Genomic DNA, 60948 nt, shown 5'->3' with positions numbered 1-60948 from the left:
TTTTATTTTTTCCATTTTTTTACACGCTCAGACGATAGTACCTTCAACGAATGAAAAATCCGCACAGGCCAAATTTATTTTCAGTTACTCAATCGGGTATTAAATTAATTGTATAGTTTTTCAGTTTTTGGCCTGTGCTTGTTTTTGTCGACTGGAAATTCACTACATCAAGACTAAATTGATTTTTTTTTATAATTTAGAGTAAATTTCGATGATGAACACAAATATAAAAATTCGTTCAGTATTCTTTTTTCTTTCACAATTTTTTTATCTCGGTGGGGTTGGTGAGCAATTGGCGCATGGTGTTATAGGATGTCGGTAATTAGTATAATAGAAGGGGGGAATATTTGAAGAATATATAAAATTTTTATATCAAGTTGCTTTTAAATGCCTATTGCTATTCCCTTAAATTCTTAGGATTCTTAGGTGTCCGGGTAACCTCCATGCAATTAGTTTGCTCTGTCTAAGAGGCCAAATTCGATATTAAGAAGCTATTCCAATTTTCAGAAGTAGGTACTGAAGTTCTATCCTGGCAGAAATGACGCAATGTTTACATGCTAGGATTTCGCAATGTTCGAACAAAGATTGGTGGTGATACTTTCGATAAATAAGATTTGAAATGCTTCGCTGTGAGTGAAATTTGATTAAAAAAAATCTGATCCTAAACAAAAAGTGGAGTTTATCCATTGTATCATAAATGTCACTGAACTGACCTTCGAAACCGAATGTGCCATTGAACGCACTCGCGCTGAAGTGACAACTGTAGAAATCGAAGATGAGTTAGAATGTAGGTGAGAAGTGAGTTCAGGAGTCTAGGCGGGAAAATAAAAGCGAGATAGATTGTAAACAAAACAAAGATTGTGGAATTTCAATGCCAGTAGTATCGTTTGGTGATCCGAAGAAACTAAAGCTAATTAGTGCACAGTGGTTTTGTAGAAGTCAAATACTTACCCTAAATTTACATGCTAAGGTAGGCCTGTAATGAAATTTGAATAGCGTAACGTAGATTCTAACTCCTAAACTATTTTAATCCAGGCATTAGCGAGTACTTATAGTACGGAAGGGTGCGAAGTGAAACTGCGCAGGAAAATTGAACCCAGGTATGCTTGTACTTAGACATGAAAAGTGATGGTTCCTAATGTGCAACCGTTTAATTTAGGTTACAATACCACGAAGCAAAGCGATTTTGATTCAGGATCCCCAGATTGAACCAAACACGAACAAAGGTGAGAAATTCATAGAGAAAGTTTAGTTATATCTCTAACCAAAGTCTACTTAAGGTGTAGGGACTAGCGGAAGCGAAGAGCTGGAATCGAGGCAGAAGAATACGGTAGAAGCTCACTAAACGTAAGCAAACGAATTATAAGTTAGAATTTCCCTATTATAATTGTAATTCATATCGTAGGAATTTAAAACGTGTCCCGGTAGAGTTTCGTACGAATAAAGGGAACGTTACGAGTTTGGAAATTGAGCTTTATTGTTACCACAATCCGGAAGTAACAATTTTACATTTTAAATTCGTTTACGAAAATGTCCGATTCAGCCAGCACCGCAGCCACTGCTGCCCAAAAAGGTAAGAGCTTAGCGAGTAGTTCCCCTAAGGCGAAAAGTGATACCCCCCCTCAACTCAAGTCCGTTGCTCCTGGCCCTAACACTGAGAACGGCAAATCGAAACCAGGCACGACAAAAACCAAAAAGAAAACCTCTTCCGAAAAACAATACCCTATAGCCAATAACAATTCTAGCCATACTTCCTCCGCGAACACGGTCGTTAATGTCGGTCATAGTTGTGGAACCTGTAAGTCGGTCGATAACAGCCGGATGGTTCAGTGCGATGATTGTGATGGATGGAACCATTTTAGTTGTGTGGGAGTGAACCAAAGTGTGGAGAATAGAAAGTGGAATTGTGCACAGTGCCAGGCGAAGCAAAAGAAGAAGAAGACGGGTGCTACGAAGGTTGCCAGGAACACCGCTGCAGCGAAGAAGGTCGAAAAATCGAGGCCGGAGAAAACCAGCGACGGGAAGAAGAACAAGACTTCATCAGCGATGAAAGAGATGGGAGATTCTTTGCCGAGGAAACCCGTGGGAACCACGAAACCACCCAAAGCAGCATCTGTTAAGTCAGCGGGATCGAGAAGGTCGGCGAAAGCGCACCTGGAGCTGCAATTGCAGAAACTCGAAGCAGAACAGAAGCTGCTAGAAGAGAAAAAGAAGCTGATGGAGAAACACTTCAGCATTCTGGAGGAGTTGGTCGACCTGGAGGATGAAGAAGACGCCGATGAAGAGGAAGTGGACGCTGATACTAAGGTGCAGAACTGGTTAGGCGCCACTGGTGGAAGGCGCCAAGAAGAAGAAGAGGAATCTCCTAGTGCGGATGAAGAAGAAGAGTGCTCCGACGACGAAGAAGAGGAAGAAGGTGGAGAAATGGATTCCAGCGATGATTCCGAGGAGGAAACGGTGTCAGACAGCAGCGATGACTCTAGTGAGGACGAAAAGGGAGGAACTAACGAATCTAGCTTCAATCCGAAGGGTCGTTCTACGCCAGCAAAGAAAGGCGAAAACAGGCGAAAAGACGCAACCAGTAGCCGGTTAACTTGTAACCTGACGCGCAATCAGCTCGCCGCTCGCCACGTTGTCGCTAAGGACTTGCCTGCGTTCTCAGGGAATCCCGAGGAATGGCCGATGTTTTTCTCCACTTTTGAGAGCACGACCCGGATGTGCGGCTACACAGACGACGAAAACATGATTCGGCTGAGGAACTGCCTGAAGGGAGATGCGTTTGCTGCCGTTCGAAGTTTTCTTCTCCATCCGAAGACAGTGAACAGGGCGATGGATGCGCTCAAATTGAAGTTTGGACAGCCAAGGTTTATCATCGAATCTCTGAAAGAAAAGGTTCTTGCCATTCCACCGGTCGACCCTGAGTCGATGAACGCGATGGTCGATTTCGCGCTGGACGTCCAGAACCTGACGGTGACGATCGACGCCTGTGGTCGGAAGGAGCTCAAGCAGGATGCTTCGTTGCTGAACTCACTGGTTTCCAAGCTTCCGGGACCAATGCAACTACAGTGGGCGAAACACTCCAGAAGTATTCAGAAGGTTAACCTGAAGACATTCGGCAAATGGATTTACGAAATAGGCGAAGACGCCTGTCTGGTTTCGAAGCCGCGTCAGACCAAAGCATCGTCTCACAACCAGGAGCCACGCAGGAGAACTAAGGCATACGTGAATGCTCACGTTGAGCACCAGGGGGAGTACCACGCTCATTTGCCAGGAGGTAGTACATCATCAGCCGGTGCCAGAAGAGCCTACCCCACAGCGTGCATTGTCTGCAGGGGATCTTGTGCATCTCTCGCGAACTGCCAAGGCTTTCGGGAGTTGTCATACGATGGACGGTGGGCAATCACACGCGAAGCCAAGCTGTGCCGGAAATGCTTGAAGCGCCACAGAGGAGGATGTGTGTCCAGGAACTGCGGAGTCAACGGATGCACATGCAAACATCACCCATTGCTGCACAAGCAGCTAAACCCAGAGTCCGCGCCCATGCAGCCAAACTCAGAGTCTACGCCCATCCAGACTGGAGACAACGCGCAACGGGAAGAGCGGTCCTGTAACACTCACCTGTCCGGGTCCAGCGCTGTCCTGTTTCGCTATGTTCCAGTCGTGGTGCATGGAAACGGGATTGTGATTCAATGCTACGCCTTCTTGGATGACGGATCCTCGCTAACGCTTATGGACCAAGACCTAGCAGATGAGCTGAACCTAAAAGGAGAACTTCGTCCCTTGGGCCTCAAGTGGACTGGAGGCACATATCGAACAGAGGACAACAGTCAAATCGTCAGTTTAGATGTGTCCGGACTTAAAGGAAAGCGGTATCACCTGGAGGATGTAAGGACAGTGGAGGAGCTGCAACTTCCGTCTCAAACGCTCGACGTGACGCAGCTTCAGAGAGATAACCCCTATCTACGAGGAATTCCCGTAGATTCGTACACCGATGTCCGACCTCGTCTGCTAATCGGAGTGCAACACGCTAACGCGACGTTGGTCAGGAAGAGTCGAGAGGGCGAATCCGGACAACCGATTGCAGTTAAGACCAACCTGGGATGGACGATATACGGAGGAGTGCCGACGGGAGAGTCGCATAGTATGGTGCACTATACGTACCACGTTTACGCCTGTGACTACCAGATGCAAGATGATGCTGACGGGAAGCTGGATCGCGCGGTGAAGGACTTCTTCTCTCTTGAAAGTCTAGGAATAACAGCACCCACTAAGACGATGCGCTCCGCCGACGATGAGAGGGCCCTCAAGCTGTTACGTGAGCTAACCAAATTCGAAGGCGAGAGATATACAACCGGCCTGCTCTGGCGATACAACATCACGCATCTGCCAGACAGCAAACCGATGGCGCTGAAGCGGTTCTTGAATCTCGAGCGACGCATGGCGAAAGATCCGGAGCTGAGGGGAGTACTGCAACAGAAACTGGCTGATTACGTCACCAAGGGCTATGTTCGGAAGCTTACGAAGGAGGAACTGGAGGAAAACCACGAGCGTGTCTGGTACTTACCAGTCTTTCCGGTCATCAACCCCAATAAGCCAGGAAAAGTTCGACTCGTCTGGGACGCCGCAGCAACAACGCATGAAGTTTCGCTGAACTCTTTACTACTCACGGGACCGGATCTGACCACTCCGCTTGTTTCCGTGCTTTTCAAATTTCGCGAACATCGATTCGGTATTTGTGGCGACATCAGGGAGATGTTCCACCAGGTTGGAATTAGAGACGAAGACCAGCATAGCCAGCGATTTCTGTGGCGAGATGAGAGAGAGCTAGGTGAACCCAGTGTTTACGTTATGCAGGTGATGACGTTCGGGGCGTGCTGTTCTCCATCAAGTGCACAGTACGTGAAGAACATGAACGCGGAACGTTTCAACGAGCAATTCCCAGCAGCCTCTGCGGCCATAGTGCAGTGTACGTATGTCGACGACATGTTGTGTAGCACAGAGACCGAAGAGGAGGCGATTGAGTTGGCGAAGACTGTTTGGGACATCAACAATCGAGGCGGGTTTGAAATCCGCAATTGGATGTCCAACTCCGTTGGCATACTATCAGCGCTTCGTGGAGATTCCTGTGCAGAGAAAAGCCTCGACCTGTCATCCAGCCTAGCGACCGAGAAGGTATTGGGGATGTGGTGGTGTACTAAGACCGACTGTTTCACTTACAAAATCAACTGGGATCGGCTAGGACGTGAGCTGCTGGAAGGCAATCGTTGCCCTACGAAACGTGAGGTACTCCGCACCCTGATGACCATCTACGATCCTCTAGGTCTCATCGCGCACTTCCTAATGTTTCTCAAGGTACTGCTACAGGAGATCTGGCGGACCCGAGTAGGCTGGGACGAAAACATCGACGATAAGTGCTTCGAAAAGTGGCGAAAATGGCTGCATCTTCTTCCGGACGTTGAGAACGTCAGTATCCCACGGTGCTACAGGATGTCTTCATCGCTTGGTCATCACACTGAGATCCAGATGCACACCTTTGTCGACGCGAGCGAAAATGGCACGGCAGCAGCTGTCTATCTCCGATTCGTGGAAGGCGAAAACATCGAATGCAGTCTCGTCACCGCTAAGAGTCGTGTAGCACCACTCAAGTATCTCTCGATTCCGAGGCTCGAACTTCAGGCGGCAGTAATTGGAGCCAGATTAGCTGCGTTTGTGATGCAGGGACTATCGATCAAGGTTGCCCGTCGAGTTTTTTGGTCAGACTCCCGCAACGTTATCGCCTGGATACGTGCCGACCACCGCAAATACAACGCATTCGTCGCCGCGAGAGTCAGCGAAATCCTAGATCTCACGAGCGTATCGAGCTGGAAGTGGGTCCCAACGAAGTGGAACGTAGCGGACGAAGGCACGAAGTGGCAGTGTCAACCCTCTCTGACGAACGACAGCAGATGGTTCAAAGCACCAGAATTCCTGTGGCAAGCAGAAAAAGAATGGCCAGATACCCCGGAAAAACTGACGGAACCGGTGGAAGAGATGCGAGCGTGCGTCAACGCGCACTTCCCAACGGAAAGCGAGATCATCCCAGTTAAAGACTTCTCAACCTGGAGACGATTGGTCAACACAACCGCCTACGTTTTCCGATATCTACGCCAGCTTCGACCAAAGAAATTCACCCGCACCATCGAAATCCTTTCGAGCGAGGAGATACACCAAGCTGAAGAATACCTTCTCCGCACAGCACAGCAAGACGTCTTCCGAACCGAGCTCAACATTCTCCGACGCGACGACCGCAACGCAACGATTCCCAAGCAAAGTCAGCTGTACAAGCTCAACCCGTTTATCGATGAAAGAGGATTGCTGCGCATGCACGGGAGAACTGGAGCGTGCAAGTTCCTTGCAGTGGAAATCGCCAACCCTATCATCCTTCCGCGCGACCATCCGATAACGAATCTCATCGTTGAAAGCTACCACCAGAAGTTCCATCATCAAAACCACGAGTCAGTCATCAACGAAGTTCGCCAGAAATACTGCATCAGTTGTCTACGCAGAGTATACGCCAAGGTCAGGTCCAACTGTCAACGCTGCAAGCTGCGGGAAGCTCGTCCGCGTCCTCCAGCAATGGCTGACCTACCAAAGTGTCGACTAGCAGCTTTCGTTCGACCGTTTACACACACCGGCATCGATTATTTTGGACCGATGGAAGTGGCTATAGGGAGAAGGGTTGAAAAAAGGTGGGGGGTTCTATTGACTTGTCTCACTATTCGCGGGGTCTACCTTGATTTAGCTAGCTCTTTAACAACAAGCTCGTGCATAATGGTAATCCGCAACTTCATTGTGCGACGAGGAACACCTTCCGTTTTCTACAGCGACAGGGGGACTAACTTTATCGGAGCCGATCGAGAGTTGAAGCAAGCCCTGCAGGACGTCGACCAGCAAAAGATAGCTCAGGAGTTTGTTTCGGCGACAACCACTTGGTGTTTTAATCCACCGGCAGCTCCCCATATGGGGGGGAGCTGGGAACGACTCGTGCAGTCCGTCAAGCGCACCTTAGTGGAACTGCAGCTACCCCATCGCCCGAAGGAGGAAGAACTGAGGAGTGCTCTTGTCGAGATTGAAGGCATCATCAACGCACGGCCGCTTACCCATGTACCCATCGAAGACGAGGCCGCACCAGCGCTCACACCGAACCATTGGTTGCTGGGCAGTTCCGACGGATTCAAACCATGGACCGAACTGGAAGTCAACTCCATCGCTTTGAGTCGAGGTTGGCATCTATCGCAGCAGATCGCGAACCACTTCTGGAAAAGATGGCTGCGGGAGTACCTGCCGGAGATCACCAGGCGTTCCAAGTGGCATCAGAACGTACCACCGATCAAAGAGGGTGACATCGTGGTCATCGTCGACTCCGAGCTACCAAGGAATTGCTGGCCCAAGGGACGAGTTATCGGAACGGTAAACCGAGACGGGCAGGTGCGTACCGTAACAATAAAGACGGCGAAAGTGATGAAATGATGCTACTGTGCACCCCTTGTCACTACATTAAGTTAAGCGTGTTCATCGTTTTTGGCTGCACTGCCGCGAGCTGACTCGATGAGCGTATGTGTGTTAGTTGTAAGTTTGCCGTTCTCCCGAATATACGTTTTTTATACTTTGCGCTGTGCGTTTTATTTCCCCGGATAAAACAGTTTTCCGATAGTGTCACTTTCCGTTCGCCCAACGTCGATTCCACTACGCACCTGTCCGCCTTGTGTCTAACAGGTTATGGGCCCAGTGGAGGTTTTCCGGAAGTGACTTTTTTGTGTTCGGAATTGTCGCGCAAGTGTTTTTTCGTTCGGACGCTGGCCGCCATTTTGTGAAATTCAAATTGCGGTGCGGGAGAAATTTTGCTTCGTGGTTTTTTTGTTTGCCGGTGTGCGGTTACGTGTATCCCGTGGCAACAATGGAAGCAATCAGCAAATTTGAAAAGTTGAACAACCAGAACTGGTCGTCCTGGAAGTTCAGGATGGAAATGCTCTTGACAAGGGAGGGACTTTTCCATGTGGTAGAAGAGCCGAAGCCGGAGCCAGTATCGGCAAAGTGGTCACAGGATGACAAGAGGGCTCGAGCGACAATGGGGCTCTGCATTGAGGAAAACCAGTACAGCTTGGTTAAGGCATCCCCGTCGGCTCGTGACTTCTGGGAGTGTTTGCGGAGGTATCACGAGAAGTGCTCCGTGACCTCCAGAGTGTCGTTACTGAAGAAACTGTGCAATCTGAATCTGAGGGAAGGTGGCGATTTAGAATCGCACCTGTTTGAAGTGGAAGAGCTTTTTGATAGATTGCAAAGTGCCGGGCAGGATCTGGAAGACTCGCTCAAAATTGCAATGATTTTGCGGAGCTTGCCAGATTCGTACAGTGGGCTGGTGACAGCGCTGGAGGGTCGACCGGACGGGGATTTAACAGTGAAATTTAGTGAAATCCAAACTGTTGGATGAATATGAGCGCAGGAAAGAACGCTCAGGTGGTTTTTCTGGAGAAGCGAAAGCGCTGAAGAGCGGTGCAAATCCGCGAAGAGCCGGTGGGAGCAAACCGGAAGTGGAATGTTTTCAGTGCCGGAAAAAGGGTCATTTCAAACGAAATTGCCCAGATTTGAGGAAGAAAATAAACAAAAGTGAGCCTTCGAAGGCTAAGGTAGCTGTGGAGCGGAATGCTAGTGCAGTGTTGTTTATGGCCGGAAGAAAAATCCCAAATTGTTGTGTGATTGATAGTGGCGCCAGCAGCCATATGTGGAATGTGAGAGAAGTGTTTACGTCGCTCAACGAAGAGAGTGCCCAGGAAATTATTCTAGCGGATGGTTCGGTGGTAAAGTCAGCCGGATGTGGTACAGTGGAGGTGACTGGTGTTGACGGCTGCGGTGGGACAGTTACGATTACTCTCGAAGATGTCCTGTATGTTCCTTCATTAACCACTAGTTTGCTGTCAGTGTCAAAACTGGCATCAAAGAACTTTGAAGTGTTTTTTAATCGAAATGATTGTGACATTTGTGACCAATCAGGCAAAGTAGTTGTGAAGGGAATAAGGTCAGGCAGTTTGTATCACCTGAAGTTGATTGAGACTGTACAAAAGTGTGAAAGTAAGCAGCACAATGAACTTTGTCAACACCAGTGGCACCGAAGATTTGGACACCGAGATCCGACATCCGTTGATAGAATAGCAAAAGAAAAAATGGCTGCTGGCATGAAAGTGAAAGATTGCGGAATAAGAATGGTTTGCGAAACCTGCGTCGAGGGAAAGTTGTCGAGGACGCCGATTCCAAAATCGGCAGAACGGAAGTCAACGAAGGTGCTGGATTTGGTGCACACCGATTTGTGCGGGCCGATGCAGACATCGACACCCAGCGGCAACCGATATTTGATGACCGTAATCGACGACTACAGCAGGTATACGGTCGTGTATCTCCTCGCCAGAAAGTCGGACGCCACCGACAAGATTAATGAGTACGTCAGGTATGTAGAAACCCTATTTGATAGAAAGCCGCGTATTGTCCGCTCCGATGGTGGTGGAGAATACGACAATAAGAGGCTACAAGCATTTTTTGCTGAGGAAGGTATAAAAGCTCAATTTACTACCGCATATACGCCTCAGCAAAATGGCGTTGCGGAAAGGAAGAATAGATATCTCCAAGAAATGGCAACAACGATGCTTCTTGACGCGAATCTCGATAAAAAGTATTGGGGCGAGGCTGTTATCACCGCAAACTATTTACAAAATAGGCTACTTTCACGAGCGATCGATTCGACCCCTTTTGAAAAATGGTTTGGAAGGAAACCGAATGTTGGTCACCTGCGGGTTTTTGGGTCGAAGGCGTGGGTTCACATACCAGATGTTAAGCGAGGAAAATTTGACAGTAAGGCTCAGAAGTTAACATTTATAGGCTACTCAGGGCAGCACAAAGGTTACAAATTTGTCGATTTGGAAACAGAGAAAGTAACTATCAGTCGCGATGCCAAGTTCTTAGAGTTTGGTTGTCCAAAAGAACAAAATCCTGACACACCACAGATAGAGACAGAAACATTGGTTCCTCTGACAGGTTCCGATTGTGACCAGACGCAGATCCCAACAGGAGAGTCGGAGAGATACGCCGAACTCGACGATTCGGATGGAGATCAAAGTGAGGAGGAGCAGTTTTTTGAATTTAGCCCCGATTCAGCGTCAGAAGATCCATTGAGCGTTAAGTTAGAGCCTGATGAAATTGTCAAAGAAGTCCCTGGTAGCCGTAACTCTAGAAACCGAAAGTTGCCTGGTTATTTGTCAGATTTTGTAGTGGGTGTGGCCTCTCAAGCAGTTGTGGAACCGGTAACGTTTACCGAAGCAACAAAGTGTCCCGAGCGTGATGCTTGGAAGATCGCGATGGAAGATGAGCTAAAGTCTCATAAGGACAACAACACGTGGGAACTAGTGGACCTCCCACCTGGAAAGAAGGTTGTCGGTAGTCGCTGGGTGTATAAGGCGAAGACGAACGAGTCTGGCGAGGTGGCAAGATACAAGGCGCGTCTTGTGGCTCAAGGCCAGACACAGCGGTACGGGGTTGATTTCGACGAGGTGTTTGCTCCGGTAATTCGCCATGCTACTCTGAGGACGCTTTTGGCCGTGGCTAGCAGAGACAAACTTGTACTCAAGCACCTAGACGTCCGTACTGCGTACTTGTACGGTGAGATCAACGAAGAAATCTACATGCGCCAGCCACCAGGATATGCGGTACGTGGACAGGAGGAGAAAGTGTGTCGTTTACGCAGAAGTATTTATGGTCTCCGCCAGTCCGCGCGGTGCTGGAACAAGAAGCTGTCGAATGTTCTGGCGAAGATGGAGTTCAAACCTAGTTCCACCGATCCGTGCTTGTTCACTGCCGTGAGGAATTCCCGTAAAGTCTACTTGATTGTCTATGTAGATGATATTTTGGTTGGATGTGCCAGTGAGGAGGAGATAGCCCAAGTTTACGAAGAGCTCATTACACATTTCGATATCAAGTGTTTGGGCGAAGCAAAGTATTTTCTGGGCTTGGAAGTAGCGAAAGACTCGGAAGGAATCTTCAGTTTGGGAGTGCAATCGTACATCGAGCGCTTGGTCGTTGCGTTCGGAATGAAAGATGCGAAGGTTGCCCGGACCCCAATGGACCAAGGTTTCTACAAGGATACGACCGACAGCAAGAAGTTTAAGGACATTACATTATATCGAAGCCTCGTTGGCGCTTTGATGTACGTCGCCGTATGTGCCCGACCCGACATCGCCGCCTCTGCGGCTGCGTTGGGCAGAAAGTTCAGTGGTCCCACGGAGAAAGATTGGACTGCCGCAAAACGTGTGGTACGCTACCTTAAGGGAACTGCTGGTTGGAGGTTGAAACTCGGCGGTGTCAACGATGGAAGTTTCGAGGCGTTCTCCGATGCTGACTGGGCTGGTGATCCAGATTCCCGTAAATCAACGACTGGATTTGTGGTTTACTTCGCTGGAGCTGCCGTCTCTTGGGCGAGCCGACGGCAATCGTGTGTCAGCCTCTCGTCCATGGAAGCGGAGTATGTGGCACTAGCGGAAACGTGCCAGGAAGTCTTGTGGATGCAGCGCTTGCTCGAAGACCTTGGTGAACAACGAGCGGGGCCCACCACAGTGCACGAAGACAACCAAGGGTGCTTGGCTTTCGTGCAATCAGAACGAACCAGCCGAAGATCGAAGCATATCAACACGAAGGAATGTTTCATACGCGACTTGTGTGAACGAGGAGTAGTAAAGCTGCAGTATTGCCCCACAGACGAAATGAGGGCAGACATATTCACCAAGCCGTTGGGAAAGGTGAAGCACCAGAAGTTTGCTGAGCTGATCGGTCTTCGAAGTAACGAAGGGGCACACGTAGAGGAGGAGTGATGAAATGATGCTACTGTGCACCCCTTGTCACTACATTAAGTTAAGCGTGTTCATCGTTTTTGGCTGCACTGCCGCGAGCTGACTCGATGAGCGTATGTGTGTTAGTTGTAAGTTTGCCGTTCTCCCGAATATACGTTTTTTATACTTTGCGCTGTGCGTTTTATTTCCCCGGATAAAACAGTTTTCCGATAGTGTCACTTTCCGTTCGCCCAACGTCGATTCCACTACGCACCTGTCCGCCTTGTGTCTAACAGAAAGGTGTCTACGAGAGACCGGCTGTAAAGGTTGCAGTGATAGACGTGAGAGCTAAGGAGGAGTTTGCTGACTCAGAGGCGGAGTCAGCAAACTAGGGGGGAGTGTCACTGAACTGACCTTCGAAACCGAATGTGCCATTGAACGCACTCGCGCTGAAGTGACAACTGTAGAAATCGAAGATGAGTTAGAATGTAGGTGAGAAGTGAGTTCAGGAGTCTAGGCGGGAAAATAAAAGCGAGATAGATTGTAAACAAAACAAAGATTGTGGAATTTCAATGCCAGTAGTATCGTTTGGTGATCCGAAGAAACTAAAGCTAATTAGTGCACAGTGGTTTTGTAGAAGTCAAATACTTACCCTAAATTTACATGCTAAGGTAGCCCCGCATAAATGAGGATTGTTACCAAACGATTTTCTGAATAGTCAAACGACGATTTGATGAAGCGTAAAAAAACTTTTAGCAAACGATAGTTGAAATCGTAAAATAAATTACTTGAATCGTGAATTCCGAATTGACTTTATTTTAAATATGTTGTTAGGTTATGTAACTGTTAAAAACTGTTAAAATCGTTGTATGGAAAAACTATTCTACTTACAGTTAGGTTAAGATCCAAAATCTGCTTATTGAAAACGTATCCCATTCATCGAACTATAACTGTTATAGTTTTTCTTAATGTTCTGCTATAACGAAATGTTTACAGAAATGGTTTTTAACGATCTGTCATAGCGTTCTTCCAACTTTATTCAGACTTTCCTCTAAACCGTACGTCTAATAAAGCACGCATACATGCATAAATTTTTTGTTTTCCTTTTGCTAAATGAAAACACGGAATCTAAGGTTTTGAAAACAACACTTTTTATTGATTTTTTCGTTGTGTTTTCACAATTTCAAACATCACATACAATATTAATACCATATCCTCGTGGAAAGGCAATTGGCAATGTAGGGCCATTTAATACACTCCCGGTGCGAGAAATGCGATGATGGTTGAGATCCGATTGGTTCCATTGCAAAGTTCCTTTTCTTTTGGAATATTCTGCACGCGAGGCCAACGGGGCTGGTCGAAGGAGCTTTAAACACCACCAGCCGGGCTGGACCGGCCGGACGCACTTGATTGATTCGTTGCTGGAATGCAAAATTTCCCCCCAGCGGGGCGAGTTTTCAGCCGCCATTTCCTCGATGTGTAGTCGATGGGTTTCTGAAAATGAAATAGGTACGCGAGATACGGTGAAAACAACTGAAAATAATGGAAATTTATACAACTCACCTAATGTTTTGCAATTTATGTTTCGCGGTTTATAGATTTTACACCATACTTTTGGGGATGAATTTATCAAATCGAGCAAAACCGGACGGCTAAAATGCATCGCGATTCCGAATTCCCGAGCGTAAACTTTTCGTCTGTGGACAGTGGTGCCAGGCAAATCGATTCTTTCAGAACAAAGTATTTTAATTTGTTCGCTACCCAAGTAACCATAAGCACTAAAGCTTTGCATTTTTATAGCTTTACACCAGCATTCAAAGGCTAAATTACACTATATCAGCACATCAAGTGCAATTTTGCATTACAACAGCCCTTCGAGTGCTATGCTGCATCATGTTAGAATTATACCACTCTTTTAAAATGCAACTTGCATTCTATCAGCTTTGCCCAATGCTTTTGAAATGCAACATTGCTCTAAATCAGAATAACAAATGCTATATTTTCTAAGCATTAAATTGGCATCACACAAGCTTGCTTTAATGCTTTTAAGCACTATGTAAGCACTACAGTGGCATTAGGCCAAAGCACATTAGCATTGATTGATGCTGAATCAATGCAAATTCAGGGCACCGGTTGCTAGAAATTTGATTCAAATAGGTCTTTTTTTTTCAAAGATTTAACGCGGACCTGATAGGTTCATAGGCAGAGTCAATGTCAAATGTCAGAGCCACATATGTCATGAGTTCGATTCCAGGTCATTTTCAGCTGAGAAATAAAAAAAATATCATGTAGAAAATTCAATCCGAGAGATCTCCTCAATATGCATAAGCGAATATAAAAATAATTACAAATTTAGTATCATGGCCGAAAAATGAACCGAACAAAAATCCAAAATATTTTTTTTCGCATGGTCGAACCTCATTCGAACGCCATTTGCATTTTCCCAGCATTTTGCCCGCCAACCTTGTAGCATCAATCAATGCTATAACAGTGCTTTTATAGGGTTATACCAGTTTCTGCACTAATGCAGCAGTTAATTTCGCCAAACCTGGCTCACAGAGCTAAAATGATGCACAGAATCAAGCACTATAGCTGACGCTAGAGCAGAGTTGATGCTAGATTTTAGTGCTTATGGTTACTTGGGTAATTTCATCGACATGTTATATCTCTATGATCATATAAGAACCATAAAAAAATTTTTACTCCAGATATTGAGATCATGTTCTTACATATGATTCATGCTTACATATTTAATTAGATCTATCTCTTTTGAATATAAAATAATATACATATATTTACAATTTATTATTATCAAATTCAAACTTGAGTTTTATGATATCAAATCATTTCATGATAAATTTATGAAATAAAAACAAACAAGCAAACATGATCTTTGCCTTTTTTCTGAAATATTTTCATACATTTCAAAAGTAGCTTGGTCCGTTCACGCATAACCTTGGGCGGGATTATGGAAAGATTCATAATTTCACCCCTTATTTTAATCAGAGGTAGGAGGTAGTTATCAAAATATACATATTTTACATAAAAAGAAATGAAAAAAAGAAATGTTTTTTAACTTAAGTTTGTAGGGTTTAAAAGACCGCTTGACATCTCTATATAATTTATTGATAAATGTAATACGTTAAACTCAATTCATAGGACGTTGAATCAGCTGAGCTAAAACTTGAAATTTGGATTCATTGGACCGTCTTGAACTTATAATGCTGCTTGGTATTTATATTCTTAATTTAATGAAAATGTTTTATATAGATATTCTCATAAATGTATGCTGATTTTGGGCAAAATCACCTGGCAGCTCTGATCTGCATTTCGGCCAATTTTTGACGTAAGTTATGGACGCTATGGGTAACGGTTCGAGATCAATTTTACATTATAGAGAAATTGAAGTAAATCGTTCATATTATTTATCCACCGTACCAGATACCATCACTTTTCCACATGAACGTTCGTGTTTCGTTCTTATCGTTGTCGATCTAAGGTTTAATTTAATAGCTACGTTTACAAAGACAGTCACTTTTTCTGAAGCTGTTGATGTATCGTAAATACTGTTTGAGATATAGTTTTTTAGTATGCGGGAGGCCTGTAATGAAATTTGAATAGCGTAACGTAGATTCTAACTCCTAAACTATTTTAATCCAGGCATTAGCGAGTACTTATAGTACGGAAGGGTGCGAAGTGAAACTGCGCAGGAAAATTGAACCCAGGTATGCTTGTACTTAGACATGAAAAGTGATGGTTCCTAATGTGCAACCGTTTAATTTAGGTTACAATACCACGAAGCAAAGCGATTTTGATTCAGGATCCCCAGATTGAACCAAACACGAACAAAGGTGAGAAATTCATAGAGAAAGTTTAGTTATATCTCTAACCAAAGTCTACTTAAGGTGTAGGGACTAGCGGAAGCGAAGAGCTGGAATCGAGGCAGAAGAATACGGTAGAAGCTCACTAAACGTAAGCAAACGAATTATAAGTTAGAATTTCCCTATTATAATTGTAATTCATATCGTAGGAATTTAAAACGTGTCCCGGTAGAGTTTCGTACGAATAAAGGGAACGTTACGAGTTTGGAAATTGAGCTTTATTGTTACCACAATCCGGAAGTAACAATTTTACAATAAATTAACACATCATACAGAAATCCTGCGGCAAATGTTGACTGAACTATTTTTTTTAATTATAATTCATGTTAAAACAGACACATAATTAAAATCTTATATGAACTTTCTCCTCTAACAACTAAATAATGGTTGCTTTTTTTTTTAAACAGAATCAGTGGCTCAATACAAAACGAGCACCAAATGAGGCAACATTGCCAAAAGAAAAAGATATCGTTTAAAGAGCATATCTGCTGCAAATTTCATTATGTTGCTTTTTCTGCACCCCAACAAAAAGAAAACTAGCTGAGCTCTGTTTTGGTGCGACCTGGAAGTAAATTTTGGATTATTTATGTTCTGAGTGTTCTCAACTGTTGACAAAAAAAATCGACAACAACAGCTGAGTCACTTAGCTAAGAGCCTGATGGTGCTGTTTTTAGGCCAATTTTAACGGTTTTAAAATGGCCGACGATTCAAATTCTTACACACGGATTCGACACATATTTGTTCGGGGCCCGTTCTCTGGTTCTCTGTGCTATAACCATGTTTCAGCGTTTAAAGAAGTCTCAGTGCAGCCAATGAAAGGAGTTGAAGAGTTTCTTCCATAACACTATTTCAGCCTTTGTTCAACCATTCGCTACCATTGGAACTTGACAGACTGTGAACTGTGGTAAAATTGCCCTGCATGATGGCGACTTGATTGGAATGAGAGGGGAATTTTTGTTTTCTTTATGCAATGAGATTTTTTTTATGATTTCTCATTTAGCTTAATTTTGAAATAAAGAATAAATTTCCTCACAAATTTTATTTTTGGTGCCCAAAACTGAAAAAAGATCATTTCTCTCACACTTATTTTAAAAAAAAATATTCGGTTGAGAGGCATGCCCAATAAACATTTTGGCTGCTTAAGAACGGCAATTCGCTGAACAAAAGCTGAGCTAAAGCGTAATTGCTGCTTCAGCTTAATGGTTGAATAAAGACAAACTATAACCATGTTTCAGCGTTTAAAGAAAGTGCAGCCAATGAAAGGAGTAGAAGAGTTGCTTCCATAACACTATTTCAGCCTTTGTTCAACCATTCGCTACCATTGGAACTTGACAGACTGTGAACTGTGGTAAAATTGCCCTGCATGATGGCGGCTTGATTGGAATGAGAGGGGAATTTTTGTTTTCTTTATGCAATGAGATTTTTTTTTATGATTCCTCATTTAGCTTAATTTTGAAAGAAAGAATAAATTTCCTCACAAACTTTATTTTTGGTACCCAAAACTGAAAAAAAAGATCATTTCTCTCACACTTATTTTAAAAAAAAATATTCGGTTGAGAGGCATGTTGGTCGCTTAAGATCGACAAATTTTCATCGCGCCGCAGACTTCATGATTGGTTCTGCGTACTGCGGCATGCGACCAACAAGCCGGAGGTTTAAAAGTCGGGGCAGTTGCAACGAAAAAAAACAACACAGAGGGGAAAAAAGTGGGTGCGAAACATCTGACAAACAGACATTTGACTTTTTTTGTTTGATGATCCGTCAATTGACGTTTAATGACGTTTGCTGAATAACTTCTCCAGATCAAGATGATTAAAGGCTGAAGACCAGGGATGTGGCAATTTAGTTCTTCTTTCGAACAAGAATCTTTTTCTTTTTTTCTATCCATCGGAAGAACCGTTTATGGTGTTTTCCTCTCAAAGCAGTACGAAGTCTCAAAAGTCAAAATTTCAACCAATGAGGAATCAGAATGATTGATGTGTAAGTGTGCTATCAACCATACTTCTCTGGCATTTGACATTTAGTTCGGGTCCTTGACAGCAAAATGTCAGGTTTGTTATGGGCCCACAAAATCGTGGGCCCGTAATTTTGATGGTTGTCAAATTCAATGACAAAGGATAGGGATGCCATCTCCCTGCTGAAGACACGTGAATTAGTGAATTTTTGAGACCTTCTTTCAGCCAGATTGCTGGTTAAAAATTGAACCACGATATTTTTTCAGCGTTCATTCAGCAAAAAGTGTTTGTTGGGGGTCGCTTAAGATCGACAAATTTTCATCGCGCCGCAGACTTCATGATTGGTTCTGCGTACTGCGGCATGCGACCAACAAGCCGGAGTTTTAAAAGTCGGGGCAGTTGAAACGAAAAAAAAACAACACAGAGGGGAAAAAGTGGGTGCGAAACATCTGACAGACAGACATTTGACTTTTTTTTATTTTTATAATTTTTTTTGATGATCCGTCAATTGACGTTTAATGACGTTTGCTGAATAACTTCTCCAGATCAAGATGATTAAAGGCTGAAGACATGTGAATTAGTGAATTTTTGAGACCTTCTTTCAGCCTGATTGCTGATTAAAAATTGAACCACGATATTTTTTCAGCGTTCATTCAGCAAAAAGTGTTTGTTGAGCTTGTTCCATCTGTCGATTTGGCCTATTGTTAAGGTGTCGGAGAGGTAATCATTCGATTCCTGATCATGGTGATTTTTTTTTCATTTATCATTCATGATCGATGCATTTTGCACTAAACGGTGATGCGTAAGTTCATCAAACAAAGCAATAACAAAATAATCCAGGTTTGTATAATTCAAAGAATTAACACATGTTCATACATTATGTTTCTGTAATAATAAAAAAAATCAATTGACAGATGAAACAACCCAAGTAACCATAAGCACTAAAATCTAGCATCGACTCTGCTCTAGCGTCAGCTATAGTGCTTGGTTCTGTGCATCATTTTAGCTCTGTGAGCCAGGTTTGGCGAAATTAACTGCTGCATCAGTGCAGAAACTGGTATAACCCTATAAAAGCACTGTTATAGCATTGGTTGAAGCTACAGCGTTGGCGGGCAAAATGCTGGGAAAATGCAAATGGCGTTCGAATGAGGTTCGACCATGCGAAAAAAAAAATTATTTTGGATTTTTGTTCGGTTCATTTTTCGACCATGATACTAAATTTGTAATTATTTTTATATTCGCTTATGCATATTAAAGAGATCTCTCAGATTGAATTTTCTACATGATATTTTTTTTTATTTTTCGGGTGAAGGTGACCTGGAATCGAACTCATGACATATGTGGCTCTGACATTTTAGATTGACTCTGCCTGTGAACCTATCAGGTCCGCGTTAAATCTTTGAAAAAAAAGACCTATTTGAATCAAATTTCTAGCAACCGGTGCCCTAAATTTGCATTGATTCAGCATCAATCAATGCTAATGTGCTTTGGCCTAATGCCACTGTAGTGCTTACATAGTGCTTAAAAGCATTAAAGCAAGCTTGTGTGATGCCAATTTAATGCTTAGAAAATATAGCATTTGTTATTCTGATTTAGAGCAATGTTGCATTTCAAAAGCATTGTGCAAAGCTGATAGAATACAAGTTGCATTTTAAAAGAGTGGTATAATTCTAACATGATGCAGCATAGCACTCGAAGGGCTGTTGTAATGCAAAATTGCACTTGATGTGCTGATATAGTGTAATTTAGCCTTTGAATGCTGGTGTAAAGCTATAAAAATGCAAAGCTTTAGTGCTTATGGTTACTTGGGAAGTCAAGCTGTAGCTCTATTATTCAGTTGACTTCATCGAGTTGAATTCGCTGCTAGATTAAACGACAGAAAACGCTCATCCTGCCCTGATTAATAGTGCTCTATTCGCCCCAGGTCAACAAATATAAGTAAAATTGCGTTTTAAAATTAATTAAAGTGAAAAATCAAAAAATGATGGTGAAAATTGAGAAACAATGTGTATGTCATGTTGTAGTGCGTACATTTCAGATCAAGATGGTCATAAAAGCTGATTTGGTGTTGCTCTAAAATTATAATATTTTGAGAGAGAACCTAGCTGGTTATTATTTAATATTTCTGTAAAGATGAAAAGAATATTACTTTTTTGGTGAAAAATTAATACTATAAGGTAGTACGAAACAAATCCTCATAAAAATTTGTTTAAGAAAATACCTACTTTTGTAGAAAAAAGGAAAAGGCCCTGGGTGCTCGTTATGCCCTTATCTCCCCTAAATTATCAAAATTAAAAATTAAAAAGCGAGGTAAATTTTCAATAGGACATTTCTTAACATCAATTTATTATTTCTTTAAAAGTTCTTCCAATACACTAATAAATCTTTTTAAACAATCCATTCTTTCCCTATGCTCCTCTGCTCTTTGCCTTCTTCTTTCTTCGTTCCTCTGGCATTCTTTTTTATAGGCTTCGAGGAACTGGGAAGCTGTATCCTTTTTAACCTTTTTGGAAGGCGTTGGTATTGAAGATGTTGAAGATGTTGACGATATTGCAGATGTTGAAAATGTTGATGTTGTTGCAGATGTTGAAAGAATGGGTTCCCCGGAATAGCTGTTGACGTCCGAAGAACTATCCAGAGAACGTTTCTCCCCTCTGGGTTGCACAACGAGATGAGTGGTATTCTCTTTGCGCCTGATGTTTGTAGGCGTCAGGATGATTGCTGGCACTATCAAACGGGGAACTGAAATGAAGGGAGAAAATTCGTCAATGATCAGACAAATTGTGCAGCCAATGATTGAATTTGTGGCAATTTGTTAGAGTGGTGGTGGTGGAGAGGAGTGGTCATGACACTGCTTCCGTATGTTTTGTTATTCCTTAAGGCATCTTTGTTTGTCTTGGAAATTGTTTTGAAGCGATTCTCCGCTTGGTTTGCTGAAAATGATGTGCCGAATTTAGTGTTTATTTTACTAGTATACATTCTGGTATACATGGTGTTTCGATAGAAGGTCCAACAGTTGATCGGCAGAATTCGATTGCTCGTGTTGGCCGATTTCATCATGTACACCGTGGTGAAATTGGCTAACGCGCCGTTGTACTGAAGCGGAGATTGCAGGTTCAAGTCCTGCCGGTGAGCCGTTGTATCTTTTTCGAAAAATTCATGATATTTACGGCTTATATTCTTTCGTTCTTTGATACCTCATGTTTCTCTAATTCTTTCCATCACCTACGAAAATGTAATTTTTCGTGTTTTTGTATCGTCAAAAATTTATGTGTCATTATTTTGATACTTTTCATTCAAGGGATTAAAATCAATCAAGTTCTGCAAAATATTAACAAGTGTTTGGGAGGGGGCACCTTTCAAACTTCAAGTTCAAGTTAAAGTTCAAACACATAAAATGAGTAACTTTCAAACTTCAAACACATTAAATGAGTAAAGTTTCAAATGGCACTATTGAACCCATAATCCGATGAGAAAAAAACAAGCGTGTATCATAGTGAATTTGTTTTTCGGAGCATGAACATTTAAAAGTTTATTTTTCAAAGTTTGTTGAAAAATCATTGTAAATTAGTGGTTACAAGTAAGTATTTCCACGAAAAAAAAGGTTATATGTTCATCTGATATTAATGTAAATCCTGTGAAATTATTTTCTGATTTCTGAACTCACAACAAGCTTAATTGGAACTATGATTCATACTGCACGTAAAGAGGGAAGCAGTTTTTGGACAACAAGCGGTGCTATATTTCTAATCTAATTTTATGATAGGTCCTTAGAAGAAAAAAAAAATGAATTTTACATATCAGCTGTGTTGTGTGTGTAGAGATTAGGTTCAAAAATCAATAGTAGGTACCATGAAAAACTCCTAGCATGACTCATCTTGTGAAATTCCCCGCTTAGTATCGTGAAAATTACGAAAGACGGCTTATCATTATTTGCATTTAACAGAATAAAATAGATAAGTAACAGGTACACATTTTATGTTTAACGTTAAGTAAAGGCGACATTAATCAAGTCTATAATCAACAAAATGTTCAAGTACAAATGATTTCAAATTTCGCTCTGGAACTTTTCTTTTCAGAGAAATGGATTTAAATAAAAAGGCTCGTGACTATGTTTTGCACCTTTTTGCGTTGTTAATTTCCAAATAACTCGAAGTTTAACTCTTCACCAGGATTATGAAATTGAACATGGGAAACGTTGAGTTCTCTGAGATTACACGTTTGAGCTTTAGAAATTTGTTTGGAATTTAAATCCACTGAAAAGTTTTTTTTATGTAAATGAAACCCTTACCAAAAGACTAGGCTTCATATTTCTAGCCACGGGAAAAAGAACGTTAGATATGGTTCGAAAACATAAGAAAGCTAATTAATCCAAGATCAAAATACAAATCATCATCAAGATCAAGATACAAATAGAAATGAATTACTTTGTAAATACCGAGTCTAAGAGGTTGTAAACAAAATGTTTTAACACTTCAAACAAAATTTATAGCCTTTTTTTCTTCAAAATTTCAGATACCGTTCACTGCAAAATGCAAGGTAAGTTCAGTTTCTTGAATGAGAAATAATCTCAACTCATGAAATAGATGATTTTGTCCTATGCTTTTTTCTATAAAGCCTACTATGCGACAATAACTGTTTTTTTTGGTTTCTGTAACGAGTGAAAACAAACAATAGTATTTTGTAATTTTATTGTTTATACCATGCCTTTTTTAGATCCAAACAATCCTTACCACGGTTATGCTCAGCAGCCTTACCCCCCTCAACCTGGATATCCGCAGCCGGGAGGTTATCCTCCACAAGGAGGTTATCCCCCACAAGGAGGTTATCCACCGCAACCAGGTTACCCACCACAGCAAGGAGGTTACCCACAACCAGGTGGGTTTAATGAATATCCTGGGCAATCAGGTTATCAAGGATATTCCCAACCATCCGGTAAGATTCTGCGTTAGCTACATGCGTCTCAGAGCCATACAACAGTGGTGAAGATTCAATGTTCTCAACAGGGGAATCTCAGTTAACCACTTTTGACCTTATCGGGTTTTTGTATTTTTTTAAATAAAACTATCTAACTTATATTGTTAGCCTTCTACCATCACAACTTGCTACCCTAGTATGTTGGAACGGAACGTTTTTATTTACATTTTTCTTTGTCCTAATTAACTTTTCAAGTTTTCTTTGAACATGTTCTTAATCGAAGATACTCTTAAGAATTTGTCAAAATTTCCCCCTGGATGTCATGATTCGTACATATACATATTTACTGTTTGAATTTCGTTTTTAGGTTTCGTCGCTCAACCATATTACCCTCCCCAGAATTATGGTTTTGGAAATCAGCCAGGAAATGTGTCGGACGTTGATCCAGAAGATCCAAGTGCAAAAGGATTTGATTTTACGGACCAATCGATTAGAAAAGGATTCATAAGAAAAGTGTATTCTATTTTGTCGGTAACTGTCATTCTTGTTTTCGTTAAAGGCGTTTTTTTAAAAAAAAAATTTTTTTTCTAGGTGCAACTGGGCATAACGCTTGGATTCATATGTTTGTTTATGTTCCATGAACCCACCAAATTGTGGGTGAAACAGCACCACGAAGTTTTTTGGATAGCCTTGGCCGTTATGATTGTCACTCTGATTTGTATGGCGTGTTGTGGAGATGTTCGCAGAAAAGCACCTATGAACTTCATATTTTTGGCATTATACACTGTAGCGCAATCATTCCTTCTTGGTGTAACAACAGCTAACTTCAACTCTCAAGAGGTATGTTAATTGAATTATCTGTAAAGATTGTATTGCAATGCCTAAGTAATCATTCCTATAAACATTCCAAAATATAGGACAAATAATCAACCATGTTTTATTTTATTTCAGGTTCTTCTCGCTGTCGGAATCACTGCTGCAGTTTGTCTTGGTTTAACTCTGTTTGCTTTCCAAACCAAATGGGACTTTACTGTTATGGGAGGTATACTATTCGTGGCTGTTATCATTCTTATGCTGTTTGGTATTATTGCTATATTTTTCCCGGGGAAAACAATCACTATTGTGTACGCTAGTGCAGGAGCCTTGTTATTCAGTATTTATCTTATCTACGACACCCAGCTAATGATGGGTGGAGAGCATAAATACAGCATTAGCCCTGAGGAATATATTTTCGCCGCATTGAATCTTTACCTGGATATCATTAATATATTTATGTACATTCTTACCATTATTGGAGCGTCGCGTGATTAAAGTCAAGTCAAAAGTGTTGTTGTTCCGTGCTTAATATTTAAACTATCTATGCAGATAATCCATAATGTCTAGAGAGGCTCCTATCCTTTAAACGAAAAGTTAACTTTAATGTTCAAACTATTTGCAGATGCTTTGTAAAAATTTTGGCAACATCAGTGTTTTCTTTGGTACTCAAATGTAACACCCATATTTAAATATAGCATTGGCAGGACATGTAAGAAAATAATGAACAAATAAACCTCCCCGACAAGTCATAACTTACCCCTTATTTTAGCATGAAACCGATAATTTCACAACTACCCTAATCATCTGTTTATTGAAAATAACTTTTCAACAGTAAAAACTTAACGTGTGTTTCACAAAAATAAAAAGGCAAGTTGAAAGTTCTCCGTTATCAGGCGTTTACGCGAGCTAGCAACAGAGCTATCCAGTCGGCGACATCGAAATGTTGCTGATGGTTACATCGTTGGTTGTTGGCAGTGACGTTGGCTCAACGGGAAAACTTTCCGGATGAGCCATAGCTCTTTCAAAATAAAAACCAAGTCTACTCTTTTTCCGACTGATTTATAAAAATTATTATCAAAAATCACTTCTTCTATATTTTCCGTTAATTTAACTACTTGAATTATTCATTTATTATTATTAGTAGTTGTGTCTTTTAAAAATAGCTGCTTTGTAAAATTAGAATAATTATTGATTTGAATTAAAACACTTTTCTTCACTGTTCAGATGTTCTCTGACAAATTTAGTAACGATTTTTTTTCGATTGTAGTCGTTTTACCATTTTTATGGCATTCGCGACTTTATCTACGTTGCAGTTGGCGGATCGTTATTGAAGAACTTATCCGGTACAACTGAGTTCGATGTTTACTCATGGGCTCGAACTCGCGGCGTTCGGCTCAGGAGACAACAGACTTGCCAACTGAGCTATATCACAAGCCCTGCAAGAAATATAGTGAACCAAGGTTTGTGTTAAGTTTGTGAATAAAAATGAATTTAAAATGTAAACGATTTTAATTGTTCCTTTTTTTGGAAGTTTCACTCAAATTATTCGGATTTAAATAGCTTTGATTCCACTAAAAATGTGTAGCATCATTCAGAGAAATATTCAAATTTGATTTTCACCACTTTCTTCGGGAAGATCACGGAAATCAGAATGATTTGATTAGTTCGAGAAGCTTCTTATTGGAATCCCTACTTTTTCAGAGATAATCGCTTTAAATTATTGTGATATGATAAGCTTACTTAACGTTTAGCGACGTTTAAAAATCACTTTTTTATATTAACTTTTTGAAAAAGTTCACTTTAAAAGTTTAAAGTATAAAAAAGTTTACTTAAATTAAGCACCAAGTCCTGGGTCTGGACAACATCAAGGTGAACTTTTTTGGTGGCGGTCTTCAGGAAACGGAGGATCAAAGAGCAGGCACGTTTGGAGAGTCCAGTTACTAAGGGCCGTTACTAAGGGCCAGCGGTGCCGATCGGGATGAATGTCCACGGTGTCTCGAAGATCGCCTCAGTGAAGGCTGTGTCTGGCTCTTTGAACCAGTGATTAAAACTTGGCTACAAGTACAACTTGGCTCTTTGGAAAAGTCACTTTTCACTAAGATTGTTGTTTTTTTATTTTTTTTTTTTTTTATGGCGTTTAAATAGCTCGGGGAGCTGACGCTGGAAATGAAAATTAGAATAGTTTGGAGAAGAAAATTTAAAGTTTAGAGAAGGCAGCGTAGAATAGTAAGCGATCTTGAGACGTTAGTTAAACCATCAAGCACTTCATTATATCCATGGAATATGGATAAAATGCAGTTCAAGATAATAAACCAACCCCTCCCGATACCAGTTGGAGGAAGGACAAGGGTGGGTTCGAGACTGGCCTCTACATACTCCCCAAACATCTACATACTACGGTTTATAAGCGCATTGAAAATATTAAAAATAAAAAGGAAGGATCTCACCAAGTTACAGGACACCATCTTCAGCAGTTGATTTATGGTTAGATCCTTGGGCTGGCAACCATGTCATGCGAAAGCCAACGTCTGGGTCCCATGATGTTAGGGGCTGGCTTGAAGGTTCGCTCAACGTCATCATTGGACCAAATGATTTCTCGGTAGTACATGCCACGTTACATGAAAAGAAAACAGAAAAAAAAGAAAAGAAAAAAAAAAAAGAGAAAAAAAAGAGTTTTAGTTCATATCATCTATCAATATCTAAGAAGAAGCCTAGCTTAAACTCATAATAAACCGAGATCAAATTAATAGTAGAAGTAAGCTACATTGTTCCTGTCATATCATAGAACCATACTATTTTACCAAAATATGGATGTGAGAGCCTGTTTGCTTTTTGAAGCAAGCCTATTTCAAACTAATAAAAATTCTAGCTCAAATTAATAGTAGAAGTAAGCTACCTTATTCCTATCACAACATCATCACAATCATGCGAATTCACCAAAATATGGATATAATAGCCTATCTTACCGTTTGAGCATTGCCCTACACTACCTGCCTCACATAGTTGAATGCCTACTTTTAATGAGATTTAAAAATTGCCAAGACTGTTTGCTTTAAACTATAATACTATCAAAACAACTCAGGTGACAGATCCGTTTCACAAACCTTAAACCACAAAATATCATTTCCATCCAATTAGCCCCCAGTGATTGAAAAAAGCTAGATTTAAGAATAAGCCATCGTAATTCATAAACCGCAAATACACATCCACTGGAGCATTGGGGAGGAATATGGTATTTGAATATGTTAACCTACTCCTTTCTAACTTTCCAACTATTTGAATATATCTGAAGAGAGAGAAAAAAAACTCCACCTCCGAATGATCTGAAAAATAGAAAAGAACATTAAGAAAAATAGAAAATAACATTAAAATGACAATAAAAGGTCAAACAATCATTTCTGATCGGACCAGATTGACCATGTGATTGAGCTTTAGTTAAAAGCCGTGGGACCGACATCTAGGGGTTCCGTTTCACTTATGGTCGGAAGTGATCCGTTGATGCCTATAGCAACACTGAACTGTGATACTCTCACTATTCTATATTTAATGTTGCTATACGTCAAGGTATACCCATTTATATCAAAGTGACATAAATGAGCACTCAATCACGCCCACGGACTTTTCACTAAGATTGTTGTTGCACTAATTTTATCTTAAGATAAAATCAAGGTTCCCATCCAATCAAATGTTGTCGTCAGCAATCTTCGATGTTCCCGTTGAGCCAACGTTACTGCCAACAACCGACGATGTAACCGTCAGCAACTTATCGATGTGGCCGACTGAATAGGTGTGTTGCTAACTCGCGTAACATTTTCAAACACCGAAGGCCTAACTCACTTATTCCGATAACGAATAAGCAGTTCCGGAGGAAATGTCGAGTCCTTTCAAAGCAAGTAGATTTTCTACACTTCGATGCAAGCCGTGTACAACCTAATACCTAATGCTTTTCGACAAGGCATTTAAATAAAATACCTTTTTCAATTATTAAATGATATAGTAAATACGTCTTATATATTAGTGCTGTGCACGGCATTTAAACCCTGTACAGTGGCTTCCTAATAACCAGTTCTCGACCCTATCCTATCGTCCTTCTATTTTTCTAATAAAAAGTAACTAATCGGAACACTTTAACTGTAGGAGGAAAATATTCTTTTTTGTTCTAAAAATACGAAAGAGGTTATTTCGAAGCAAAGTACCTATAATATATTCATCATATAACATCGAAAACTTGGTTATTTAAACTGCCATAAATGAAGTTTAGGATTCTCATTTATGATATTGGATTCGTTGACCCTATGGGCGCTGTATGTTGTTTTGATTATTATATGCTCCGGGGTATGTTCCATAGTTGGGAAAACCAAAAGGCTGAGCAATATTTTGATAAACACCTGGAATCGAATCACAACATTAGGAACATGAAATGACACCGTGAAACACTGTCTTAGGATGGTGAAGAGTTTAACCCTTTACTGCATACGAAATGGTTCCGATATTGTTTTTTAAAACCTAATTCAGTATTTTTTTTTTGTATGATTTTACAGCCGATTACTAAATTTTGCATTTTGTCATGAAATCAAGCAACACGAAAAAAGGCAGTTGTGAATTGTAAATGGCTTTCGTTAACCACCGAAATAACTCACGAAATATCCAAAGCATTCAAAGGACATAAATTGAGAAATGAATTGAACAACTAACCTGGATAAGGTAATGTAGCATATGGATTGAATCCTTGGGGCATTGGAGGAGGCATACTATTAGTATACTGTGTACCATATCCGTATGGCAAAGGCATTCCTTGAGGTTGCATTGGATATGGTACTGTCGTAGATGCAGAGGTGGTTTGATCTGCAAAAAAAGGTACATATAATATAATAAACACGCTTGTTGGACGAAAGTTTTAACAAATTAAATTCTTAGTTTCACGTTTGGTTATAACTTACCAAGGGCAGGTGCTGTGGATTGTTCCCTAGGCATTTGTGCGGTAACCAATGGCACCTCTTTGCTAGCGTGCTGAGTCAAATCTCTTAGTAACTCCTCTTTTTCTGTTTTACGGGCATAGCAAAAATCGGATACTTTGCTTTGGAAAGTCACCAAGAGATGAGTCAAGTCATTGTAGAATTTGATTCCGTCTCTGAGATTGGATTGAAGCTCCGAGAAAAGATCAAAAGCAGCTGCAAGCTGTGTTTGCATGCTTTCCACAGATTGACTGGTTAGCCCGACATCAGAAACAAACTGACTATGTGTTTGTTGAATGTTACTGATAATCGACTCTTGTAATGCAACGTTTTTTTTCACTCGCTCTTTAAGAGGCGCCAAGAGCTTCTCAATTTCAGCTACAGTCATTGAAGCCGAATCAATTGTTCCAGTCGTAGAAAATGCGGACAAAAATTGTTTTTTCATATCTATTGAAACTGATTTAAGTTCCGATTCTAAAGCATCTCTTTCCTCGCGCAGTGTTTTGACATCATCCATCAATTTCCGAAGTTCATTAGCAGAGTTGAGATTTGTTAGATCTTTGCTGGTTTCACAACTTGGTAGCTTTTTAGCAAGCTCCTCTTCCGTTAATGAAAGCATTTCCAAGCCATTCAGATTGCTTTCGAATTTTGATTGAACAGTTTTATCGGCTGTAATAGCATTATCAATAATTTTCTTGTAAGCTTCAAGGTTTTCTTTGAAAGTTTGTGTGAGTTTAGCTGAAGGAATTCTGGTCCACTTATCTCCAAACTTTGCCTTGAGCTGTTCATCAGATTCGCTTTCACTCAATAACATGGAGGCTGTCTGTGGGAAGAAAAAAAAAAACAGAATAAATAGGTATGATTCAAATTATTATTTTTTTGCCTTTTATTCTTCCATTACTCACCTCGTTCAATATGTCACGGTTTCTTTTGAGAAGCTCCGGAAGCTCATTTATCATATTTTTCAATGTAGCAATTCCCCCGTTAGCACGAACAATTTTAGATTTTTCCAACAGAGATGGGGGCAAATTAGAAGTGTTGTCTGAAGTTTCTATTGCTGCTGGCAGGTTCAAACTCAAAAGTATGCTATTCAACATTTGCGTTGCTTCTCGAATTTTGATGATTTCATTAGAGACGAATTCATTTTTGATGTTTTCGCTAGTAGAAAGGGCTTGATTGACCAAAACCGGAACCAGCTCATCGAATATATCCTCAAAACTAGCACTCAATGGGTCGGTCGGCGCCAAAACTTTGACAACCAAAGCCTTCGGTGGTGCTGGCAGCGTATTTATATCTGGTATAATTTCATTATAAATGAAATCATTATCCTTTTTAGCTTCAGTCAAATTTTTTTCAGCTTTCGCTAAATACTCCTCTAAATACAAGACTTTTTCTGTTTTCGATCCTGACACTTTAAACAATTCAACGGCCTTTTGCAGCTTAGCGATTTCCTCGCCGATAGCTTTGTTAGACTTTGATACTAAGCTATGGTAATACATAGTAAGTCCGTTTAGACCGGCTTGTTTGGCTGCAATGATTGGAATCCAATCTTTATCCCAAAGGTTGCGTACTGATTCCTTTTGAATTAATCTCAAAACGTCTGCGTACAAACTTTCGCATTGACAGCATAGCTTAGCAATCACCAAATCTTTCATATTATCTTTGATAGCCTTTAGTACAAATACTTCCTGGGATTGCGCCAACATGATGCTTCCGAGGGCTGCTAGAGTATCAGGATTCATATCGCTCGTCGGAGTTTGAGCGATAGCTGCTGGTACCATATTTTTCAGGAACTCGAAAGCCCCAGCGCTTTGTTGAAAAAGCTTAGCTGCAAGTTTTAAGCCTTCATCGCTCTGAAAGTTTTGTGTTGAAGCAATAGCGCTTTGCAGTGCTGCGATGTTAAACATCACGCATACTTTTTCGTACGCCATCGAAGAGATTGCTGTAATATTTTGAGAGATAATGCAAAACTGAATACAACAATTCACACAAAATAACGGAGACAGAAATTCAATAAACAATTATAATAAACAATAAAGTTAAAAAGGTAATCCGGCAATTTTAATTTTGGTGTCCAATACTGCACAAATTGAATGAGGATCAGAAACTTACTCATACTGGTACGACCGCCGAAAATTGATCCTTTATCGAAAGCATCTTTCCACTTGAATGGTATTTGAAGATCCTGAACTACAATTTTTGTTTCCAATGCGCTCAACTGGTCATAATATCTATGGAAGTTAAAACGATAAATTAGACAAATAAGAATGAAATAATAATTTAACTAATTTTTTTTAAATAATCATCGAAAGCGAAAAACGCTAAACTTTCTTTTAACATTTGAAACTTTAGTGGTCAACGATAACAGTTTTTTTTTTAATTTACAACTAGTTTATTAAAGGCCTTTTACTTATACCAAGTATATATCTATGTGCCGAGGGTATTCATTTCACAAGTTAGTAGGGAAGGGGACCGTAATAGTCGCGGCGACTGAAAAGTTAAAAAAAACTTTAAATTAAGGGAAAAGGAAGGGGTTCTAGTATGTGATTAGAGAAAAGTTTGTAGTACGTATGTTCATTTTGGTTCAAGTATAAATTATTCAACTATGTATTCTAAAGTTTTTTTGAGGATGTCTTGGATCTTATGGTTTATATAATTTATTTTGAAATTTTAGAAAAATACTGCAATTTTTTTCCTATTTTTGTGTTTCATATAACTTGTGGACATCTTCAGCTTATTGATTGATACAAAACCGTAAGATACATTTTCAATAGTTATCTTCAATTTACATCTCAAACTGTTGATTAATTAGAAGTAAGTATAGTAATCACTAGTAATTTCCAATGAGCAGGAAGTTGATGAGCCAATTGACTATTAGTAGGGGAAAACATTGGATGACTCATCTTTTACTGCCTGGATTAAAAAGTTGGGTTCATTCTAGGTTTGACATTTTCACTTATTTGAAGGCATTATTTTGTTGCATTTTGTGCTTGAACTGTAATCTCATCAACCTTCAGGCGATTGAAGCGCAAGAAAGATCCAGTTGACGAAAAAGAACGCATTTAGTTAATAGTATACATCTTTTGAACCGAAAGTTCAAGTGTGATCATCAACATATTCAGAGCAACTTCAATGTACGAAATAAATTACGGTAGCCTTAACAATGTACATTCTGATTACAAGTTCAGAACTTACCCATAAATCGATTCCAGTGAGCTTTCCTGCTTTTCGTACGATTTCCATACTGCAGTTTTTCGAAGTACATTCAACTTTTCCACTGCATTTTCAAAATGAGCCAATTTTTCTGGGCCTAGATTATTGTTCAAACTTTTGATTAAATTCTTCAGTGGCCTCACAATTTCCACGTCATAAGGCTTTTTAAGCGGAACGCTTATAAAATTCGGCATTTTGAACGCAAAAGAAGTTTTAATAAAAACAATTCACCACTGTACGAAAATTTTTGCTCGATGTTTGACTCATCAGCTGGGATGCCAGGCGAATACAACTTTTGTCGAAATTTTTGACACGCTAAACCGCTTTCTACAGCATGAGTGGTTTACGAAAACCCTGCGAAGAAAGAAATAATTAAGTCAGGTTTGCAAAAGTTAAACTTACACAGATTAGAGTAATGACATTTTTCGAGAAAGCAGAGTAAAAGATTTATGATGAACCATTTTTTCCGAAGCGGTTTTCACTATTTTTTAAAATTATAAAACAGATTGATCTAACGAAGAATAATAAAAAAAAAAAAAACGTTTATCGTCAAGTGCACCACACCATGTAGCGATTAGGGATGAATGATCCGGCAGGGTGAAAATCCCAGAAAAAAAATCATGGTGCGATCTTCATCACTTGCTTCGTCTGATTCAACAGTTATCACCATATAACGCAGTATGAGTCTATTCTACAACAGATTTGATGGACGTCTTATAATTTTACTATATTTCTGTTATATTTCAGAAATTTTTCGGAAATTTAGGACAAATAAGGACACTCAACGGATTTTTTATTATCAAAAAACAGGACAATTCAAGCGTTTTTGAAAAAAAGGCCTGTCTTTCGAAAATCAGGACAAATCCTGTAAAATCAGGACACCTGGTACCTCTGGTGATGCATGAAATGAACGTCACACAATTTTCAGAACATCACATGCGCATATTTTTAAAGAAGTTGCCAACACTGGTCTGTCTCTCGCTTATTTATATTTTCCAACCTCGTGTGCTTTTGCAGTTTATCCGGTGTCGTGAATTTCGTGCAACGTTTTTATTAAACAGTTAACCATGGGCAGGAAGATAAATTTTGCTGAAAAGCCCAAAAAAGGACCAGGAAGAAAAGCTAAAAAGCAAAAGGATCCATCTTTTCCAGCTAGCTTGACTAAAGGTATGTTTTCTAAACTTGAATGTCAACGCATTCTGAATTAACCTTAAAACTTACAGGTGCAGATGATGAGGCCAAGAAATTGTCTCACAGGCAGAAAACGCGAATCAAGAAAAGAACGGAAAACCAAATTTTGAAAAGAAAGGTGAATGAAGAAAAATCACAAATTTCTAAGAAAGCCAAAAAAAATTCACATGAAACAAATGGTCATAAACTCGATAATTCGGCTATTGAGCAAACCAGGGCTAAGTACGCTAAAGCCGTGAAAAAAGCCAAAGATTCATTGCCAACGAGTGATCAAAGCTCTGAAGAAGAATATGATTCTGAAGAAAGCCTTCCGGATGATGGTCCAAAAATGCGTGATTTATTGTCCAGTGATGAAGAGGGAAACGATTCAGGCGATGGCGAAGCTAGCTCGAAGCTCAAAGAAATGATGGATTCGGACGATGATGAAGATTTTGATGGAGATCAAGATTCTAGTGACGAAGATGATGACGACAAGAGTTCCATGCTGCCGATTGAGAGAATCGGACAAAAAATGAAAAAGAAAAAGGAACAGCTTGATCGCATGGCTGATGACGAACTTCAAGATCAGGCGGCTAACAGGGAAAAGTTTGAATTTCCCAGCGAGACGCAAGACGCTCCAACTAATTTGCAAGATGTCCATATGCGTATAAAAGAAATCATCGGTGTATTAGCTGACTTTACCGTTAATCGAGATCCCAATCATTCGAGGGCAGAATATATGGATTTATTGAAGAAAGATTTATGTTTGTATTATTCATACAACGAATTTTTCATGGATCAATTGATAAAAATATTTTCTCCAAACGAACTGCTGGATTTCCTGGAAGCATCCGAGGTGCAACGACCTCTTACAATACGAACAAACAGTTTGAAAACGCGTCGACGAGATCTCGCACAAGCATTGATTAATAGAGGAGTCAATCTGGATCCAGTAGGCAAGTGGTCAAAGGAAGGACTTGTTGTTTACAGCTCACAGGTAAATTATGAAATGAAAATTATACCTTTTTATATCAAGTATCGAAGTATATAAAGTTAAAGACTACATTTTTTATCGTTTGTAAATTCATAAATAATTTTGTATGGAAGCTTATTATACTCTATTATCTTTTTAGGTACCGTTGGGAGCAACCCCTGAATATTTAGCCGGGCAGTATATGATTCAAGGCGCCTCCAGTATGCTACCTGTAATATCGCTGGCACCGGAAGAGAACGAAAGAATTTTGGACCTGTGTGCGGCTCCTGGAGGTAAAAGTTCGCATATAGCTGCACTTATGAAAAACACCGGTATCCTCTTCGCAAACGATGTCAACAAAGACCGGCTCCAAGCAGTAGTTGGTAATTTCCACAGGCTGGGCATACAAAACGCTATTGTGACAAATATCGATGGTTCAAAGTATCGCGAAGTAATGACCGGATTTGATAGAGTTTTGTTGGATGCTCCATGTACAGGATCTGGAGTTATTTCGAAAGACGCTAGTGTTAAAACAACCAAGACAGAAACCGACATACAAAGGTGTTACAATCTACAGAGAAAACTTTTACTGACGGCCATAGATTGTGCAACTGCCAATTCGAAAACTGGAGGCATAATCGTATATTCGACATGTTCTATTCTCCCACAAGAAAACGAATGGGTCATTGATTACGCTCTGCGAAAACGGAACGTTAGGCTTGTAGCCACTGGCTTGGATTTTGGAAGTGAAGGTTTTGTAAATTTTGCTGGCCAAAAATATCATCCATCGATGAAACTAACTCGTCGTTACTATCCACACTCGTTTAATATGGATGGATTTTTTGTTGCTAAATTGCAAAAGTTTTCAGATAGCATTCCAACTAACAATCAAGCGGATGAGGATGAAGAAGAGGAAGTCGAGGACACTACAGAACAAGATGAAAAGCTTCCTAAGAAAATCGATAAGCGGGATTGGTATTATAAGGATATTATAGAAAAACGGAAAAAACAACGGGAAGATCCCAATCATGTTCTGAAGGTTTTCGAAAAACCATCGAAATCAAAGAAATCTAATGCTCCTGGGAAAGAAGTAGCAGCTGATAACGCCGCACTCAACATCAAAACTCCGAAAGCGAAGAAAAGAATGTCTCTTCCCCATGTTGATGTAGTCGAAACCGACTTAACCGTTAAAAGCGCTAAAAAGCAAAAAAAGTTAAAACGTCTGTCTTTGCCAGGAGCTATCGGAGCACGCAAAATTAAAACCTAGTTTTAGACATTTAGGCAAAAGAAGACTTAGACTTGGTAACACCTAAGTTTACCTTTAAATGTTGAAGCATTTTTCATTGAAGTGAATAAAGAGATCCATTATATAAAATCGGTTTTTTTTTTATTTTTTCTATTTTTAACAAATATTACTCATTTCGAATACCTATCCTACATCATGAAACAAGTTGAGCACCACTGATTTTCAGTGTGTGCTGCACGGCTAACTAAATCCCAAAACACAAACACTCAAAACCCAAAATTTGTAGCATTATCACAATTTACTTACACAAAAATTTCACTAATAGGACATATTCAAAACCTAGGCTAGCTTACATTATTTTATCCTACTTACGGGCCCGTATTTCCTACATTAGTGTACATATTGACAAACAAGACGAACAACCTCCATATCACAGTTGATTCGGCACAGGAATATCACAGCTGAATATCACAGAATTTCTGGCAACCCTGCCTGGTTGCACTGCTCCACGGGCACGCACCACTGCCCGGAGCACCTCCGCTGTCTGCTTCCGGCTTGGCCAAAAGAATGAGCTGGGCTCAATAGTGCGTTGAGCTCCCGAACAACGGCCCTGAAGAAAACAAACATTTTTTCTCTTTTTCTCAAAGTTTTCCTTCACTATTTTATAACTCACCCTGTTGGGGCCGTCATTGATAAACCGGTTACTAGAAGCATCAACCTGGTTTGCCGTGTTCATCGTCGGGGCTGGATGTTGTAGATTTATGTATAGAGCTAACCGTTGCCTGGGAGTTAAAGAGAATGGATGTTTATCCGATCCGTTTTTATCCGAATTGTTTTCGCTCACCTCCTGCCGATGCGGGGCGACCCGGTTCTTTATATGTCACGGCTTCGGGGTGCAACGGATTACTCCACCAACAGAAACGGTGAACTGTTTCGCTGTGCTATGTTGTTTTGCTTTTTCTTTGTTTACGTTTTCACATGTGTTTTCGTTTGACAGGTTACACTCTTAATTCTAAACAGTTAATTTTGGCTCGAATTAATACAATTACTGCACGCTCATTACTTCACGCAGCGAAAAGATTTTTTATTTCAAAGGAAAGTGCAGCGAAAACAAAGGAAAATTTCCTTTTATTTTGGGATAAATAAAAATTTCTCTGTTTCAAATGCATTTTCGTTTGTTTCAAAGAATTTTTCTTTTGAAAAATCTTTGATTCAAAATATTGATACTTTGAAACAAAAAACAGTTTCTTTTGATTCAAAGTTGCTTTCTTTTGCCACAAGGTAATTTAATTTAGATTTACAAGCATTTATTCATTGAACCATTTTCTGTTTATTCCAATTGGAAGCATTATTTTCGGTTGTTTCGAAATTCCTTTTAGGAATTTCAAATTATAAAAAAAAAGGATTTCAAATTTAAAATTTATTTTTATTCACAAATAAATGACACACTGGGTCACACACTGGTTCACTTCAATCGAATCATCCGGTTTAAATTTCCGTGGACCTGATCGCTGGATTGGAGCGGTGTCACCTCGGTTGAGGCATCCAGGGACTTGGAAAACCCTCTATCGGCCGTGGTCCTGTAAAATTTCAAGCATTTATTGAAAATCTTCAATATTCATTCTTTAATTAACATAAACTTACCATACTTTATCCTGAATACTCCTAACTAAGCTAACTCTGATCCACATTTTCACTCGACCAGCCAAACCTTTTTAAATTCTTCTTACTCAATGCAAAAAACCTTTTAAGTTTGAAGTTTTTATTTTAAGAAATTATTCCTTTGCATTGAATACATTTTTCTTTGGTTGAAAGAAAATTTACTTTGTTTCCAAATAAAAATGCAATTGAACAAATGTCTTTTGAATCAAAGAATTTGTTTAAAATCAATGTCCAAAATTATTGGATTCAAAAAATTAATTCTTTATTTCAAAAATTATTTATTTGAAACAAAACCATAATTCATAAATTCAAAGAAAACAGGAGATTGAATCGAAAAAATGAATTTTTTGAATCAAAGTCAGTTTTGTTTTGTTTCAAAATCCAAATTTTCTCTGCGTGTTAATAATCACAAATACTTAATTATAACGCTACATACACTACCGCAACGGAAGAATTTGTCATGAATCGGAGGCAGCCGATTCATGAAAAATTCAAAAACCTCTTTCCATGGCAACGATCAGAGACATCGGTCTGGTCACCCTAAGGAGACCTCGGTACTACGCAAGCCACAACAATACTTGCCAGATCTAACACAAATCCTCAAATCCAAAACATAACTCCAGCGACTCCTGGAAAACTTGACCGAACGCCAACGAGTCTTGGCAAAGCGTCTCTGAATCGTTCCTGACTGGCTTCTAAATTCTTGCCTCCGCTACGGTTACATACACAAAACAGTAGCTTAACGACTAAAACATTTGCCCAAAACACAAAACAATGAACAAATATTAAAATTGAAGAGGTTAAAATTATGGTGATTAAAATAAAAGGAAAAGCAACAAATCCGAGGAAAGGGAGAATTTAGTTCCCTGATCGCCAAGAGCCCAAGTGGAGGTTTTACCGCGCCTCCAGATCGCGTTGCTTTTGTATGGAGGGTTTTCTTGGCGACCCCATTTATGCTACTTCCCTTGGAAATGACAAGTACAGCATGTGTTTTTTTTTCAATATCGGTTACGCTGAGAAGCGATTTTCTGGTTTGTCACGTCCCAGTAACGGCGTGTTTGCTTATCGCATGAACACGGTCAGTTTCTCTCGCCCTGACTAACGGCTGGCCTGCAGAAGGCCTTGTGGTGGCAGTAATGTCCTTTTCCGGTGCTGTATTGGATAATCTGGCCTAAACTTCCAATACTGTCTTCAGTCGAGATTCCCTGTGAGCTGCGTCCAGTACACAGAGTACGATTTCTCTCGGTTCGTGAACGGCAAGCGCTTCAGCGCTGAAGAGTCGTTTCCAGGTGTTCTTCGGTCTGCATGGTCCTGTTTGTGACCTCCATTTATAAAGGAGCCTGTCCAGGCGGCAACCTGCACACTTCATACTGCTTCAATATGCGTTGTCAATTTTGGGAGGTTACTGCTGTTGCTCAGGGAGCAGATTTGCAGCGTGAGTTCCGCACTGTCGCTGCGGAGGAGCTCAATCCGCTTGCGATGGCGTTATCTAGTGCTCTGGTTGGGCATATTGTCACGTTCGGTGTGGTGTAGTAAATAACGCTGTGCGTGTTTTGTACGGTCGATGACGATTTCGTTGTTGATCACCCTAGGTGATGGACATAGCTTAATGGATCATCAAGCGAGGAGGTAGTGAAATATGTTGTTGCTCACTGCGCTTGACTAATGCACGAATTTACCCGTTCGGCGTGCGGTGTTTCTGAATCGATGAACGATGTAGTACACAGCTTATGTTCTGCGGTCATAGCTTTGACGATATCTCAAAAAAATGTCGGTCATGAGATGATTTTACATTGATCATTTTTTAAAAGGCTTCTCAAAGAAAGATTTTCTTATAAAAAAATGATTTAATTGCATGCTGAACTTCATAAAACTTATGCTAAGATTAAAAAAATAATTTGATGTGGGTATCGATAAGAATAAAAAGTAGTATCAAATCCACAAAATTATAAAGATTAGCATTAATCACCAAAATACAACATTAATCTCGAATTCAAAACATAAATCACAAATTCAAGACATATTTTAACTTTTGCGGTAGCATAATTTAGTGGGTTTTTGTGTTGGGCGCCAATGAAACAAGTTGAGCACCACTGATTTTCAGTGTGTGCTGCACGGCTAACTAAATCCCAAAACACAAACACTCAAAACCCAAAACTTGTAGCATTATCACAATTTACTTACACAAAAATTTCACTAATAGGACATATTCAAAACCTAGGCTAGCTTACATTATTTTATCCTACTTACGGACCCGTATTTCCAACAACAACATCCATATCACAGTTGATTCGGCACAGGAATATCACAGCTGAATATCACAGAATTTCTGGCAACCCTGCCTGGTTGCACTGCTCCACGGGCACGCACCACTGCCCGGAGCACCTCCGCTGTCTGCTTCCGGCTTGGCCAAAAGAATGAGCTGGGCTCAATAGTGCGTTGAGCTCCCGAACAACGGCCCTGAAGAAAACAAACATTTTTTCTCTTTTTCTCAAAGTTTTCCTTCACTATTTTATAACTCACCCTGTTGGGGCCGTCATTGATAAACCGGTTACTAGAAGCATCAACCTGGTTTGCCGTGTTCATCGTCGGGGCTGGATGTTGTAGATTTATGTATAGAGATAACCGTTGCCTGGGAGTTAAAGAGAATGGATGTTTATCCGATCCGTTTTTATCCGAATTGTTTTCGCTCACCTCCTGCCGATGCGGGGCGACCCGGTTCTTTATATGTCACGGCTTCGGGGTGCAACGGATTACTCCACCAACAGAAACGGTGAACTGTTTCGCTGTGCTATGTTGTTTTGCTTTTTCTTTGTTTACGTTTTCACATGTGTTTTCGTTTGACAGGTTACACTCTTAATTCTAAACAGTTAATTTTGGCTCGAATTAATACAATTACTGCACGCTCATTACTTAATAATCACAAATACTTAATTATAACGCTACAATCAGCAACAGAAACTCTAGCTAGATTCGTGTAAAATTTGAACCGACATTAAACGAGCCACTTATCGTAGAAATTGTTTTGAATTTTCGATGTAACAGCTTATCTTTTTTTCATGTAAAATTCTAAATCTTCTTTTTTATAGCGTTTAAATAGCTATGGAAAGCTGACGCTTAAATTTAAATCAAGGTGATAGTTTAGAGAACAAATTTGTAGTTCAGACGAAGGCAGCGTAGAATAGAAAGCGATCTGGAGATATAAGTTAGACCATCCTGTACTGCATTAGATCCACTTCGAATGAATATGGACAGAATGCAGTACAAGATAATGAACTAACCTCTCATGATACCAGCTGGAGTAAGCATGTACCGTATTATTGTCTAGAAGAAGCAAAGTCGATATGCCGATTAAAATGATACAGGGATGGATCGAAGCACGTGTTTCTTATTCCGATCGGGGTGTCCAAAGTTGTAAGGAGATGGCTTGAAGGTTGTCCGAATTCTTCCAAACTCGAAGCTCATTGGTCATCACTCGACCAAATTTGTTGCAAGTAGTGCCTGCGTCGAAATCAGAGAACAGAAAAAGAAACGAGGAATGGGACATTAATTTGTTCATATCATTTATCGATATCTAATAAGAAGCCTAGTTCAAACTAATAGCAGAAGTAAGCTTTATTATACCTATTACATGGCAAAATCATGCAGTTCTACCAGATTATGGATATGTGAGCCTGTCTTTCAGTTTGATTATCACCCTACCTTCAAATCTATACTTTTTTTTATGAGTATTGAAAATAATCTACCAAGACTGTCTTTTTTGCTTCAAACTGGTCCAAAGTAAGCTATCGTTTTATTCAATTAAGAAAACAACATAACAGACAGATTCATTTTACAAAACTAAAAAAATATAATTTCCATCCAATTTGCCCCCAGTGATCGAAGAATGCTCGATTTAAGAAAAAAAAAGCGTTCGTAATCCATGAACTGCAAAAACACATCCACTGGAGCATTGAGGAGAATAGCATTGAAATATAGGTATTCGCCTACTTTACTCTAACTGTTAGAATATGTTTCTTAATTTGATATAATATAAGGTACACCGGGGCAAGTGCAAACGGTTTTCACCATAGTTCAACTTTCACATGTCGTAGAAAAATATGTATATGTTCAAATATTATCAATACTTTTTCCAAACTAATTCACAGATGAGTCAGTGTATCGGTCCTAAAATGAATTGAATACATGTTCCGGTACGTTTTATCAACTTTTGTTAATATATTTGCTGTTTTCTTGCAATATTGATAACTTTTTGGAACTCCATTTTTGGTGACTGATGTTTTAAGCAAAAGACCTTCATTTACTAAGGCATTACGGAACTTTGAACATCCGCTTCAAATAAAACACTTTGGATATCCCTTCTGACCATTTTAATATAATGCTGAACCATTTTGGTGATGAATTTTCTGAAATGGCTGATGTTACATGGCTTAAAGATGCGTTTGCACTTACCCCGGTAGTGTCGTTTGCACTTACCCCACAGTGTGGGTTAACAAGAGCGAATATTATTTTCACAACTTTCGGGGTGTACTGAAAATTTATCATAACAAACTTTTAACAACTTTTAACAAAAATTCGGATTTGAATGCCCTTTTTTGTAGTCAAAATATGCAAAACAAAAACACACTGTTCACGTCTAGTATGTACTTGAATTCGTGTGTGATCAAACAGTGCCGTGTTTTTAGTGAAAAATTTAAAGAAAGTTTAGTTTATCTATGTCAGATTATTTGTTTGGGTCTAAACAACAATTTCTAGAAGAAGAAATATTTTTTACTTTTTTTGTAACAGAGAAAAGTTGAACGTTTGCACTTGCCCCGAGTTTGCACTTGCCCCGGTGTACCTTAATTAATATAATATAGAATAATAAAACAAGCAAAAAAAAACATTTAAAAAAAATGAAAAAAAAGTTTTATCAAAAAATAAACAAAGAAATAAAAAAAAATGAGTAAATTACGTTTAGAACAAAACAAAAAAGAAACTGTTTCTCCTTCTTCCGGGCTGCAATCGGCAGCAATGCTTCTCAGTATTTTTTGTTTTCCTAGTCATCAAAGAATTCAACATAAGAAAAGTATTGAAAATAATAAAACGATCTGTTAATCTAAGAAAAGTTAATAAAATAAACTATAATTTAACTGACGAACAATACCAATATATAATATAAATGGAAAAAAAGTCTACTGAGAATCATTCCAGGCGGAGTTAATAAATTAAACCTTCTTTACTTCTTTCACTAAGAGTTTTAATTCCCAGTTAAGCGCAAGCTAATGAATTTCGTGAGATTACAGGGATACCAACATATTCGAGCTGGTAGATTTTTTACTGAACAGTAAAACATCTTTTTACTTTTTGGTTATATTTAATTTTACACGAAAATTTATGTCAATTTTGTTATTTTGCTTTGAATACCAAAACTCGTCTACAGATAAAGCTAGCAGAAAGCATTCATGAGATAACATTTGCTGAGACATTGACAAAAATCTGATTCTGGTACAGTACTCCATGGGACCATGGGACCAAGGGGTGCGTCCGATTACCGAAAACTGTCCGATTTTCAGAGGTGGGCTTAAATTAATTGAAATGCACGTGTGGTTAAGTTAACGTGTGACAGTGAAATGAATTTTATTTTCTGATTTTACGACACGACGGGGGAATACACCTCATCGTAATCCAGACCTGGCCTCTGGGAACAGCCCTTGACTACGATACGAGCCTAGTACCGCTGAACAACTCCATCGGGTCCACGCTTCGTTTTGAAAACCTTCTTCTTGCGCTTCGCTTTCGGGATGTGACCACGCCTCTTCCAGCGTCTTGTTGTCCAAACACCTCGTCGGACATCGGTTGACGAAATAAGCGGCCGTCGCGACTGCCTCTGGCCAGTACTCCTTACCAAGCTTCGCATCGTTCAGCATGCACCGTGCTTTCTCCACCAGTGTACGGTTCATCCTCTCCGCGACGCCGTTTTGCTGCGGCGTGTATGGACAAGTCGTTAGATACCGAATACCCTCGCGCTCCAGAACCTTTCGGAAGCCTCGGTTTGCGTACTCCGTCCCGTTGTCGGTACGCAGGATCTTCATCTTCTTGCCGCTTTGTCGCTCAGCATTGGCCTTGAACTTCTGGAAATCCTCAAGCGCCTGGTTTTTGCGTTCGAGATAATAGACCACTACCTTCTTGCTCGCATCGTCAACAAACGTTGCAAAATAACGGCTGCCTCCAAACGATGACACCTCGATGGACCCACAGAGATCGGAGTGTACCAACTCCAACAGCTCCGTGGATCTTGATTCGCTGCTCGGAAACGAAAATCGTGCCAGCTTCCCTTTGAGACACGACTCACAATCAACGATCGTTTCATTTTGGAACTCCATACCGTTGGCCATTCACTTCATCTTCTTCAAGTTGCTCTCATTCAAATGGCCTAGACATCTGTGTCAAAGTTCGATGCTGTTCACCAAAAACGCTTTCTGCGGCCGACTAACTCGATACAGACCACCTTCTTCAGTTCCGGTGATGACTAGCCGCTCTCGTCCCAGATCTCGAACTTCTTGGCCATGAAAATCACCTTGTTACCTTTCTTGCAAATGGCGCTAAAAAGTTGGTTGCTAGGTCAGGAGTTTTCAACACGTTGGCAACGTCAACTCGTCCTTCGCCAGTTTCCATGCGAACCGTTTCCTTGGCGACAGCTTTCATGTTACCGTTGTTTGCTGTCCCAACATCGTGCTCCATGCCGGGTGCTTCATTTCTTGAAGACTGCTGATGAGGACCATCTCCTAGGACTCGATGTGTCCTTTCCGATTGCCGTGTTCGTTCAGGGCTTCGAGTGGTCATGCTTCAATCTTGATGTGACCAAAGAAAATTACTGTCTTCCGGTTTGGGTACCTGGGCCCATAACCAATCGAAATACACGTGTGGTTAAGTTAACGTGTGACAGTGGAATGAATTTTATTTTTGATTTTACGACACAGATTACTTAGATCTTAAATTAATTCAACGCCTTCTACAAAATTGCTTAAATATCAATATTTAAGTTTTGAAGACGCATTACAGGAGCGAGGTTTTTCTATTCGGTGACTCATTAAGGCACCAGTTGTCCGATTACAGAGCTGTGTGGCAGATTTCCGGAGAAAACGGAGAAATCAACCTTCAAAAACGTCGGATTACCGAACTTGTCCGATTTATGAGCGAGTTATGTATTTTGATTTGAACGATTCTGTTGCTCTATTTGATTTTCGGTAATTATTTTAAATTTTACCTTTCAATTTCTTACGTTACGTTACTGAAGTGAAAAACGTATCCCAAAAATAGTAAAAGTATACATTTTGGATTTTGTTGATTTTTTTTACTTATAATTACTCATGAACATACAGGCTGAATGGGCAGGATTCGAGGCATTCGCTGCTCTGCTACCATAAATAATATTTTTGCTTGTTTGTTGCATACCCAAAGGCGGTTAAAATTTGTGATGTTTCGATTTACGCGTTTGGGTAATTTGTCTGGCCTGCAAAATGAAACTGACTGACTTCTACATGTTAACCCGCAAGAAAAAAAAAACAAATTATTTTCTACCATTTCTTGGCGAGAACCCACAGATTAAAAGTGTGTTTTTTCACTTGAAAATGTATTGTTCTGAGCGACGCAACGGTTCTTTAGCGCCGATAAGAATTTTTAAGAGGATACTATGCAGCTTATCGTTTTATCTACAGGATATCGCTATGAAAACCCGGGAATGAATCTGCTCCCGCTTCTGGAACAGGAGAGCCGCTCCGTTTGCAGGAATATACATATGTACGTACCTACACAAATTTAATGCCATTCATAGCAAATTGTAGAATACAGATCACGACCTTAAACTCAAAGCAGTGAGAAGATTTTGGAAAAGGTGATAAGCCACGCCCTTTCTGAACAAATGAAACAATAACAATGAAACGTACGCAATGAAGTTATTCCGTAATAATGTTTAAAAAAAGATTTTTTATCAAATAAAGTAGTAAAAGTAATAAATTAAATTAAATTTGTAGGAACAGAAATTTCAACAGTAATGAATAAGCATGTTTCTAACATTCTTTTTCCTTTACAAAAATTCCTTTGCATAAATCTCAGTAAAGGTACATAAGTTTCTATATTCTCCCTTATTTCTGCTCGACAAGTGCATAGAAAAGAGAGCGAATCCTGTTTGTACAGCATGGTCGCAGTTGTCCCAATTCCAGAGCACACATGCGTAAATGCAACGTTCTCGCAGCATCCCAGCTGAAGATGAACCATTCGACGAGGAAAAGTTAAAGGATACTGGAGTACTGCTATTACGCTTCATGGACATTCAACGATAGTTCGTGTTCAGTGATTTCGAGTGATTGATATTAAAAATTGATCAAATTGATAATTTTTTCACTCCAATCTTTATGAAAGAGTCAAGTCCATAGAAGGCAATAGAAGAAATAACTTAAATCAGTCGAAACGGTGTTAATTTCTGCAGAATCAAAAAGTCGTGAAAAAACTGTGACCCGCCCAAAAATACACCTGAAAACAAAAAGGATTGAAAATAAAAATTTGCTTGATAATCGTAGTGAATTTAAACCACCTAAAATAATATTTAAGCCATTTTATTAGATGTTGTTTATTAGGTAACCAAAGAAAATTGTACTCAAAACTAACATCGAAGATTAATATGCCATGCATTTACCCATAGAAGAAAATTGCGCCATTCTCACGATACTATTGTGTGCTGAAATCTGGGACCACTAGAAATCTACATCAAGCCGTGCAGTCCAGTGTGAAAAACTTTTCAGTATATACATACATACATACATACTTACAGACATAAAAACGTACGTACTCGAGAAAAAGGCGAGCTGCAGATTTGCAAGTTAGTATAATCTTCAAGCACTTTTTTCTAATTAAAGTTCATGCAACTTAAAAAGAGCGGCCAAAGTTTCCATTTACAAAGGATTTTTTTTATATTACATTAGCAAGCAATCAATTGAGTAAGAACATGCTTTGTCAAACACCTGAATTTTCATTTCAACAAAAATATACTCATAGTTTTAAAAGAAATAGATTGATAGCAAAATTTATCGACAAATTTAGAATTCAGATTCCGTAATCCAATTCAAAAATACAGGGTAGAGCATGCTAAATTTAGATTGAAAATTAAGAATTTTTAATCAGAATTCAGATTCAATATTCAGAATAACAAAATATAAAACAAAATATGATAAAGAATGAAGATGTTTGAATACAAATTAAGTTTAATAAAAACTATAGATACACAATTCACATTCAGAATTCAAATGCGAAATAAAAATGCAAAATATAAATTCGAAAAACGCATTTAAGAATTTAAAATAAGAATTAAGACACCGGCTAAAGAATTCAGATTCAAAACTCAGATTCAGATTAGAACTCAGAATGCTCAATCAGAATTCAACACACTGATTCATAATTCTCATTTCCAATCCAGATTCAATTTTTAAAATTTATATTCTGATCAAAATTTATATGCCGAATTAAGAATTCAAACATTGAATTCCGATTTTGCTTTCTACTTCAAATTTACATTCAGAATTCAAATTTTGAACTCATATCCAGATTTCTGATTCAGGCCTATTAGATTAAAGGCCTTGTCGTGAAAATAAACGTGAAAAATCTTATTTCGACAATAACTCAACAACGTGACTAAACTAGATTTTGTAACATGGTGGACTCGATGGGGATTGGTTGAAAGATGGAAATCCAACTGGTCTTGTTGTTCAAAACATTCTAGAACTGTTTTTATTCCGATTTGTCCGGTTTTCACCGCGGAATTTTCATCATGGCGTGAAATGTTAATAATTCACAGCAGAATGTTGAATCCTGATTAAGCGTTCTGAATTCTAATCTGAATATGAGTTTTGAATCTGGATTCTGGAGTCGGTATCTTAATTCTAATTTCAAATTTTAAAACGCGTTTTCCGAATCTATATTTTGCATTTTTTTTCGCATTTGAATTCTGAATGTGAATTGTGTATCTATAGTTTGTATTTAAACTTAATTTGTATTCAAACATTTTCATTCTTTATTATAATTTGATTTTATTTCCGAATATAGGTTCGGAAAACGCATTTTAGTATTTTAAATTAGAATTAAGATACCGACTCCAGAATTCAGATTCAAAACTCATATGACCCATTCCAGCGTGACGTCACAACGTTTGCAAAACAATTTTTTGGTATATTGTATGTAAGTTTTACAGGTCATATCGCACATTCGTAAAATTGTACATTATAAGGTCAAAATTTAATTCTCTACAATTTGAAACCAAAAGTATTTGTATAGAATAAAAGGTTAACAAAATATAAGCAAAAGGAATCGTGTCGTCACAACGCGCCTCTTTTTCCACTTTTCAGTTTTTTTTACAACGCCGCATTTTTCTGCTCTTCTATTTGATCAAATTTTATGAAAATTTCAGGAAAGTATCGATTCATTACAACCAACAAATCGCTGTTTTTGATTTTTTCAAATTTTGATTTCAATTTATTTTAGAGCGATTCAGTTTCGTGACGTCACAACGCACCATTTTTTTTAAGCAGGGTTTTGCAAAGCGTTGTGACGTCACGAAATTTTATGGTTAGCTACATGAAATAAATCTAAGTATAATCTTAAAATGAATGCTTAATTTACTTAAAATGCTTAAAAACTTGATAAATAATGTGATTTGGTGATGGAATCGATCCATTTATTCCCAAAAATTAAAAGGAATTAAATCTCAAAGGACCATATTAGCAGATAAGGTTTGCAACACTGCTCACATCAATTTTATTTGAAGTTTTTTTGTGCGATCATGTGAATATTATTTAGGACAAAACTAAAATTAGGAAATATTTATTCGTAAAAGCGTTGAAATGTGTTTCTTAATAATTTTAATCTTTAATTGCAAAGGAAAAGAAAAATAAATGATAATTTCAAAGCCTTCGATCTTTTCAAAGATAGTTAATCGACACTAGAGTGCCTAAATCAGCCATCTGATGAAAATCTTATAATTTGCAAGCTTAAATAGATCCTAGGCCTAACACAAAGTCCAGTGCCAAATTTGTGGATTGGCCCACGGAAAAAGAGGGCACAATGAGCCTAAAATTTTTATGGAATTATGAGAAATTGGGTTTTGAAGGACATGAAAACCAACTTATGCACCAATTTCTGAAGTCCCTATCGGTTGATTTGCTTTAATTATAGTCATTGACAAAACTTTCATTATGACAAATAGTTTATCTCATGATCCCATTTCGACAATGGTTTTGTTAAAAAGGTTTTTGAGTTTCAAAAATTAGCTTCTGATGGGTCAAATATAAAAAAATACCTGAAAGATCGTTAATCGACGCTAATTTTGAACGTTATAGCTGTTTTATGATAACTTTAATCGAAACGCGTTCCTCAGATGAAATATTGTCATAATCAAAGCTTTAAAATACTCAAATTTAAAAAAAAATTAACCTTAATTTAAAAAAAACCCTAAATTATTGAAAAAAACCGGTTTTTTTATTATGCCGAACAAAATCTACATAATTACATACAAACTTCAGGTGCGTTACGCAACCCCTTTCCTTAGAATAATCTGACCCAAATTTTGCATGAGACCTTGAACATATTTGAATTTATTTAATTTTGTAACTCAGTTCAAAGTCTCTTTTGTGAGTTTTTATGTTAAAACGGGGTTCGATTTGGATTTTCTAGTGACATCCTTTGGGGTGGAAATTTCAATAAGGGCAGTTTTTTATTTAAATAATTTAATTAATTTCTATGAAAATCTTATGAATTTTTTAATAAAAAAAAAGTTAATCTATTAAGTTTACCATGTTCAAAGATTTTTTGAATCTCATTACATTTATTTCATGGAACTTATTTTGTTTGAACATAATGCCAGAAAGAAATAGAAGCTACTAGCGGTGTTTTTCATTCTAACATAGATATATGAAGAACTTGATCTTTTGCAAGATTTTTATTCAAATCACAGATAACTACCTGCTTTATGATTAACAAATATTCTTTTACAAAATCGATGAGGATTTCATTTGTTTGATAGTTTGTTTATTCCTGTATCAAGCGTTTTTAAGCGCTGTTTTATATGTTTTATTAGAAATGTTGAAAAACATGTGAATTAATGCAAAAAAAAAATCATTTTCTTTAAAAACTTGATAATAGAATTTGTTCATTGAAGCACATTGTTGTGTTGAACTAGTATTGAAGAAATACTATCATAGTGTTGAAGTAAAAAGTCTGGAACGATTTCGAAAAAAAGTAAATAAATTTTCGTGACGTCACAACGCATTCTTTGCCCGGGTGCAACTCACAACCTGCTAAACCGATTTTAAATCTAAAAATTGCATTAAATTCCACTCAAAAAATTTGAAGAAACCTCCAATTTTCGACAATATGTGAAATTTCAGTAAATCATAAATTTAAAAACAGTAGAATTTTCGTGACGTCACAACGCTTAAAAATAGATACCTTTATTTACGATTCTAGAGCGTAAACCTGCAGTGATCGTTATTAATCTTATATCATGCTTAAAAGATGGCTTTTCTACCATCATTTTGCAATAATTTTTTTTGACATAGCTAGATTTTTGATAAAGTTATGTTATAAATAAAGAATATTTGCAAAAACCAATTTAATTTCATACTAAAATTTTTAAATTTCAACGTTAACATACTCAATTCTATAAAAAGGTAGCTCAAAATCTTTTGATGGAAAATGACACTCAAGAAATAACCTTTCTAGTGCTATGTAATTTATTTTTAATTAATGTAAAATAAAAATCGGTTCTCCAGTTGAGGGGTGCTTGGAATGGGTCATATTCAGATTAGAATTCAGAATGCTTAATCAGGATTCAACATTCTGCTGTGAATTATTATCATTTCACGCCATGATGAAAATTCCGCGGTGAAAACCGGAGGAATCGAAATAAAAACAGTTCTAGAAGGTTTTGAACAACAAGACCAGTTGGATTTCCATCTTTCAACCAATCCCCATCGAGTCCACCATGTTACAAAATCTAGTTTAGTCAGGTTGTTGAGTTATTGATGAAATAAGATTTTTCACGTTCATTTTCGCGACAAGCGTCAATTGAATCTGGATTGGAAATGTGTCGTTTTGAGTTATTGACAAAATAAGATTTTTTTAAATTCATTCTCACGGGAAGAGTAAACCAGGCTTAAGAAGTGAGAATTCGATTTTAGGAATCGATTCCAAGATCGAAGTTAAGTTTCAGAATCCAGATTTCGAATACAGAATACAGCTTCAGATATATCAAGGCTCCATTGTCTAATAAAGTAGTACTTGCCTTGCAGTATGCGTACTTCGTTTATAATTTTTTTACACTATCTACTTTTCGCTTTTTCACTTTCAGATACATTTTGCCGAAACTATATAAGCAATATATAAAACAAACTTTAGTATGGACGGCGCCACTGTTAGCCCAATCCCTGAGGCCCCTCTTGCGATGATGGAAATCGAGAAAACACCACCAAGAAGCCCCAACAGCCATAATATGCCCCCACCGCCGAATGAAAAGTAAGTAATATGTTCATAATATGATCATAACAATGATAAAAAAAATTTAATTACTCTTACTGTATACATTTGAAGATTTTTAAAGTTCATTTTGTGTATAAAATTACTTTTATATAAATAAAAAATCGAGTTCTAGTTTCCATTTCAAAGAAAAACTAAAGTTTGAACGAAAAATAAATGTTTCTTTTTTGCAAATTGCGTGCATTCACCCTTCAATTAATGATATTTTATTTTTTCTTAAAAATCATTTTAAACAACCGGAAATAATGTATACATCAAAAACCAAATTAAAAAAAAAATTATTTAACTTTTTTATAAAAAAAAAACTGGTGCAAATTTGTTACTTCATTGGAACATAGGGTTGAATGCTTTTTTAATAAGGAAACCGTGACCAGGAATTTTCTTAGTTTTTGAGAATCCATTCAAATGCAGGATTTGAATTTGCGGTTGTTCCAAGGTGTCGTTGTTCGCGTTCTCGACATTAAAAATGAGTCGGTATCGTAATATGGGGTGAATCGGAACATGAATTGGAAAACTGGTAGGGATTCAAATATTACACAATATATTCATTATTTCTCCGGAATTTCATACCTCGATAAATGTGACTTGGAAACTCTACATGTTGAGCCGTTTTTAAAATTTAAGTGTTATGAACATAAATTTCCTGATGTAATGTTTCTGTATTTTATAAGATAATTACAAAAATTAACGTACACAGAATATTTTATTTTCAATGTTTTGAATAAGATTTCAATTTAATTCCTACTAGATTTCAGCTACAGAGTTTTGTTTTGAAGATTTTTTGTTAAGATGTAAATTTAATCTGCATTAAGTTGAAGATTTTTATTAACCTCCATCCGTCCCTGAATTTTATTTCCCGTTACAGTCCCTGACAATTTGACACTCCTGGCTAAAACCAATACATCTCTTTTTTCTCAACCGATTCTTACAAAGTTTATAGTTTTGGAAAGTTCGTAATGTAACTCAAATATATTTTTCAGACAATATTCAGCTTCAACACTTAAGTTTTTCGTTATTCATAGTCTAAGAAAAAAAATCACTTAGTGTCCAAAAAAGCTGAAGTTACAAGCAATACGTTAGAAATATATTTTTTTCGAAATTTAGTAAGATCATGAACACAAAAATGTAAAAAAAAGTGGTGGAAAACCGTACTTTTCAATCAATGAACCGTCAAAATTGTTTAAGTCACACCAGAAAATTTTTGAAAACGGCATTTGAAAGTTAACGTAATTTGGCACATTTTTACATTTTTAGATTGTCAAAATACAAAAAAAGGATTTTTCATGAATTTTCAAAGGTAGCTTTTTTTCGAACTTTTTGTTCTTTGGTTCAACTTGGCACTGGATTTTGAGTATATTAACGTGAAATTTCCGTAATAATTTTTAGAAAAGTATCGCAGCGCTTATAACCCCACCCTAGAATCGGTATGAAATTGGCTTTTTGATGAATATATATTTATTGCCGAAATCTTAAGTTAATATACTAAAAATCCAGTGCAGAGTTGTATTTCAGTGCAAGAAAATCGGAAAAAATTTGCAAATTGACAAAAAATTTGAAAAACAGCTTTGAAAATTTTTCAAAAATCCTGTTTTCCTATTTTGACAATCTAAAAACGCAATAATGTGCCAAATTACGTAAACTTTTCAATATTTTCAAAAAATATATTCTTATGTGCAACGTATAGCTTCTAACTTCAGCTTTTTTGGACACTAAGTGATTTTTTTAGCATTCCGTAGCTGATCTACAGTCTTTTTCCGAAGCATGTTTTATCGTATTTTTTCTAAGGCTTCGAACGAAAAACTGAAGTGTGAATATTGTCTAAGAAACATATTTGAAAAAAGTAATCGAAGTTAGTAAAAACGGTTGAAAAACAAGAGAGATATAGCGGTTTGAAGCGAGGAATGTCAAATTGACACTCAAGGTCTGATTAGGGAGCTTTTTTTCCTGGACTTTCAGGGTGCTTCCATAAAAGAAGTAATGCTGCAAAATTAAAGATTTCAAGAATTCATTGAGGGTTCCGAAGAAATTGTATTTTTTTGGATGCTCCCGAATAAAGTTACAAGCCGCCAGTTATCTAAGAAATTTAAAAAAAGGTTTTTTTTTTATTAGAAAAAGTTTTCTTGATCTCTTGAGTTAAACAAAAGTATACTATTACTATAGGGTTGTAGACAAACATTTAGAATTCTCTTCATCTATGACTTTAAAACTGAGAGATAAAAAGTATATGGCAAAAAAGTCAACCTACCTTTTATCTTTCGACTTTGCTTGATTTTTTAAAAAGGTGAAGCGTCACTGAATGAATGATCAAGGATCCTTAAATAATGGATCAAATCTCTTTTAACTAGAAAAAAACACAAACACACACACGCTCTCAAAAAGCTTCTTATTTTTGTACCGGATCAAATATCGTTTCAATTTTCTGAGCATAGAAATTTGAAATGACATGCTTTCAGAATCTGTAAAAGACGGCGAGCTTCTATATTTTCCAAAAAAAGTTCTGATGAGTATAAGAAATTGGGATCTGATTACACGATAATTACAGTGTTGCAACAGTTAAACTCTATCGCGATAAGAAAAAATGTTCCCCATTTTTAAACACCCGATTTTGTTCACCCCGCGAAACTGGACTAATTAATTGAGAAACTCAATCGTAATTTAAAAATCGTAAAATAACAAAAATGCGTTTATTTAAGCTTCCGCCATTTCTAATGTAAATGTGTTGCGCTTAGCAGATATTTTCTTGTTTTTCCAATCCCAGCTCATATTGTTTTTTCTACCGATACTTTTTTTCGAAGAAATGTTAAGGTTGGTGCCTAAATCCAGGGGTACAATATATGAATTTGCGATTTGCGATACGGCCAAACCTTAGTAATCCTTCTCGTGCCCCTTTTTACATTACTAAATAAACGTATTTCCCAATTAACTTATAATTAGTCTTTCAAAGTATGTTTTGTCACCGTTTGAAGCAGTTTAAATCAATCTCTTTATTCACGAAAATCACGTTGAAAGTATTCTTAACAATATACCAAACTTGCAGACATGGTACATTACTAATTTTATTTTTTCCAAACCACACTTGTCATAGTTTGACATTAAGCAATGATAAAGCAATAATAAAAAAGGAATCCAAATTTTCAATAAATTGGAACAAATCGGACAAAAGCTTGCATGCAATAAACTTGCATACAACCTACATCGTGCAACATAAAAAATCGAGCTATTTTAGATCGTAAATTTGGAAAAATCTCGAATTCATAAGCTGATACAATTCCCATTCCCTACAATTTGACTTTCGCTCTTCCAAATGTTTGAATTTTCGAAAAATTTATCAAATTTTAAAAAATACCTTGAACTCTAAACTATATTTATTTTCCCCTTCTGGATTTTCGGAAAAATCGAAGGGTGGAGGGGGGGAGGTGACAAAAGAAGAAAATGAAATTTGTACCGGCCTAATATCCTTAATTATATTCCAACTTGTTTTTATTATATATGTGATTCCCTTTTTTAGTAAAGCTATCATTGACACTGACATGGCGGTATTTGATAAGTTTATGTTCTAATTGCAAAGATCATATCCATATTGTTGAGGTATTGAAAACTAATCATCATTCATGATCATCATCATGCATCGCTTCCGAACTGCCGTTGCGCTCTTTTGGAAAGTTTCGTGAGCCGTTCACTGGACATCGCCACCGCATTGCCCTTTGAGGAAGCACTCGAATCACATTCTTCGAGACCAGACCAACCATTGAAGATCTCAATTGTCGATGATATTAGATCAATTTATTTAATAAAACCCAACCTTATTCAGGCAGCCATCAGGAAAACATCGCACCGTTTATAAAAGCAAATTTTCTCTTGCTCGCAATGTGCGCTTAGCGCATGCAACACAGGAAGAAAAAAAAACGAATCTAAAGAGCGGCATCATCTCAGCAAAGTGGATGCTGTGTGGAACGAATACCTACATGAATGAAACGAGATCTTATGATAAAACACTTGGGCTGATTAGTTAACGTTGAACTTCGGTCGAACTCACAATGCGTTGTCGGAGAGAGTATTATCATTAAAGATCCATAGTTTGTGTACATAGGCTGGTAGTAGCATACCTTTTTCTAGTGAAAGTGATAATATTAGAAGCGAGTTGAACGAAAATACTCAAACACCTGTGCGCTAGTCAGCTTTACTTCACAAATGCCTAGGAATACGAATTGCGCCACGTAAGATATTCGGAATATTTAAATTGATAAAACTGTCGCGGTTCGGTACAAAAGGAAATGTGATATATAGATACATACATCATTAGGTCCTATTAAAATCCAACGGTTGGCAGCTTCCTACTGCAGAAGAGAAAAATGCAGTAGAGAAAGGTTCATTAAGTGTTAGGTCCATCAGTCGAGACTATATTGCTTTACCAGAATCACTTTCATTGATTCTTACTGGGGATGTTGATGGCTTTTAAAACTTCAAAAACAAAAATAACAACAAGTGTCTAAGTACGCACGAAGATACAAGTTCAACAAATTTGCAAGTATGAACAAATAGATACCTAGATAGAAATGAAAAGTGAATGTACAACAGTATAAATATATGTACAACAAAACCAAACAATATACGAAAGTATGTTTTGTTTATTTATTTGTAAACATTTTGATGAACATAATTATGTTTTCCACCGTCCGCTATTATGCAATCTTGTTTTTTTCGCTTCTTCAATTAAGATACTCAAGATACTGGCGAGTTTCCGCTTTCTATGAGTCGCGAATCAGGTGGCAGACACATTTGCGTAGTTTACAATTGTTAGTAGTAGATACACCTAGGTACATACTTGACACCGAGCAGCAATGCTCTGGCGAAATTTGCTATGATTTTGATCAGCCAATCCTGTTTGCAGCGCGCATCACGTTCACGTCCGTTGACTATCATAAACCTAGCATAACCAACCGGTTTATTTAGCTAACTGTAGGAACTATCTATTTAGCTGAGAGAGCATTTCGATGCCGTTTTCGCAACATGCAAAATTTTATCAAAATAATTCAGTGTCAGAAGTTGTAGCATATACAAGGAGTGAACAATTTTTCAATTAAAATTGAAACAAAAACATCAAAATGGGTTTTAAGCTAATTTATTTAAATTTAGAATTTCGCGGGAAATGTGTACTCAGCTAGACCAAGCTGAACCATCAAGCTTTTGTGTGAAAAATTAAAATTTACACTGTATTGCGATCTCACTTTATATATGGCAAGGATATGGCTTTTTTATACCTCAAATAATTCTTTCAAATTTTATTTGAATAGCAATAGACATTTGTGTAAAAAAACTGATACCTAATCAAAACTCTGATTTCAGATTCCAAGTTCAGTCACAGCGTGGGTAACAGATACGGGATTAAAAATCCGACAATCCAGTTCAATAATTATAAAAAATGGTTTTCAAATAAACACATTTAATTCAACATTCACAGAATTCTTTGGAATTATATTAGTTGGTGTTTAAATTAAAAAAAAAAAATACATTAAGCTTTCGAGATTTTTTTTGTATGGGTTTATGAATGAGCTATCTAGCTGATCCGGGAAGAAAACCAGCTGGGGACAGAAGAGAAAAATTTACATGAGAGTAGGAAAGCTTAAAGTAGATAAGCGGCAACAGAGCTCTAAAGTTCTGGACAACGTTAAGATAGTGCTCGACGGAAGGGGACAATTGGGCCCTACTTGAGCTTCGAAATAACCCGACTTCCAATTCAACCGAGCAGTACAGTTACAATACGGTAGCAAAAGTTATCATTTAATGAAAACAAAATGATCATGAGAAAGTATTTTTTAAGTTTTCGAATCTCATAGAAAATTTAAAAAATGGAGCAATAGATGTACCAATTTTTACATTTTTCGATGCCCTGGGAAACTTTACTCAGTTGACGAATTGGCTTTATGATATCACCAACAAACTATATATTGCTTTTATTATCCTATTCCAACACTGTTGATTTAAAAATATTTTTCGGACAATCACCATTTTTTTTCGAATAAATATTGTTATATTTCAGTTACTAGTCTGGGCTAAAATGCATCAAAATGCAAATCAAAGATTCGCCTTTTAAATCTCATTTCTATATGCTGGAATATGATTGTTTTGCATCAGGCGTATTGGGCGGTTAAGGGAAGTACAAACGGTTTGACCCAGCGGAGAAATAAAAATGGAAATTTATTTTCTTCTATTTAATGACGTTACTTTTCATAGCTTACTTATCTTCTTACACTCTTTTATAAGCAATTAATTCCATTATGTTCCGGAACCTTTCAAGCTTCGAGCCCATCAGTGCTTCCTAATGTTCGACAGTTTTATGAATCCTTTTTCTTGTGACTCCTCCACAAAACGGTACCGGATATTCAAATCGTTTTGTTCGGTGAACTTGATATAGACCACCGACATTCATACCAGACGCGATCCTCGTTTCATGACTCCGAAACAAAGCAACCATTAGCCATAAACGTCATCACCAAATTTCTGTCACAAATCTTGCCGACAGACAAAACGTTCGTGGCTAAACCAGGAACAGGTTAAACTTCCTTTGCTTCAATTGGACCTTCTTTGAGTCGTAAGTAGACGGAACCTCTCGCCACTGCTTTCACACTTTTTTGCTTAACAAATTCTTCCATGGACCTTGCATGCGACACGTTGGCTATCGTCCTTCTTGGAAAATCTATTCCTGCTTCAACGCCGTTTGGGTTTCACTTGCTGCATGATGATATTCGGCTCGTATATCTTGCATTTTAAAGTGTTGCAAAATCTTCATTTTGCGTAAGCGCCATACCAGAAGCTTCCAGATTCATAATTATGGACTCATAATGGTCTTGCGAGCCCATCAGTAGTAAAGCCGCCAGCCAAGAATCGTCCACTTCGGATCCAATTCCTGCCAGCTTGTGCGCCGTTGACATAAGCTGGCCAAAGTACAATTCAACGCTGCAGACGTATTGACGTCAACTGACGCAGAAAACTAATCTTTCGCGTTAAACCGTTATCCTCAAAGGATCCTTGAGGCGCACCCAAGCTTCTTTCGAGGTTTTGACATCCATCTAAAGGCTGGATTGTTGGATTCCAAGCTCAGGCATAATGTTGCCAAAGCTCGAAGACTAGTTTTTTCATCCACGGCTTGATCCTCTTTCGGTTCCACGGTGTGCCAGGACTCATCATGGATTAGCGTCATCTTCATGGCGAACGTCCAGGTTGCGTAATTTTCTCGCCCACGAAGTCTCGGTGGTAGTGCGATTCCAGAGACTTTTCCACCAGATGCAGACACTCTTCTTCCGCTTTCGTTCAATGCGTTGCTTCCGTTAAACATCTTGAAACAGTTCTGATGATCCTTTTCGATTCGGATGGATTGGGCCCTTAACGTATTGAGCGGTTTATAGAAATACAACCGGTTTGGTACAGCAAAGAACAAAGAATGATTTTTTTTTTCCTATTTAATGACATCACTTCTGTGACATTACCTCTGATTCATAAGCCTACTTATCTCACAAGGCATTTGTTGATTTCAAAAGTTCACCCATCCAAACATTATTTTTATGATTTCAGCTAGTTACATTTTTTGTAGTATTTTTGTACCCCTAAATGTATGCAGCACCAGCCTATTGAAAGTATCAACTTTTATAACGGCTAATTGTGATACTGTCATTTTTCTGCAGAAGGGAGGGAAAGTGTTTCAACTCCCACTCATCTTATCAAAATGGATCATTAAACATTGGACATCTCTGAATCTATCGCTGAATTTAAACTAAATAAAAATTGTCCAGCACCTCTTCTAAATTAGGTCATATTATGAAACCACGTTTAATAAGATTGTGTGTAACGACACTGCCAGGAAAATGATAGTTTCATCCATCATTTTCACAAACACAGCCGTTAACCCATTACAACGGAAACTTTAAACAAATATTTTAAAATTTTGTTTTCAAATGTTGATTGGAAATTCAATACGCGAAAATAACGTGAAATTGGGAATCAAGAATTTAGAATCTAGATTATTTAATAAAGTAAAATTTAAATTCTGAATTCAGAATCTGAAATCTGAATCTAAATCCTGAATTTAGAACCTACATTAATAAATTCTGATTTTGAATTTGAATTCAGAATCTGAAATCTGAATCTGAATTGGGATTCTGAATCTGAGTTCTGAACCTGAACTCTAAAATGGAATTCTTAATCTGAATACTGTATCTCAATACTGAATCTGAACTTTGAATCTAAATTCTAAATCTGAATTCTTAACCTGAACTTTTGATAAGTGAAATATTCGTACTGTGGAGAAATGACTGCTATGGCTAAAATCCTGTTTAAATAAGGAAAATTAGAAAAAGAATTAAAACTGGAACTCTGAATCTGTATTCTGGATCTGAACACTAAATCTGAAGTCTGGATCTGAACACTAAATCTGAAGTCTGGATTCGAGATCCACAACTTAATTTTTTTTTTGTTAAATCATTAAAAACTGCATCAGAGTTCCATCAATTAACCCCGATGTGATTCGATACAACACGGACTTTTAAATTGCTTAACATTTTTAAGAATAACCCATCATTCTTGTCAACTGATGCAGCAAATGACATGTCGTGTGTTATTCACCTAAGTATTGCTATTTATGACCTCACACAGTGAGAAGGTCAATTAAGCCTCTCTGAAATAAATTTAATTCTTTGCAATTAGCATTGTTCTTTCGCGGCGCGTTCACTACCTAGTAGACTAGATTCTGGTTTGGGGACTCTGTCGAGAAGCGCATTTAAGTCTGTCAAATCAACCTGCCAAACACTAGACTTTTTAAATGGTAGACCGGAAAGCCTCGTTTGTACGGAATTGGTGAAACAAACACTTTTTTTTACAATGTCAAGTGGGAAGGAAACGCTATATAGTCGTTTTGAAAAAATGAGTTCTACTTTAATGGCAACCCTTTAAAAGCGATGTTTTTGGCTAACACGGATTTTTTTTAAAGTCTTTCAACGAAGAATCGAATTTCAAGAATGAAAAGGTTGAAAAGAATGAAAAGGTTTGATCCATGTTATGAGAAAATTTTTTTTAAATTGGTGCTACTATTCTTTATTGCTTAAAATTGAAAAATATATAACAACGATATCTAATAGTGAGAAATTTTTTTTTGAAAATCGCTGTCTTTGCTGCTGCTTTGTTATACTTTGCTCAGTTATTAAATGTGATTCATTAAATATTTTTCTGTGCGCATTTTTAAGATTGAGAAATGACAGAAACATTCATCATTTTCTGCAGTTTTTGGAAAATTTTGTCAAAGAATTAAGAAAGCATTTAAAGTGGCGAGATAGAATTTTATAAGGGGATTTATGAAAATTTTATACCGATGGGAATTGCTATTTTTAAAGTAAAATGACTCAATTTGCTGATGTTTGGCATTACTTTTCAATGAAATATAGTAGTATCACAGAAAACCGCCACAAATTTTTCGGGTAAAATCACAGAATTACATATATAGCTATTTAAAGTGGCAGTGACGAAATTTTTCAGAGCAATTTTTGAGTAAATCGTGTATAAAATTTACGTATGATTGCAAATAAAACAAAAATTTATATTTATAGATTTAGAATTTAAATCACTACAATTGATATTGAGAGTTTTTTTCTTGATGAAATGGTAATTGATATAAGAGTGAATGAAGTCTTGACGTCACAACGTGCCATTTATTGATTTTTTTTCTGAAAAATTCGAAGCTATATTTGTGTTTTGAGTGAGGTTTTAAGAATAGCATCACTTGAATCTGATCGTTTCGTTTAATTTTTTAACAATTCATTTTTAATAAGAAAGTATTTTTAGCAATGCTATCAGATAACGATTTATGCTTGATAAATAACAACAAAATAATATCATAAGAATTAATCATATAAACTGTTTCATTTGAGTTTTGTTCGATAATTGTTATTACACAACAAAGATGCGAGAAAATTTGTTAACATACTTGATATGGTTTTAACACTAAACCTACCGACACTTTGTATATACCTATTTATACCGCGATAGGTCGAATGACGGCAAACACTTTTTCCGCTAAAATTCTCTGGTTTCTCAGCAGATTTCTACAAAATTTATAGTTTTGGAAAACTTGTAATCCTAATATAATTCTTAGACAAAATCGAGCCACAATTATTTTTATCAAAGTTATTCAAAGTCGAAGAAAAAAAAAATCGGAAAACATGTTTTGGGAAAAAGACAATAAATCAGCTATAGGAAGCTCGTTTTTTTTCACTTGGTGCATAAGAAAGCTGAAGTTGAAAGTTATATGATGCACATGTGAAAATGTTGTTTTATTTCTTTTTTTTAAATCATGGCCACAAAAAATGTTGAGAAGTTTTGTTAAAAAATAGGTACTATTTATTTAATCAATCACCCGCCAAAGCTGTTAGAGTCAAAGTAGAAAAAGGTGACGTAATTTGACACATTTTGGAATCTTTAGATTCTCAAAATATGAAACACAGATTTTTTTCAAGGAATATTTAAAGAAGGTAGTGCCAAGGCAGCTGTATTGGTACAGGCTGATACGTCACAATCACGAAAAATCTGTTAATGTACTAGGAAAATTTTCTTTTTCGATGATAATTCGAAGAATATGCTGGAAACTTTCCACTTTGAAAACATGTTATTGTAGAAGGATTCTTGCTCTTCAAGATGGGTACAAAAAAAGTTGCATTATCGAATAATTTTTATATAAAATAGACCATTGAATTTCGAAAAAA

General features: G+C 38.0%; 5 protein-coding genes and 1 long non-coding RNA gene across 11 annotated transcripts in view; 4 read left to right on the top strand and 2 right to left on the bottom strand.

Annotated features, from left to right (window-relative positions):
- The first annotated feature begins 1821 nt into the window (after positions 1-1821).
- LOC129752889 (uncharacterized) lies at positions 1822-7509 on the top strand. Its single transcript, XM_055748676.1, has one exon. It carries the CDS (start codon positions 1822-1824, stop codon positions 7507-7509), a length of 5688 nt encoding a protein of 1895 aa, XP_055604651.1.
- Positions 7510-12978: 5469 nt separating this feature from the next.
- Positions 12979-13558, bottom strand: LOC129750512 (uncharacterized). The gene is made up of 2 exons (XR_008738390.1): positions 13413-13558; positions 12979-13343 (listed from the first exon to the last, which is right to left on the bottom strand). It is a non-coding gene; the product is annotated as an uncharacterized LOC129750512 (long non-coding RNA).
- Positions 13559-21133: 7575 nt separating this feature from the next.
- Positions 21134-24174, top strand: LOC129753898 (protein lifeguard 1-like). 4 transcript variants are annotated; one of them, XM_055749748.1, is made up of 6 exons: positions 21134-21265; positions 22201-22224; positions 22402-22563; positions 22970-23133; positions 23194-23442; positions 23554-24174. In XM_055749748.1, the coding sequence occupies exons 2-6, from the start codon at positions 22218-22220 to the stop codon at positions 23911-23913; spliced, it is 942 nt and encodes a 313-aa protein (XP_055605723.1). In that variant the 5' UTR covers positions 21134-21265; positions 22201-22217; the 3' UTR covers positions 23914-24174. The 4 variants fall into 4 exon arrangements, with proteins under 4 accessions (XP_055605723.1, XP_055605720.1, XP_055605722.1 ...); XM_055749745.1 differs by having other exon boundaries at positions 22402-22620; XM_055749747.1 differs by lacking the exon at positions 21134-21265 and adding an exon at positions 21316-21528 and having other exon boundaries at positions 22402-22620.
- A 3421-nt stretch (positions 24175-27595) lies between these two features.
- LOC129757989 (programmed cell death 6-interacting protein) lies at positions 27596-31882 on the bottom strand. Its single transcript, XM_055755406.1, has 6 exons — positions 31569-31882; positions 30486-30604; positions 29279-30315; positions 28359-29196; positions 28114-28263; positions 27596-27806 (listed from the first exon to the last, which is right to left on the bottom strand). The coding sequence occupies exons 1-6, from the start codon at positions 31778-31780 to the stop codon at positions 27712-27714; spliced, it is 2451 nt and encodes an 816-aa protein (XP_055611381.1). The 5' UTR covers positions 31781-31882; the 3' UTR covers positions 27596-27711.
- On the top strand, positions 31170-35088 carry LOC129757990 (uncharacterized). The gene is made up of 4 exons (XM_055755408.1): positions 31170-31187; positions 32604-32753; positions 32810-33753; positions 33890-35088. Exons 2-4 carry the CDS (start codon positions 32654-32656, stop codon positions 34994-34996), a joined length of 2151 nt encoding a protein of 716 aa, XP_055611383.1. The 5' UTR covers positions 31170-31187; positions 32604-32653; the 3' UTR covers positions 34997-35088.
- A 9799-nt stretch (positions 35089-44887) lies between these two features.
- The window catches only part of LOC129757993 (uncharacterized), an 18312-nt gene continuing 2251 nt past the window's right edge, over positions 44888-60948 (top strand). The window contains exons 1-3 of one of the 3 annotated variants that reach the window (XM_055755412.1): positions 44888-45255; positions 45324-45497; positions 50016-50179. In XM_055755412.1, the coding sequence (XP_055611387.1) occupies positions 50064-50179 (116 nt within the window). In that variant the 5' untranslated portion in view covers positions 44888-45255; positions 45324-45497; positions 50016-50063. Of the gene's footprint in view, positions 45256-45320; positions 45498-50015; positions 50180-54203; positions 54418-60948 lie in introns of those variants that run through there. The other 2 variants (XM_055755411.1, XM_055755413.1) reach the window with 2 other exon arrangements.

Source organism: Uranotaenia lowii, chromosome 3 (genome assembly GCF_029784155.1).
Source record: "Uranotaenia lowii strain MFRU-FL chromosome 3, ASM2978415v1, whole genome shotgun sequence".
Lineage (NCBI taxonomy): Eukaryota > Metazoa > Arthropoda > Insecta > Diptera > Culicidae > Uranotaenia > Uranotaenia lowii.
Note: the sequence above shows the minus strand (reverse complement) of the source record. Positions and strands in the feature narration are given on the sequence as shown.

What these genes read in the sequence shown, in the direction of transcription:
- LOC129752889 (XM_055748676.1), top strand. Translation starts at nt 1,822, where the DNA reads ATGGTTCAGTGCGATGATTGTGATGGATGGAACCATTTTAGTTGTGTG.
- LOC129753898 (XM_055749745.1), top strand. An exon ending in AAGTGTATTCTATTTTGTCG is followed by an intron (nt 23,134 to 23,193) that starts GTAACTGTCATT and finishes TTTTTTTTCTAG; the next exon opens with GTGCAACTGGGCATAACGCT. An exon ending in CTAACTTCAACTCTCAAGAG is followed by an intron (nt 23,443 to 23,553) that starts GTATGTTAATTG and finishes ATTTTATTTCAG; the next exon opens with GTTCTTCTCGCTGTCGGAAT.
- LOC129757989 (XM_055755406.1), bottom strand. Translation starts at nt 31,780, where the DNA reads ATGCCGAATTTTATAAGCGTTCCGCTTAAAAAGCCTTATGACGTGGAA. An exon ending in TCACTGGAATCGATTTATGG is followed by an intron (nt 30,605 to 31,568) that starts GTAAGTTCTGAA and finishes TAACTTCCATAG; the next exon opens with ATATTATGACCAGTTGAGCG. An exon ending in CGGCGGTCGTACCAGTATGA is followed by an intron (nt 30,316 to 30,485) that starts GTAAGTTTCTGA and finishes AAAATATTACAG; the next exon opens with CAATCTCTTCGATGGCGTAC.
- LOC129757990 (XM_055755408.1), top strand. Translation starts at nt 32,654, where the DNA reads ATGGGCAGGAAGATAAATTTTGCTGAAAAGCCCAAAAAAGGACCAGGA. An exon ending in TCCAGCTAGCTTGACTAAAG is followed by an intron (nt 32,754 to 32,809) that starts GTATGTTTTCTA and finishes TAAAACTTACAG; the next exon opens with GTGCAGATGATGAGGCCAAG. An exon ending in TTGTTGTTTACAGCTCACAG is followed by an intron (nt 33,754 to 33,889) that starts GTAAATTATGAA and finishes TTATCTTTTTAG; the next exon opens with GTACCGTTGGGAGCAACCCC.